Source organism: Rhineura floridana, chromosome 7, assembly GCF_030035675.1.
Source record: "Rhineura floridana isolate rRhiFlo1 chromosome 7, rRhiFlo1.hap2, whole genome shotgun sequence".
Classification (NCBI taxonomy): Eukaryota; Metazoa; Chordata; class Lepidosauria; order Squamata; family Rhineuridae; genus Rhineura; species Rhineura floridana.
In genome coordinates this window covers 8,928,950-8,983,183 of record NC_084486.1, presented here as the reverse complement: position 1 = coordinate 8,983,183, position 54,234 = coordinate 8,928,950, and the positions used below count along the sequence as shown (strand labels likewise).

The 54,234-nt window shown below is 42.1% G+C and overlaps 1 protein-coding gene across 4 annotated transcripts; it reads right to left on the bottom strand.

The window, feature by feature from the left end:
- Positions 1-30,639: 30,639 nt before the first annotated feature.
- On the bottom strand, positions 30,640-53,023 carry VDAC2 (voltage dependent anion channel 2). Of its 4 annotated transcripts, XM_061634871.1 has the most exons (10): positions 44,350-44,858; positions 43,065-43,126; positions 40,225-40,296; positions 38,690-38,739; positions 37,231-37,383; positions 37,091-37,143; positions 35,575-35,802; positions 34,966-35,116; positions 32,860-32,917; positions 30,640-31,200 (listed from the first exon to the last, which is right to left on the bottom strand). In XM_061634871.1, exons 2-10 carry the CDS (start codon positions 43,099-43,101, stop codon positions 31,109-31,111), a joined length of 894 nt encoding a protein of 297 aa, XP_061490855.1. In that variant the 5' UTR covers positions 43,102-43,126; positions 44,350-44,858; the 3' UTR covers positions 30,640-31,108. The 4 variants fall into 4 exon arrangements, with proteins under 4 accessions (XP_061490855.1, XP_061490853.1, XP_061490856.1 ...); XM_061634869.1 differs by lacking the exons at positions 43,065-43,126; positions 44,350-44,858 and adding an exon at positions 52,924-53,023; XM_061634872.1 differs by lacking the exon at positions 43,065-43,126 and having other exon boundaries at positions 44,350-44,854.
- Between the last annotated feature and the right edge of the window lie 1,211 nt (positions 53,024-54,234).

The following is a 54,234-nucleotide window of genomic DNA, read 5'->3' as shown; positions in this document are numbered from 1 at the left end:
TGTGGAACATGTTTTGATATATGTCGTACCTACTGTCTACAGGCAAAAGTGCCATGCATCTCCCTTTCAGGGGATGGTGGCCCAGGAGAGGGCATTCTCTCTGGCAGACCCAAATGTTGTGGAACTCTCTCTCCACAGAGAGGCATCCAGCAATTTTACAGTTTTCAGCAAATGGTGAAGATGCACCTCTTTACCCTGGCCTTTGACACTTAAAAGGTACATTTTAGGACACACCCTATTCTTATGGCTGTAATTGGTTTTAAACTGTTTGTAATGTTGTATTTTGAATTATTGTAAACTGCCGTGGGACCCTATGGTGAAGGAGATGTAATAAATAACAAGGTCAAGAAAAAGACTGGACGTCGGGAAGGTTGTAGGGAACTATGAAGAGCTCATGTGGGTCAGGAAGCTTTCATAGGCTCAATAGTAACACTGCTAGTTTCTTCTTAAGACTTGAGCTTTCTTTGACTAGCTCACCATCTCCTAGAGCAGGTGTTTGTGGAAACTTTGGCCCTCCAGAAGTTGTTGTAGTTTAGCAATATCTAGCAAGCCAAAGGCTTGCCATAGCTGCTCTAGAACCTTAATCCTTATACAGGTATTCATCCCTCACCATGTGCCATTCGAGGGGGAAATTAAGTCTGCACTTGTTAGCCCTACTCCTCCATTGTGTCCCTGCAGCCCAGCGCCACCACCTTCCTCAGATTGGGAGGATGAGGTCTGAAGTGGAGACTCTGCTCTCGGTACGTTTAAACTCTGCACACACAATTTAGAACCCTGGTTGGAGGTGGGGGTGGTGCTGGCAAAGACACAATGACAGGGCTATTGAGCGCAGCCTTGCTCTTCCTGTCACATGGCAGTAATCACATGGGATGGGGTTTGAAAAAGAGTCTTTAGAGTTAAGCAAAAGCCTTTTATTGTAGTTGAGGGGAGTCTCAAAGAACAGGAAAAATACATTTAAATGACAACACATATTCTATGTATGTGTAGAATATTGTTTTAATTAGATATTTCAGTCCCACCACACCCAAAATTTGGTGACATCACTGATTAAGAGGCTGGAGTACAAGCCCAGGTGGGGGTGCTAGTTGAACTGCCCCCTGTGATGCGTCCTTCCCTGGCTGTCCCTGTCAGGTTCCTACCTGCGCGTGGTTACTGCCTGTCTCTAGGCACCCCCAGGGACTCCACCAGTCCGGACCGCACTCTGTTATGGTTTACCTATCCGCTCTAGCACAGATCTCAACAGATCCCCCTGCTAGGCAACCACCAGTAACATCCCAATACTAGTATTCCCAGAGACTCTGAATACTGGTATTGTTATTCTCTTCACCGCTGCCACCATTTGTTACAGTTCCCCTTCAGCCTTGGTCATTACCTTACCCTCCCTTCTGGTCTGTGAAACCCCAGCCAAGGATCAGGCCTTTGGTAAACCAAATTAAGTATTTATTACAGATAACAAAGCTAACAAGATTAACAAGATTTCTTCTTAAGGCACATAAGCATATGGTTTTACTCAATACTAATCCGAACTCCACCTCCCTCCTGGCAAACAACTCTCTAAACCCCACCAATCAACCCACTCAGTTCTCTTCTCCCCCCTGATTCCACTCTCACTCTTCCTTTTATACATTCAGCCATTTTAAACACTCAGCCAATCATCTCGCATTCTACTGCCCATTCACTCCCCCTCCTCTTTCACTCCACTTACCATGTATCTTCTAAAACAACAACACTTACCATATATACATTAATATAGGAACATCACACCCCCCTCCGTTAAAAACTGGGTACAATCCACCCCATTCATGGAGGGTGTGTGTTTGTGTTTACACTACTATTATAAATGCAAACAGAAACAAACATTATATCCCCTAGCCCTATTCCACTCCAATCCTTGTGTCATGTTGCATTCTCTTGGCACTGCCCACCCTCCAGTCCAGACTACGGTGTCAGGGCTGCCCCAATATATTTTGCTGCCTCAGACGAAGGGCAAAGGGACGCCTTCTTGTTCCGCATAGAGAATCCAACTGGACTAGCAGCTGAACACAGACAACTGGACAGAGTCCTGGAGCCCAAATGAGGCCCCATCTGCACTCTTATGTTTAAAACGGTATCACAGCTCCCCCCAAAGCAACTTTGGACCTGTAGTTTGTTAACCGGTTCTGAGTAGGACATTCCTGCTCCCCTCACAGAGCTCCCCAGAGTTCCCTGTGAAGAGGGATTGACTGTTAAACCACTATGAGAATTTAGCTCTGTGAGGGGAATGAAAACGAAATGTACTGCCTTCAAGTCGATCCTGACTTATGATTACCCTATGAAAAGGGTTTTCATGGTAAGCGGTATTCAGAGGGGGTTTACCATTGCCTCCCCCTGAGGCTAGTCCTCCCCAGCTGGCTAGGGACTGCTCAGCTTGCCACAGCTGCACAAGCCAGCCCCTTCCTTGTCCGCAACTGCCAGCTGGGGGGCAACTGGGCTCCTTGGGACTATGCAGCTTGCCCACGGCTGCACAGGCGGCAGGGCGCGTCACCCCTGAGCCACTCCCTGTGGGGGTGATCTTTAGCTGGCCCTTGACACCCAGGAGACATGAGCAGGGATTTGAACTGACAGACTCTGAACTTCCAGTCAGGCTCTCCTCCCCACTGTGCTATACGAGGGGGAATGGGGGTCTCCTAACAACTCTTGGCACTAGGGTTACTAGATGTCTGGCTTTCAGCTGGGGACTCTGGTTTTGGGGGGTCCTCTCCAGGTCTCCGGGTGACTCGCCTTAATCTCTGGACTTTCAGCTTTCATTTAAAAACAAATTAAGTTTCTAGGTGGTCTGATTCCTGAGATATACACCAAAACATCAGCCGCCACCCCACCCAGTGCCTTCTGTTAGTTGCTCTAAGTTCTGCTCTAATCCCTGCCCTTTCAGGTTTTTAGCCAATAAGAAGTCAGGGTTGCGATTGACAAGAGCAAGAGCTAACCCTCATTTCAGGTTCTGAGAACAGTTTCCTCTTCCTGTCTCCCATCAGGAATTCAGTAAATATATACCTTTTAGCAGCCGAAGAGTACTTTCTCTGTACAGAACTGGGACTTGCTTCTGAGTAAACAGAGCTTGGAAGATTACTTTTAAAAAGTAATAAATTACAGTTACATGGCCCAAAAAAGTAGTAATTACCATTACAATTGCAATTGCTCTGAAAGTAACTGATTACTTTTACTCAAAAGTAATCACTACAATTACACTTTAGTTGCTTTTTTAAAAAAAATGCCTACAAGGTGCTGGTCTTGGCTGCTGCACATCTAAATAGCCTAAAACAACATTAAAGAAACACATATACAGAGGGTAATAGAATAACAAATTTTATCCATAAGATTAACAGAATGGCATAACAGAATCTTGCATCACCCCACCCACCCCCAGCAATGATGATACCCCAACACACATAAAATTCACTTGAAATCAAATTTTACACTTGAAATGCTACTTTTACATTTCTGTTATGTCTCAAAAGAACAAGATTCTCAAACAGCACAACAGACAAGCAATGTCTTTTTATAGTCATTACGTTGCCACCAGTACTGATCAGGCGTTCTACTGTGGTGCTTGAAGGAATGCCTGTGTTGTGCTGCAAAAAAAACAACGCAGCACCCCTCCCCTTTCAACTAAAACACATTTTGATCAATATGGCAATCCCCTATCGTCAAAGAAAAATGCAAGGACTTCAGGCAGGATTCTCTCCTAGCTCTACCTGGAGACTGAACCTGGGACCTTCTGCATGCTGTCAGAGCATAACCATCATTGCTAGTAGCCACTGATAGCCTTATCCTCCATGTATTGAACTAATCCTCTTTTAAAGCCACCCAAGTTGATGGCCATCACTGCCTCCTAAGTGAAGAAGTACTTTCTTTTGTCTGTTCTGAATCTTCCAACATGCAGCTTCATTGGCTTAAAGCTTTCATGGATTATTCTCTGTGATTAATTCATTAAAACCTTAGTCCTGCCTTGCAGATAAGTACCAAAGAAAAAATTAACAGCCTCCCTCACCCCCCCAAAAAAAGTTATGTTAGCCTATCGGCCCACGTACATGTTTCTGTGTGACACAGGGAGGCTTGCATCATGGTAGGTCTGCCAAGTTACTCCTCAGGAAGACATTTGTACTCACCTCAGGCAAGTGGTTAACTGGGAAGCTGTATTAATTTCAAGATTTCTAATAGGTTTTCAGTTAATTAGTGACTGTAAGGAGCCACAGTGTAAGTAGCTGGAGCTCCTGCAGCAACTACTCTGGTTGATGAACATTTGCACTGCAGCCTGTGGATCTCTAGAAGTTGTTGATTTGAATCTTTAGCCAGCTGGGTTTCTGAACAGGGTGAGTTTCTTGCCAAGCGCATTTCTCGGGTGCTTGCTGCTTCTGTAGCCAGAGCTTCCTCTAATGCAGTCTTGAACATTAGCTGTCCTTTTGCAGACACTTTTGCAGGCCCTCATCATGCAAACCACAGACCAGGCGATCATGCAGCATCTCAAGGTTTGGGAAATTGCAGTGTTTCGCCTGGCATCAAAGTTCAGCAACATACAGTGACGCACTCTCTGCTGGGCCCTGATTTCGTTTGTAGAAAGAATTACGTTGTGCTATTCCAGACAGTTTGGGAGAGAAATGTTCTTGTAAAGCATTCAGGATATCCTCATAAGATGTATTAGCAAGTTTTGCTGGTGCTACGAGGGCCTGGGCTAGGTCAAAGGAGTCCAGCCCACAGACACTGAGTAACACAGCACACTTCTTCTCTGACTCAATGCCATTTGCTGCCAAGTAAAACTCCAGCCTGGCTGCATAACTTTCCCACTTGCTGGGACATGCAGGGTTAAATTCTTCAAGATGCCCTTGGACGGCCATATTCCACAAGATACACACTAACCTGGAATGCTTTGCAGTGGTTTCCACAAGGCCCAAGCTGATGTCCTAATCCAGTCTAAGGAGAAATGTTCTCTCCTTTTCAGCCTCTAATGTATGAAGAAAACACTCTGTGTTAGGGTTGCCAAGTTCAATCCCTGAGACTGATCCTGTATCTTTAGAAGAGAAAGTCAGCCAAGTGCAGGTGTTCTTCCAACCCTGTAATGGGAAAAACCACAAGGTGGAATTCTCCCTCCCCCCTGCACAACTTTTAAAGATACAAAAGACCTCCTGGAGACTGGGAGAGCCAATGCTAGTCCATGTCATCAGTACTGAGCTACATGGTATCAAATGGCCTGACTCAGTATAAAGGAGGAGAGAGACCCATAGGCCAACATGACTCCAAAATTTATTTATTTTATTTACAACATTTATATACTGCTTTATTGTAAAAAACATAAAATAATAAAATTACTGGCAAAAACAGGCAGATATTTAAAAACATTCAAAATAATAAAATGATCAATGAGTTAAAAGATAAAAAATAATAGCTTCTACATGCCTGGTTAGGCTTGCCTAAACAAAAGTATTTTTAGAAGGTGCCAAACAGAATACAATGAAGGCACCTGCTATTGTCAATAGGCAGGGAGTTCCAAAGCATAGGTACTGCTACATTAAAGGATGGGTTTCTTACAAGGTAAATGCAAACAGAAAAAGAAAAGACAATGATGATTTCTTAAATGCAATACGATACCAACCACAACAAGATTCCTATGAGTAAGGCAGAAAACTAAGCATCCCACAACCAGTCAGGATTCCTAACCAAAAAACAAAACTAAAAATGTTCTGGCAGCCAGTCAGCCAATGTCACAGAAATCCCCATGCAGCACCTGACCCAGGGGTTGCATTTAGTGCAGAATGCTGTGGCACGATTGCTGACATGAGTGAGACCCTATCGGCATGTAATACCTCTGCTCCCAAATCTTACTGGTTGCAACAGCAGTGGCTCCATGAGCTCAGTTCAACCTTCTTAAACCCATTGATGATGCACCTTGTTATTTGTTTCTTGCCAAACAGTGGAAAAAGAGAATTCACATACTGGGCAGCATGGCTGCAATTGTTGTTCTCAAGCTGCTGCCTGTGAAGGTAGACCAAATCATGTGTGCTTTCTCTCTGTCAGTTATATTCACTGGAATTGGGTTGGCTGACGAAGTGAGTTTATAGCAGCCCACATGAGAGACAGAAAAGGGTAAAGAATCTTACTAATTTCTCAGACCTCTTTCTGAAGTGATGGGTCAAATCTGTAAAGAAATTTGGATGTTAAAAGCAGGGCCGGCTCTAGGAATGCCAGGGCCCTTGGGCATCAGCTTGCCCTGGCCCCCGGCCTGTGTGTGCGTGCGTGCGTGTGCGCATGCATGCAGCCCCCCATGCCCTCCACTTACCTGTCTGCTGTCTTTTACCATTGCCCTTAACGAAGATGGCATCCGCGGTTTCCCTAAGGGGATGATGCCTCCGCCACCATCTTTGTTGATGGCATGCATGTGTGCTATACGCCCGCATCTCTGACATCAACTAAGATGGCGGCGGGGCTTCAGTACCTTAGGGAAACCGCGGCCGCCATCTTCATTAAGGGCAACGGTAAAAGACAGCAGACAGGTAAGTGGGGAGACATGGGGAATGTGGGGGGGCCACAGATCATGGAAGGGGAATGGAGGGGCGGCTGAGGGTCCCCCTGTAGCTCCAGGGGCCATCAGGCCAGTGCCCAACCTGGCTGCCCAACCTGGCTGCCCTTTAGAACCGGCCCTGGTTAAAAGGTAGGGGCAGGGCATTCCAGGCATGGAGTTGCTGACCCTACTTGGATATGGATATCTTTGCAGAGGATCCCTAGTCAAGCTTTACCAACACAATCCAAACCATGTCTACTGAGAAGTAAGTCCTATTGAGTTCTATGGGGCTTAGTCCCTTAGTAAGTGTGTTTAGAATTGAAGCCTTCAGGGGCATCCATCTTTACTCCCGAATGCTCCCATCTAATATCTCCACAACACTAGGCTCCTTTCTTCCTACTATGGCCTTCTGGTGACTGGCCTGGCCTGAAGGCACTTAAACTCTTTTTGCCAGAAGCAAGTTGGCTAGATTAAATGTTCCCTACCCAGGCTCCATCTTTTAGCTAAGATTTATTTATTTATTTATTTATTTATTTTATTAGATTTATATACCGCCCTACTAGCATTAGCTCTCTGGGCGGTGAACAACAGAATATAAAAATACAAAACATCTCAGATCTCATAATAAATACAGCATAAACATATATAAAACAAGAAATCAAAAACAATTACAACAAAATTTAAAACTAAAATGAGTTACATATTAAAACGCCATAGCAAAGAGGCAAGTCTTAACCTGGTGCCGAAAGGAGAGCAATGTCGGCGCCATATGCACCTCTTCAGGGAGACTGTTCCACAGTTCAGGGGCCACCACTGAGAAGGCCCTAGATCTTTTCACCGTCCTCCAAGCCTCCCTATGAGACGGAACTCGGAGGAGGGCCTTCGATGTGGAGCGTAGTGTACAAGCAGGTTCATATCGGGAGAGGCGTTCCAATAGGTATTGTGGTCCCGTGCCATATAGGGCTTTATAGGTCAAAACCAACACTTTGAATCTAGCCCGGAATTATATTGGCAGCCAGTGCAAGCGAGCCAGAACAGGTGTTATGTGTTCCGACCGCCTGGTCCCCGTTATTAATCTGGCCACCGCATTTTGGACAAGCTGTAGTTTCCGAACTGTCTTCAAAGGCAGCCCTACGTAGAGCGCATTGCAGTAGTCCAGTCGTGAGGTTACCAGAGCATGTACGACTGATGTTAGGTCCTCCCTGCTCAGATAGGGACGTAGCTGGGCTACCAGCCGAAGCTGGTAGAAAGCATTCTGTGCCACCGATGCCACTTGGGCCTCAAATGACAGGGAAGGATCTAAAAGAACCCCCAGACTACGAACCCGGTCCTTTAGGGGGAGTGTAACCCCATCCAGGACAGGGTGTATATCCACCATCCGATCTGGGAAACCGTTCACCAGCAGCATCTCAGTCTTGTCTGGACTGAGCCTCAGTTTGTTAGCTCTCATCCAGTCCATTATCACAGTCAGGCAACGGTTCAGCACATTGACAGCCTCACCTGAAGAGGATGAAAAGGAGAAATAGAGCTGCGTGTCATCAGCGTACTGGTGGCAACGCACTCCATAGCTCCTGATGACCGCACTCAACGGCTTCATATAGATGTTGAAAAGCATGGGAGACAGAACCGAACCCTGTGGGACTCCACACTGCAGAGCCCACGGTGTCGAGCAATGTTCCCCAAGCACAACCCTCTGGAGACGACCCGCTAAGTAGGAGCGGAACCACTGCCAAACAGTACCCCCGACTCCCAACTCCGCAAGCCTCTCCAGAAGGATACCATGGTCGATGGTATCAAAAGCCACCGAGAAATGTTTTTGTATGAATTGCATGCACCAAGCAACTGTGGTTGATGCTTAATGTATCATGCTTAATGTATCATGCTTAATGATGTCTCTTGGACCTGCCCCAAGACATCACTTGGACCCACCCTGTGACATCACAGGCACGCCCCATAACATCATTCAGGCCCACCCCCAAAATCTCAGGGGTTGGGATGTTTCTGATCTGGCAACCCTATTTGGCACCCTTGAACAAACTACAGGATTGCTTCAGGGAAACCATGACTCTTGAAAGTGGTATGATACTGCTTTAACTGTAGAGTGCGGATAGCGCCTTGCTGTGTCCAGGGCAGGCTAGTTTAGGGAATGATGGGGGACTGCCTCCCAGCATCTGCTACTTGAGGCAGCTGTCTCACTCTGCCTTGTAGGGTAGCCAGGTGAAAAGGAGGCCATGGTTTCTGCACCTCTAATAGTTGCGTAGAAGCAGGAATTTCAGCAGGTATAGCTTGTCATTAAAGGTTCAGGAGTCCTGGCCTCTCTTTCACTGGGCCACCTTATCCCAGACACAGTTGCATTTTAGTTGATCAGAGTATGCGGTGTTCATGTCCTCCTGTTGGAAAGGCCTCATCTAAATAGGAGCATGTCTGGCACACATTGATCCTTTGCAGTTGCATCCGCTCACTGGATCTGTCATCTAATGCATTCATATAATAATACAATAATAATAATAATAACTTTAAAGCAGTGCTTTAGAAAGAAAAATGAGCAGTTGTAAAACATGCAAAAGAGGGGAATTAATGCACAGTTGTGAACAAAGTATTTATTTCTCTCTCTTTTCCGTAAGGACATAACTAGCTGCTCTAATATTTATTCCTATTATTGGAAAGTTAAATATTGCCAATAATTCACTGGTTTTCCTCTGCATTAGGTTTCATATTATAGAGACTGATTTAAGTTCATAGAAAAGCATTTATCTTTTCCTATTGTTCATATTACCCTCCTGAGTTCCAAGCAAATTGTGCCTACTTATATTTTATGATTTTTTAGATAATTAAAATATTTTATGAAGGCAACTAAAAATCCTCCCCAGAGTTAGCAGCAAGATTATTGATTGACTAGCACTCTACTTACAATGGGGGCGTGGGGGGGCAGTGGTGAATCATTCTCTAAAAGCTCATAATTTTCCTACCACTGACATGCTAAACACAGCAACCTCCGATGCAATTCAGGCTCTTGGGACAGGCTGAATATTCACAACATTTATTGATAATGCCACACCAGAGTAACTAAAAATAATTCATGTTCATGTCTTGCTGCCAATTTTGGAAATAAATTCAATGTAACATTACTGCAAACATTTACATTACTGCAAGATTTTATTAGCAATAAAACTGTACAGTAACGGTAACATGAATGAAAGGGCACGAGAGGGGAACATACGCCCTTCCCAAGGCTGTCTTGAATGTGTATGAATCCCCTGAATCTCTTTTAATGTTTTTATACTGTTGTTTTATTGGCTTTAGGTTGCATTCTTGTTTAAATATTTTTATATTAAACATAGTGTTCCCCACTTAGAGATTTCAGAAATATTAAACAAATTATCTCAGTGATCAAGCTTGGATATAAGGGTTCAGGCAGTCCCTAAGATACCCTGGACCTGAGTCGTTCATGGCTTTGTAACTTAATGCAAGGACCTTGAGCTCAGCTCCAATTTGAATTTCAGCCCAAGATGGTGTCCAAGCTCTCTGTTAATGCCACAGGGTGTCAGTGATAAGGAATTCTTATAATAAACAAATAAACTGTATATTCTTTAGGAATAATGTTATAATATTTTAATAGGTGAACCAAAGCTAGAATTCTCTTTTTCTCTGCTTCAGGGCTGGCCCCAGGCATGCCGGGGCCCTTGGGTACCAGCCTGCCCTGGGCCCCTCCTCTTCCCCTCCACAATCCGTGGAACTTAAGCATCTGTGGACCTCAAGACAGGAGCTTCCGCGACGCCCGCCGTCTCCCCACTATCGCCATGCTTCACCTACCTTTCCGTTGTTTTTTGCGGCACGCGCAAGTTTGCCATCTATCAAGATGGCAACCGAGGTTTTCCTAAGGGGCTAAAGCCTCTGCCGCCATCTTGGTTGATGGCAGCAACGCACGTGTGTAGCACGCATGCGTGCCATCAGCCAAGATGGCGGCAGAGGCTTCAGCCCCTTAAGGAAACCTTGGCCACCATCTTCATGGCAAATCTGAACGCTGCAAAAAACAGTGGAAAGGTAGGTAAAGCGGAGGAATAGCGGGGGATGGTGGTCCGCAGATGCTACCCCTGCTGATCGCGGACGGAGAGCAGAGGGCCCTCTGTAGTTCCAGGGGCCCTAGGGCCAGTGCCCCACCTGGCTGCCCTTTTGAACCTTGGGCACCAGTCTGCCCCAGGCCCTGGCACTCCCCTTCTGCAATTTGTGGCAGGCTTGGTACCGCGGATCTCAGGGTGGAACATCCCAAGCCACCTGCCATTCCCCCGCTCTACTTACCTTTCTCTGTGCTGTTTTTTCAGTGGCGTGCACTGCATGCACAGGTTTGCCATCAATCAAGATGGTGGCAGAGGTTTCCTTAAGGGGCTGAAGCCTCTGCCACCATCTTGGTTGATGGCACGCATGAATTTCTGACTATTATCTGGTTGGCTAGATTTTAATGTAGGCAGCATAATGTCTGTGCAATACTTATGTGTAACTTTTGGATCGGAAGATGCTAGGTTCTTTGTCCTGGAGGGTATAAAAATGTAGGCATCGAGCTCCATCGAACATCATGGAAACTGACTTCCTATATGTTTCCTACTAAATAAAGGCCTACCTTTTTGCTACAAGCCTGTGTCCTCAGTTTTTTCAGGACCCCCAGTCCAGTGGGCCCCTAAATTTTCCGTCATCAGAAGTGGGAATGGGCATGCTGCTTGTCCTTCTTTCAAAAATAGAAACCTTAAGCACAGTTGTGTATTAAAATGAAGAGGAGCTGTACAAGCTAGCTGCGTAGAGGTAGCTGTTTACGACCCCAGCTGTCTCTTCCAAACTGAACACAAGAAATGCTGGAAGAAATGCAACCACTGGGGGAAAAAGTAACTTTTTTAGTGCAGTGCTGAGAAACCGCATTTTTTACCAAACAGATACACATGCTGAGGGTAAGGTGTTTGGATCCAATTAATTCCAGTTCACCTTCCATCCAAGGGCAGAAGAAGCCTTTTGGCAAATGCTGCTCAGAACAGCAGGCCAAGTCCCTTTCAACGGTGATTTTAGACCCATCTCAATGGTGTGGGGGCTACTGAGCTGCTGCTGCTGTGCTCTCTCTCTTATCTGATGGTAATACGTGGGCAAAGATATCGCAAGGGCAGGGCCAGTGACAGGGCTCATTTCCACACAAATGCCACTCAGCCCCCAGGGAAGATGACATTAATGGGAGGAACAACCAAATGATTTGCCGCACCCATGTGGTCATCAACATTCAGATGTTATTGTGGTGGTGTGAGAAGAAGCCACAGGGGATCATTGAATTTTAGAATAGGAAGGAGCCATGAAAGTCATCTAGCCTAGTCCAATCCCCCACTTAGTGCAGGATCTACAATCTTAGTGCAGGAGCTGCAACGGGTGCAAAATGTAAATTGATGGGATTTTTGAGTGACCATAGCAAAGAATTGTGTTTGTGTTGTAAATCTGTCTCTCCCCCTCCAATCCTATTTTTTAAAGCACTTAGGCAGGGCTTACTTTGGTGTCACTGCTTTTATTATGTAGGAAACTAATACTGAATTTATTTTATTTTTTATGTTCTGCAATGACCAACTGGTTTTGACAATGAACTATTATATGGGATGAATGTATTTTTACTTGTCCAGTGTGTGTGCATATATGGAGTGGGGGATCAGGGGACTGGAAACCAAGACCTATGAGGAGAGACTGAAAGAACTGGACATGTTTAGCCTGGAGAAGAGAAGACTAAGGGGAGATATGATAGCACTCTTCAAGTACATGAAAGGTTGCCACACAGAGGAGGGCCAGGATCTCTTCTCAATCATCCCAGAGTGCAGGACATGGAATAATGGGCTCAAGTTGCAGGAAGCCAGATTTCGACTGAACATCAGGAAAAACTTCCAAACTGTTAGAGCCATATGACAATGGAACCAATTACCTAGAGAGGTAGTGGGCTCTCTGACACTGGAGACATTCAAGAGGCAGCTGGACAGCCATCTGTCAGGAATGCTTTGATTTGGATTCCTGCATTGAGCAGGGGGTTGGACTTGATGGCCTTATAGGCCCCTTCCAACTCTACTATTCTATGATTCTATGAGTCTTTCCAACATCCCTGTGAGGTAGGGTTGCCAACTGGAAACCAAGACAGCTCACAATAAGAAATAAATCCCTTTAAAATTCAATAACCATAAAGAAGTATAAACAGTTGCAAAACAGCTTAAAGTGGCATGATTCTGAATTTTGGGTTGGGTGAATGAAGTTCCTTATCACTTGAGGTTGCAGTTCAGTGCATGCTTCCCTGTTTGAGTAAGCCCCATTGAATACATTGAGACTTGCTTCTGAGTAAACAAACAGGATTGCACTATATACAAACAGGAATATCTTTACAGATTGTGTAAATAATAAACATCTCTGACAGTCATGCTTATATAAATATTTCTTCATACTATGTCCCGATAAGTATCTGATTTCACACTATGGTGGTACATTATTATTTCCTCTACATTTTAAGTGTGCCATTCTTCCTTGGGGTGTTCATGGTCCCCTCTGTTGTTTTCATCCTTAGGGGCAGTTTAGGCTGAGAGATGGTGAGTTGCCCATGGTCACCCAGTAAATTTTGTAGCTCATTTCCATTTTAAAAAATTAATTAAAATGATTTACATGCAGGCAAAATTTATTAAGTAGATCCATACAATACATTTAAAGCACATCCAACTCATATTTAATTGCATGACATCCTGTAAAGAATCCTGGAAAGTGTAGTTTTCCCCTCACAGTTTTAATTCCCAACACCCTTAACCAGAGCTTGGAAGATTACTTTTAAAAAGTAATAAATTACAGTTACAGTTACATGGCCAAAAAAAGTAGTAATTACCATTACAATTGCAATTGCTCTGAAAGTAACTGATTACTTTACTTTCCTCCAGAGTAATCACTACAATTACATTTCAGTTACTTTAAAAAAACGCCTACAAGGTGCTGGCCTTGGCTGCTGCACATCTAAGTAGCCTAAAACAACATTAAAAATAAACACACACATACAGAGGTAGTAGAATAATTACTTTTATTCATAAGATAGCAATGGTGGTCTCTCCGCTGGTAAGGGTGGTGGGGAGGGAGGCTGAGGCCACTACTCAGATCTTTGCACATCAAACCAAGTGCAACCACCCCACTCAGCCAGCCAGCATAATCTCTCTCACTTACCCACCTCCCAGACCCTGCCCTGCCACCAATTCAGGGACACTCACTCAAGCAAACATTTTCCACTGAGATGCAAAAAAGTTAAAATACTGCAAATGCAGCACAGCAGCCAGAGAGGGTGGTGGAGGCCACTTGGTGTGCCAAGTGCAAGCACAGTATTTCTCTCTCTCTCTCTCTCTCGCTCGCTCGCTCGCACGCACGCACACACGCACGCACGCACGCACGCACGCACGCACGCACACACACACTACCTTTCACTTCCACAGTTCTTTATCTCCATTCTGCTGCTGCCTACTTCTCCTCCGGATCCTTTTTCCCTCCACTCCATTCTTCACCACCACTATCCATTTTTTTAAATAATTGTTTTCTCCACTCCACCCTGTCTCACTCTCCACCTCCTCCCCATCCACAGAGCATGAGGAAAGAGCGACACTGCACAGAAGCCCAGTTTGAGGCACATGATTTTCATCCCAAATCAGAGGAGCAGAAGACTTCCCCGGCTCCCCCCCCCCAGTAATGCCCAAAAGTAATTCTGGAAACATTACAATTACTCCACAAAAGTAGTAAAATTACTCCTAGTTCTATTACAATCAAAATGTAAAGGAATTACCCACTCGTTCCTCATACTTGTTACTTGTAACTAGTTACTTCCAAGCTCTGCCCTTAACAAACTACAGTTCCCATGATGCTGTGGTGGGATTCATGTGCTTCAAATGTGTGTTGAATGTGCTTTAAATGAATGGTGTGGATCTGCCCTAGGTATGATGGTTCATTCATTAGTGAATTGAAAAGAACAATTTTAAAATATACTTTTTTAAACAGGGTAAGGGCTGTAGCTCAGTGATAGGGCACATGCTTTGTATGCAAATGTCCCAAATCCAATATCTGGAGAAGACTGTTGCCTGGAATCCTGGAGAGCCAATGCTAGTCCATGTCATCAGTACTGAGCTAGATGTTACCAAATGGCCTGAGTCAGAATAAGGCAGATTCCTTTGTTCCTAAAAGTGGAAAGAGACCCAAGGGCCACCATGACTCTAAAATTTATTTATGTATTTTATTTACAATATTTATATACCGTTTTATTGTAAAAAAAAATTCAAATCAGTTTACAGAAAGAATTAAAACAATGAAATTATTGGCAAAAACAATTAAAAACGGGTATTTAAAAACATTCAAAATAATAAAACCAACAATGAGTTAAAACCAGATTAAAAACACAATAGTTTCTACATGCCTGGGCAGGCTAATCAAAAATGTTTTTAGCAGGTGCTGAAAAGAGTACAATGAAGGCGTCTACCTAATGTCAATAGGCAGGGAGTTCCAAAATGTAGGTGCTGCCACACTAAAGGACTGATTTCTTATAAGAGCAGTACAAGTACTATGTGGAAAGCACACCATGAACTTGGCCTGGTAGCAAATCAGCAACCAGTGCAGATTTCAGACCAGGGGTATTATGTGCTGATAAGGTCTCACTCATGTCAGCAAACATGCCACAGGATTCTGCACTAACTGCAGCCCCCGGGTCAGGTTGTGTTGCATGGGGATTACTGTGATTTTGGCTGACTGGCTGCCAGGATTTTTGTTAATTTTGGTTTTTGGTTAAGAATCCTGACTGGTTGTGGGATGCTGAGTTTTCTGCCTTACTCATAGGAATTTTGTTGTAGTTGGTATGGTATTGCATTTAGGAAATCATCACTGTCTTTTCTTTTTCTATTTGCATTTCATTTACCTTTAACCTCACTCCCTTACATCCATAGAAGCAACAAAAGTGGTCCCATGTGCTCAGCTCAACCCCCTTAAACCTACTGATGATGCACCTTGTTGGCTGCATGACTGTTTGTTTCTTGCCCAATAGTGGTAAAAGAGAATTCACATACTAGAAAGTGTGGCTGCAGTTGTTGTTCCCAAGTTGCTGCCTGTGAAGGTAGATCAAATCATGTGTTTTCTCTCTGTCAATTATTACTCACTGGAATTGGGTTGGCTGTCAACGTGAGTTTATAGCAGCCCACAGGGTAGACAGTAAAGGATAGAGAATCTTCTTACTCTTACTAATTTCTCAGACCTCTTTCTGAAGTGACGGGTCAAATCTGTAAAGTCATTTGGAGCAGCCATGTTTAAAGGTAGGGGCAGGGCATTCCAGGCAGGGGGTTGCCAACCCTGCTTAGATATGGATATCTTTGCGGAGGATCCCTAATCAAGCTTTACCAACAGCACAATCCAAACTGTATCTACTCAGAAGTAAGTCCTATTGAGTTCTATGGGGCTTAGTCCCTTAATGTGTTTAGAACTGCAGCCTTTTCAGAGGCATCCACCTTTACTGAGTGCTCCCATGTAACATCTCTACAACAGTAGGCTCCTTTCTTCCCACAATAGCTTTCTAGTGACATGCCTGGCCTGTGGGCACTTAAACCTTTTGCCAGAAGTAAATAGGCTAGATTAAATGTTCCCTACCCAGGCTCCATCTTTTAGCTGAGATTTATAAATTTCCAATCAGATAAATGTTTTTGTTTGAGCGGTATGCTCCAAGCCACCGTGGTTGATGCTTAATCTATCATGCTTAATAACATCACTAGGCCCCGCCCAATGACATCACTTGGGCCCACCCATGTGACATCACTAGGACCCACCCGCAAAATCTCAGGGTTTGGGATCCTTCTGACCTGGTCACCCTAGTGTGAGCACCACCTTAGTTAGATCTTTGTATGTATATTGTTAGTGCACAGTCTATTTTCAGCCATTTAAAATCACTCACTCACCCATAGTAATGCAGGTCTCTCTAACTCAATGAGAGGATTTTTCTTCTGTGGGTCCCTCTCCTATTGGTCTCGTATGAGAACTGAATTGTGACAGGATACAGTTGGAAGGTTCACCACAATCCTGCGGTACCTCTTTAAGAACGACTAAGCAATATAGAAACCAGCTTAGATATATATTTCAGACGACAGTCAGAACAAACAAGCTGGCTGAGATAACAAGCAATTTCATCGTATTAGAGAGGCCTGCGTTACTATGGGTGAGTGACGCAGGATTATGCATCCAAAGAGACAATTTTAATTTGTTTGTGATACATTCTAACTGTACTCTTTTATAATTTACTTTAGATCCTTAATATTTATTCTTTAGTCTTAATTCACTACACACGATATACATCTGTATAGAAAAGGTGTAGATGAGTGAGTATAGGGGGGACTTACCTACTTTTTATATGCATAATGTTGAGCTATAGTTGGCTATATTTGTTCTCTACTTTGTTGGTTGCACTTACAGGATCTAGGAATGCTAAAGAACAACAGCATTTAACTGATAAAAATTTACAGTTCCCACTGAAGAAGACATGTATAGGTTGAAACACATTTGGGGATATGTTCAGCACAATGACATTTTATTGTTATATATGATTGTTTTATATATGGTTTTATGAATGCTAGTCATTTTATGTATATTAAACTTATGTTTGTTAGAAATGCTTAGCACAAGGAATTGTATTGATACATATGGAAGTTTTTAATTATGTCTTATGACCGATAGCCATTTCAAACAGAATAAAATAACATGTAATGTTTGAACAGCTGCACAGTCTACACATGAAATTTGCAAGGACAATAAAACAATAATTAGGACCAACCCTGGTTTAAAATATGGTGTGAGCCATAAAGTTATACACAAACCTCATAATCAAATTGGATGTTTTAAAAAATAGAGAGAAGACAATGTTTTTGGAAGAGAGGGTTATGTCCTCTCTGTAGGATGGCAAAATGCAAAGAGAACAGGGGCTCCTGCACCCTTAAACAGTTGTGTAGAAGAGGGAGCATGGGTCACTTTCATGATGAGCTGTATTTGTTGAAATTTCCTCTTGTTCACAAGTGCTAAAGACGCAGGAGCCCTGCCCTCCTGGGCATCTCACCACCCTACCTGTCCATGATTCCTCTTGGCATTTTGATAGGCTTACAGTGCAATCTCATACATGTCTATTCAGCCGCAAGTCCCACTGAGTTCAGTGGGGCTTACTATGTGGGAGTGTGTATATAGGATTGCAGCCTTAGTGAACTAGAACTAGCAGAGGCAGAACAGAGTGCCTACGAGACCCAGCTACAAATGTTGGATTTTATGGTGTGACCCTCGCCTCAACCATAAACTCACTAGATGACCTTAGACAAACCACTCTCTCAGCCTTAGCTTCCCATCTGCAATATGGGTATAATAATAACTGTGGCCTACCTTTACTTTTCCAGGGTTTCCAAGCTTGCCAGAGATACAAATCCCCTTGCTTAAAAACAGAGATATGGGTGTGTGGATGTGGGTGGGTGTGAGAGACAGAGAGAGACTGACATGTGTTGATAACATTGCTGGGCTCACTAAAAAGTTAGCAGAATTGCCCTTAACACACAGCTGGGTTTTGTTGTTGTTTTGCAATCTAATTCTGAACACAACAAAAAGGCAGGCCTTTAAACCTCATTCAGAATCTCACCTGACCCCCCATTCTACCCACTGCTGCTGAAATCTGAAATAGAAGTCTGTCCCCAAGCAACCTTGAGCCTCATAAAGGAATGAACACGAATCAACCTACAGTCATCATGTTTGGCATCAGTAGCAGGTTGCTTTCAAACAGGTCTTGTCTTCGAAGCAAGCAATCTGATAATTTACGTACCTCAGTGAAAAATAAAGTAAAAATAAAAAAGTCTTGAAATCAAGGGCACAATCCGCCAGACAGTGATTGCTACTGTGCTTGTTACAGCAGGGAATATGCAGGATAACTTCCCAATCCCCACAAAATGTCTACCTGTAATATTATCCTGTTTCCACAGATTATTAGTTTTCCCTTTGGATATTGAAGGTAACAAATGTATTCTTTTTTTTTTCAATTAATTTTTATTCAGATTTTCAAAACCAAAACAATACAAAAAGAAAAAAAAACACAAATCAATAACTAATACAATAAAAAAAATAAAAATAAAAATATTGACTTCCGATTTGTCGTAGTTCAGCTATAAATCTATAATATATAACAAGCCTGTCTCTTAATAGATTATAAAATCACCTTCCTCCAACGGTTATCTTAATTGGTTTCAAATCTCATTAACATCATATCATTTCATTCTTCCACAAAAAGTCAAAGAGAAGTTTCCAATCTTTGAGATATATGTCCATCAATTTTTTTTCTAAATAAACATGTCAGTTAATCTAACTCATCAAGTCTACTAAGTCCAGTAATTTCAAATCGCTCTTCTTCCATTATCCATATTGGTTCCATCTTCCATCTTTACGCACCCAATAATCTTGCTGTCATAGTCATATAATAAAAGTCTGATAGGAATTTCCTTTATCACAGATATTTTCTTGCCATCAATTCCGAACGTATCACTGAAGTATTGTTGCAAAGCCGCATCTCTGTTCCTCTTTTTTACATGATACACTAGTACATCTCTTGAAGATTTTTCCATTAACACAAAACAGGGATTAATTCTGTTAACTTTCTCCATTTCAAGTTCCATCAAATCCTTTCAGTCCAGGAATTTTTTTGAACCGATAATATCTTTATCTCCAATCTCTTCAATTCCTTCAGGGACAGCGCTGATTTCCAAACCATAATATTTGTCTCCAGGATCCATCACAACCAGGAAATCCAAATCTTTTTCCATGTCCATATTTAATCCAATCTCCATAGTTTGAACCTTGCCTTTAATTTCTCTTTCATCCTTTTTTGGTTTTCCAGATCTGTCTTTATTCTCCTTTCTCATAGAATCCTGAATTTCTTTCAGCTCCTGTCTCATTTCATCAAATTCAATTCTCCACGCTTGTCTATTATTTCTCAATTCTTGTTTTATTGACTTAATCCCATTCATTATTTTCTGAAACATGTCTAAAGATAAAGTCCCTTCTTGTACATCCATGATCTTCTTAATTGTCATTCTTAAAGCCAAAGGAACTAAACTCCTTCAATTTTCAATGTCCCAAGCAAAGAGCAGTTTATTTCTTTATTATTTATTTTTTATTTATTATTTCAATTTATATACCGCCCTTAGCGAAATAGCTCTCAGGGCGGTGAACAAACAAAGTAAAATACAATATATAATAATAAAAGACCACAAAAACATATACAAACAAACGACAAAAAATGAAAAAACCAAATGCAGCACAAATTAAAGAAAATACAGATTAAAAAATTAAAAGGTTAAGAAGATTAAAAGATTAAAATGCCTGGGAGCATAAAAAGGTCTTTACCTGGTGCCGAAAAGATAGGAGTGTAGGCGCCAGGCGTACCTCTTTGGGGAGGCTGTTCCACAACTCAGGGGCCACCACAGAAAAGGCCCCAGATCTGGTGACCAACCCTCCGGAGTTAATCTTTCAAACCAACTGGCGTCACACTCTAGACAGCCCTTATCTCTTATATGCCCAGAAGTGCAAAAACAGCTTTAGTTCACAGCGTCCTAACGACTAGTAGCAAGGAGAATGAGCAGATTCGTCAAAAAAAAAGAAAAGAAAAAGTAGATCAGAAAAAATAGTCCCAGACATATATTACACAAAAGTCTTATAAATCAAAAAGATTTTTCTTTTCTCTTCCAATCAGAAACCCCTCATCCGTTGTAATCTTTACAATGCCATTTTCCATGTCAGCTTTTTGCAATAGGAAAAAGATAGGCTATTTTTATTTTCCTCCCTCTTAGTTCCGTGAGTAAAAAAGAAGGAAAGTTTTGGCTCATCCAGGTTTTCTTAATTGCTGATCCTTTGACAAATCTCTTTAACTGTATAGATAAGAAAGTGATAAGCATAGACAGGAGGATGCTTGCCTGTTAGTCCGTTTTTTTAAAAAAGGGAAAAAAAACGGGTCACTTATTCAGCTGAGCTGGCTATAAATCCTCGCTCTGTCCGAGCTGCTGGAAGACCTTTCACAGACGATTCTGACGAATTCCAGTCTCCCACAACCACAACAAAGCTGTGTGGGAAATCTCACGTTTCTTCCTTATCCGGAAGAAATTATCCCCAGTCAAAAAAGACCCTTCTGACTGGATTTAAGGCTGAAAAAGTTTCATCCAAGACGGGAGCCCGTCTCAGAGCTGCACAGGCAGAGGGATCCTCCTGGGAAGTCGGTAACAAATGTATTCTCATATGCATCTCAAATGTATCTGTGGATCATTTCTTGGAACTGTCATCAATCTATTATGCTTTCTATCTTGGTGGAAATAAAACACCTACAAATATCATGAAAGATGCAATAGGTTTACAGATTTGAAACAAAACAGAATCAACAGCAGATGGCGCAATTGCTCCATGCCACATTGACCTTCCAGAATCTACAGTATTTTAGATATTTCTAGAGCTTATTAAACTTTGGCTCCCTTCTAAACTTACTCTGCCTTCTGGGCCTCACAAGCTACTAGCAGTTATTTTTTCATCAGGCAAAGCCACACACACTCCTCACACATAGCTGCATGGATGCAGCCCACGGCTGTGTGCATAAAGAGAAATGGATTGTGGGCAGTCATTCAGAAGTGGGCTAGAACAGGGCATCTCAAACTCCATCCCAAAACCAGCCAGCCAACCACAGGAGGAGGCAGGAGCAGGAAGGAACTGGCCAAAACCTCTCATATGTCCCCTGCTTCCATGAGTAGCACGCAGAGCATGAATCTTTCTCATATGGTGGCCACGTGCCCTACTTTATTTACAGAGGAGAGTCCTCTATGTGAAGGGCTGTCCTGTTCAAGCCCAGTTTAAAGATTAAAAAACCCTAGGAAGGGAGAGGAGGATCTGAGGTTGCCCATCAGTCTTTCCCCTTACCATGGGGTGTATTATATTTCCATTTAAATTACAGTAAAGTACTGTAATTTAACAGTACTATAGTTCTATAGCACTATAGTAAATAAACTATAGTAAATTATACTCTAAAGTGGCATTTATATATGCATATTAACATATTGTTATGGGTTTGGGGTTGAGATGGATAATTTCTATGAGTCCCAGCCTCTGATTTGGAGACTTGCGCTCTGGTGGTCAGATGAGTTTCTTTTGTTAATCTAATAGACTGGCCAGGTGGGTTAATGGGTCTATCAGGTGCCCATCAACTGGTGAATGGGCCAGGGAGATCCTTTTGTCACTGAAACTCATCAGAAGAGCACACACCCCGGGGCTGAGAAGAGACTTGTGTTTTTAGTTGTGTATGAGGAAAGGCTGGGAGCTGGAAGCAGGCAGAGAGGCTGGCTCTCTGCACCATGGCTTTGGGGTGCCTCCTGTAACCCTGATGGAAAAGCTGGATATTGGACTGCTGATGCCTTGAACTCCTCCATCCCAAGCCCAGGTTGGAATGTGTGCAAATAAATAAACCATATTTCATAACGATACCACAGTCTCCACTGACCTTCTTCCCAAGGAAACTAAACCCTGGGTGAGCGCAGGGACCCCTGGAAATCTCACTGCTCGGAGATTGGGGTGGCACACAATAATATGAAGATTATATGTAAGTCTGCATACTCCTCCTTGACAATGGATGAGTTGCCCCCAGGCACATACTTCTTCACTCTAGTGAGGCCAATCCCACTTTAAGAACCACTAAGGCTAAACTGTACAAAAATTCCTCTCCTGGTAACTTCACACAATCTGCCTCCATTCAAGGCTACTTGCTAGAAACTTGGAGACGGAAAGCTGTTTTAATTTTTCCCCCCAGCTAACCCAAAAGACATTTTAATTCAAGACAAATACAGGTACCCTTATTTTTCAGCCACCCCATTCTACTTCTGATACATTTTACATCCACTTCTCATGCATTTTAATTCGTGCATGAGTTGGACGATCCCTTGGTAGACCTTTGTGACTTCCTTGCAAAGCATTTTGCAGATAAACTCACTCATATTTCCACTTGAACTTGGGTGTCACATTCATTGCTGTGTTCTGGATGTCCCTGCAATCTTCACTTGTCACATTTACTTGGATACTTTTCTGTTTTTGCAGCCTCAGGATGAGGATAGAGCACTTGAAGGCTTGAGGCCTACATTTGCACACTCAAACCTTACTCTCTCCCCCCCCACACTAGATAGAGCTGTCAGAGGGAGCAGCCTGTTGGGTGAAATGGCAGCCCCTGTGGTCTTGAAGGAGGTTGTGTGAGTCCATTCTTGAAGAAAACCCTCTATAGATCCCAAATATTTGGTAACTATCAGCAAGTCTCCAGTGGGGTATTGAGCAAGGTTGAGTCTGTAGTGGTTTTCCTTGATCATACCAATGTTCTAAATTGGGCTGGGGAACCTGTAGCCTTCCAATTGTTGGATTCCATCTCCCATCAGACCTAGCCAGCATGGCCAATGGTTAGGGACAATGGGAGTTGTCCCCCAGCCCTGCACAATTTGGTCTCTGGTTTTGAGACTGGGACTGGCCTTGGTCTACCTGGTACATAACTTGTACCAGGCAATCCTGTTGATTCTCCTGCATTTCTTAGCATTAATAGGTATTATCAGTGAACATGGGCATCCACAGAATTTTTTCCGTGTGCGAATGTGTTTATATAACACTCCAAGGAAACACATACATATAGCATCAGGCTATTTTTGGTAGATCTGGTTACTGAGCTACTGGTTACTGAGGCCTGCGTAGAGCTGACCTCTGACATGTATTCCATGCCTACTCTTCCGTTGTTTCTTAGTGGATAGACTGGCATCCAGACAGTGTCTTTCTGCTCACCGCTGAAACCCTCACTCTTTTCCTTGGCTCCCTTTAGCCCTTAGGTAATTGCACTATTGCTGCTACTACCCGCTTCACAGAATCTGCCTGCACTGGATTTCCCTGAACACACACACACAAACACACACACAGAGCGCCAAGATAACAAAACTGAACTACAGTTCAGGGCTGCCATGCACTACTCCCCACTCCCCCCAGCAAAAATGGGTGTAACAAAAATGGATTACAGGGCTGATGTAAACTACGTTTTCTCAACCACAGCCCTGCTCCCAGCAATATGGGTATAATTATGGTAGAATTTATCTGCACTCATATTAGCCAAGCAATTTTTTAAATGTTTACAAATTGTGGGGGGGGAGGGGAGAGGGAGAAACAACTTTCTTTTTTTGTATGAAATACCACCCGAGTTACAAAGATCACAAGCTCCTGTCTTCTCTACTGCCTTTTGGTTTTAATGTGACACTACTTCTCAATCACAGCTACACTTGAAAGTCTGGATACTTGAATTGTTTTCTAGGAAAAGCAATTTCTTCTTCACCAGCGAAGACCAGCAGAACAAACCAAGAGGTTCCTTCTTCAGACTGTTGACAATAGGTGTTTCACTCAAGCCTCTTCTTTGCCTAAATTAGCTAAAAACACTTGAAAAATGGGAGCTGGCCAGAACATCTTGCATGTTTTGCCTCACAGCTAAACTTCCACAACTGAAGGTATGAGGGCTAGAGACTTGACTCATTAAAAAACAACAGCTGGGGATTATTGCTGATCAGGGGAGGGCAGGCACCCGTGTTTTATGGGTCTCCTGGCTGGGTTAGGTATTGGGAGCATTGTTTTGTGGTAGTTCCAATTGTTGCAGGTAGCAGGTTTCAAAAGGTGGTGCCAAAACTAATTCTTTAAACAGTCGTTATCTTGCAAAATGCCATAGTTCCACCTTGTCTCCCATACTGTGCAATTCAAGAATTTGAGGACAAGGTGTCCTGCTTCACACACAATGCTAATTCAACTTATGGTTCAACAGGAATAAACAGGTTCCAAGAGCAAAGATCATAGCTGCAACATTCCTCCCCTGGTCCTGCTGTGCTACATGGGGCTAAGGCATGGTTTGGTTTAGTGTTACATTCAAAAGCCAGTGTTGTGGTTTGTCTCTCCAGAAACCACAAGGAGCACACCAAGAACAAAACTTGGTTGCAGTTCATGCTGTCTGGAGCGAGACAAACCATGAGCCCAGATTCAGATATAATTGTAAGCCGAATCATGGCTTAGCCATGGGTCGCACAGAAACAGGACTGGGGAGGAGTGCTTCAACAGCAATCTTTGGTCCAGGAACCACCCATTTGCTCATTTCACCAAGTCACGATTTAGGTCAGTGTTGTGTGCAAATTGGGCCAGTGTCATCAGTGTGCTAAAATACCCACCTCTACTCTTAGTATAGTCAAAGTCAAATTCTTTATTTGCATTTAGCCATAAGCCATCGCACAGCTGGAGAATACACGTTTAAAAACATAAAACATGCAGTCACGTCGGACTTGTAGTCATTTGGGCTTTTATGTAATTTGCTCTGTTTTTTTGTGGCCAAGGCAAAGTTAGCCACTGCGATTTTAACCTGGATGTATTTGTCAGCCAAGAGCTCCACCACCAAATCGCCAGGGAAAATCTCCCCTCTAGAATTAATAAGAGGGGCCAGGAGTTTCATTCTAGGGTTCTTATACAAGGGGCAGAAAAGCAAGTAATGGACTATATCCTCGGGTTCCTTACAACCACAAACGCAATGATGCTCTTCAGGCGGGATTCCCGAATATCTGCCTTCAAGGTAGGCTGTGGGCATCATATGGAATCAGTAGTATAGTGGCAAATTTAGAAGTACCGGGTCCCTTCGTAATAGTCATACCACACCCCCTCACATCCATGTCCTCTTCTAAGATTATACAACTAAGATTTTATTTATTGAATTTATATCCTGCAGTTCTTCCCAAAGATGCCCAGGGTGGCACTACAATAAAATTTGTATTTTATTCAATAAAAATAAGATTTCCGTCTCTGCGATTGATAAATTAGTTGTTCGGACACCAGGAATCCCAGTGGTCCTGAAGAGCTGCTGTTTCTCCCTCCCCTGCACTTAGCTAGTGGCTTCTTTGTAATCTCCATGTGAGATCAGGTACACCTTGTAAGTTATTTTCTGCAGATTCTACTACACAGTAAGTGTGGGTAGATGTTAAAAATTCCCACGGTATACATGTCTACTCAGAGAAGCAAATCTCTTTGTACTTAATAGGCCTAGGCTTTCTTGTGAGGAAGGGGCAAAGAAGGGTTCATAGTGAAAGGGCCCTTGTACACACCAATTTGGGAGTAAACACACCTGAATTATAATTGGGACTTATGCATGTATCCAAACACACAATAATCATGCCAGATTGGTTGAAGCCTAGAGGTGTACTAAGGCGAGTAGGGGTAGAGACAAAAACGTGTCCCTTCCTTTATAAAGATGCATCATTTTGGCTAAGGGAAGCAAAGTTTGATGCCTATGACACAAGCTTTAAGGCTGCAATCCAATACATGTCTACTCAGAAGTAAGCTGTTGGATTCAGTAGGACATACTCCCAGGTAAGTATGTATTGGATTGTAGCCTGTCCCCCTTTGCAGCCATATGTACACCTCTTTATATATCTTCACAACAAGCCTGTGTGGTAGGTTGGGCCCAAGGGCATCAAATAAGCTTCGTGGGAATTTTAAATCCCTTTTGCTCAAAAATGAAAAAGAAAAAAAATCTGTAGTTATTGTGAAGTATTAATAAGTAACCACAACAAATGAATCAATGCTTGATTTTTATCTATTTAAATCTTGAATTTATTCCAGCATGAGCATCTGAACAGAATTGCTATAAATCTTAAATCATGTTCAATTCCCTCCATCTGAAATACAGTGCCCGACTGTGCACTGAATGTAGTATTACCAACCTGAGATCAGCAGGGGAAAGACTTACAGTAACATAACACCACCTCCCCTACAGAAACAGCCAGACTCACACTCAGTTATATGGATCTATTTTTTATTTTATTTATTACATTTATACCACACCTTTCTTTTCATGATAGAAACCCAAGGTGGCTTACATATGGTTCCCAGGCGGTCTCCCATCCAGGCGCTGACCAGACCTGACCCTGCTTAGCTTCAGCTGGCCTTATATGCCTTCAGACCACAACCTGGGACCTATACACATCCCCCTTCCCCAACTTATTTCTCTTTCTCTCCCTAACTCCTGGCTTTGGGCTGGAACAAAACCACGTATCTCCCCCTTTTTTGCTAAATGAGAGAGTTAGCAATACACTTTCTGTTTCTGCTCCAGAAGAGTAAGGCACTAATCCAAGGTTTCTAGTTACTGCTTTAGAGTGGAGCTCCCACACACATACACAAAATCAGTCACATGGGATTTCATTTGCATTGTCAAGTTTTCTGAGGATCTTCCTACAGTTGTTATTGAGATACACTTACCTGGTAGTAAGCCCCACTGAACGCAGTGGGACTTACTTCTGAGTAAGCATTCACAGGAGTGGGCTGCAAGGCTGCCATCCAAGGCACAATTGCTTAGAAGCAAGTCCCCACTGAACAAAAGCGCTCTTCTTTCTCTCTCACACACACTGCTTGAACAACCCCCTCCTTCAGAAAACTCCTCCCTGGGTCAAAGGAGAGGAAGCACTCTCTGGCAGACAACAGCATCTTCAGCATGCAAGGACCAATATACTGCTCCATACTTCCCTGCACAATCTTTTTTTAAAAGCAAGCCCCAACTACTCCCCCAAAGCTTGCTGCTGGCAGCCTGAGCCTGCAGTGATCATAAGAAAATAAGTACCTGGGCTTGGCCGTCTACCCTTCTACATAAACTGCTCTCTCTCAGGTCCTCCCAACTCTCCCTTGTTTCCTAAGGCGCAACTTGATTGGCTGTAGAGGCAGAGGGACTCTTAAGAGGGGACCAGGAGAGGGCCCTCTGCAAAAAAAAGTAATGGGACTGCATCTTGAGGTGTCCCATTGCAAAAATACACCTGTCTATTTCTCTTAGGCATTTAATTACAGGCGGGCCCCACTTCACGGCACTTCGCCTTTCGGTGTTCCGCTAATGCGGCTACTTTCCATTAGGGAAAATCCCCGCTTTAAGGCACTTGTTCTGCTTTTACGGCGGTTTTTGCTCATCGCACACCATTTTTGCATCATTCTCGCGTGACGCACACCATTATCGTCAATGGGTTGCGCTTTTCGGCAGCAGTCCAGAACGGAACCTGCCATATAAGCGGGGCCCGCCTGTACCAGGCTGGCAGATGAGATCCTTAATTGGTGTCTGGGATTAACGTTGGACTGGATGAAAGTGAGTAAACTTAAATAAATCCAGACAAGATGGTTGACTGTTTGGGGATCAGATGATCTGAGAACTGGTGTGCAACCTATCTTTCACAGGATTGTACTCCCCCTCAGGGGTTAGGAGGGTTTGCAAACTGAGGGTGCTTTTCAATCCAGGACAGCTCCTGGATGCTCACTGGCTTAAACTGGTAATGCAGCTGGACTCTCACCTAGATTAAAAGGATCTATCCATTGTCACTCAGGCCCTGATAAATATCTAAGACAAGAATGCTGCAATGATCACTATGCAGTGTTGCCTTTGACTAATGTTCAGATACTGCAACTGGTCCAGAATGCAGCATTTTAACCAAAACTTACAGCAGAGCATAGTACCCTGATTTTTTACCAACTTCTCTTAGTCCCGTTGGTTTTCAGACCCAATGCAAAGTGCTACTATTTTATCTTCAAAGCCAGGGGTGGAAAACCTCAGAGCTGGGGTCTAAATGAGCCCTCCAGGCCTATCTGCCTCTTAGGACTCTTCCCCAGGTCACTCACTCCCATCACAGCCACATGACTCACTGGCCCTGCTTTGCACCTTCCCCGAGTGTTTTTTACCTGGCTGGAATATCTCCTTGGACTCTAATTATGCCTGGTGCTTTGGGGGGGGGGGAGAGATGTGCAAGTGTGTGTAGAAACACATATTCACTGTTTTCACCCTCTTCTGTCTCTGGTACCAGCCATCACTGGCATGTGGTCCAGGATTTTTTAAGAATTGCTTTCTCCCACATGAGGCCCCTCTGTTCATCTTTGGAAGACCTGCATGCACCCTATAATCTCAGAGGTACAGTGGGTACTTATATAAAATAAGAGCCCATGGCACCTAGATTGTGGAATATCCTCCTGAGGAAGATCTCCCCAAATTCCTTGTTAATGTATTTAGGCATGCACATTCAAATTCACACTTAAAAATATTAATAACATTTAATACAAAACTTCCTTATTTACTGATGGCATTCTTTAAAGATGGCTTTGATTTAAACATTGAAGCTTAGGGCTAGTAATAGCTTAGTGGGCAAGAAACAGCTGTCTCAGGAGGTCCCCCCAGTTCAAATCGTGCCTCTGCCATGAACTGACTGTAGCCTTAGAGTAGGCAACTCACTATTCTCTCAGCCCCCTCCACCCTCTGCAATAAGCAGTCACACAGATACCACCTTCTAGTGTGGATGTAAGCATTAGTTACATGATATAAGAGTGTTCAGCTCTTGGAACACTTAAAAGTAATACAGTATATGCAATGAGCATGCTTAACCCAGAGCAAATCGGAACAAAAACAAGAACTTAGAAGATGCAGCACAATGGAAGGGGCAGCCATGAGATCTAAGTCTATTCATACCATCTGGCTGTTTCCAGAAGGCAGACACACACACACACACACTTTACCATCTCTCGTAGGTTAGGGGAGAATAAGAAGCAAGCCACTTTGTCAGCCTCTCTCCCCGTCGCCCATCTGCAATATAGAGGATAATACTGCCTTCCTTACAGATTACAATTAGACAATGCATGTGAAGCACTGTGAGTACTTGAAAGGATTTACAATAATAACAAAGATGGCATCCCCTTTTAGCAGGTATCCAGTAAAAACTAATTCCAGGTTTGAGTGTGTACTGTCTGCTGAAGGGTAACAAGTGCCAGCTGGAAATGGTGCCAGCCATCTCATGCCGTCTTACGCAGTTCACAGAGGTGGCGATGTGTCCAACTGCTTTAATTACATAATCTAAAGAGGTATCTGTTTCAAAGGTTTATTCTGGACATCAGGTTCCACTTCTTCACTCATTTCTCTAAAAAAAGGTAAGACCTATATTTTAAACTGTGCAGCTTATTCCCCTTTGCATCGCCCCATCAGGATTAAGGTTAGAATCCTATATATATTTAGCTGAGAGTAAGCACAATTAAACTTAATGGGGTTTACTGCTGAATAGACATGTGTAAGATAGTGCTGTTAAATACATTAATATTTTATCAATAGACTAAAAGCTGAAACCCTTTAAAGATTATTATTATTATTATTATTATTACAAGGTAATAGGCCAACCCAAGCCCAGTTCATGTTAGCAAGTTATTCTCAACTTCAGGGATAAAGCATTGATGAGGCTCTTAAAAAATCCAGACCATACAATACCGATTACTCACCAAACCAATAGGCACCAAGATCTGCTTCACATATGATTAATCACACATGAACAGAGCATGAGCACATTCTGCAATGGGGGCAATGAATCTATATAGCTATGAAACCTTAATTCAGACATTAGTTTCCCTCTTATAATCAAAATCAGATGAGGCAGTGTAGGGATGAGCATGCTAGCTCTGCCATCTCCACTGCATCAGGTTCTAACCTGAGCAAGAAGCCTCTGCAAGTACAGAGGACTTCCCACTATAGACATCTGCCCTCCAACACTTGGAGGGTGGCAGGGACAGAACTAGCACATCCATCCCCACTTTCCCCCTCTTCACATAAAGAATATGACACCCGAAGAGGGCTAGAGAGGGGGCAATATTTGCATCTCCCTCTCTCAAAGCAGATTCCATTAATTTGTCCTTTCCATGTTATATTTTTACTCAAGGAAGTCCTGTTTTGTCAGAGGTGAGCACAGAAGCAATCTTCATTCCTTAAAGCATCACTGTACCATTACTCCAAAAGGAACACACCATTCAAAAAGTTCTAAGCCATGCCCAAACTGCTCAAGAAATTCCCCAAATGTACATTAACGGCTTCAGTAAACTGGATTTAAAACAGACACTCCAGTACGCTGAGGAACAAGTGTACCTGGAATGACAAGCAGTTTTGCGAACAAAATAAAGGCTGACCTCAGCCCTACCTATCAAGAATTTAACATATCTGGAGGCACAAATATGTGTGTGTATTTGTTTTATTCATAATTTGAATTGCCTTGGGATACCAAAAGTATTTCTAATTAAGTTGATTTTAACAAAACTATTGACCTTATTTTTCAGAATATCCACTGATCCATTTTGTTATTTCAATGGCTATGTCACGTGTTAAAAAAACATAACATGCACACATTTGTACAGGTTTTCATAAAGTCTATTTCATTATTTGTGGGTAGCGCATTCAACAGTTAAATACATTTAAATAATGTATTATATAGTGACTGCACTAATGCAGAATTGAGAACTAGATAGGTAACCAATTTAACTAAAAACCAGCTAACAAGTAACTGCCTAAATACTCCGAATACAGTTCTTGTTCTAGGCTATCCCTCCAAGGAGGAAAAAAGCCTCCAGGTCACACTGGAATTACATTTTTAAGGCCATATTTTTCCAATATCCCATTTCCTGTGGCAGCTTTCTTCACACCTTTTAAGCTTCCAATTCTAGGCCAAGACCAAGTTTATGTCCACCAGCATTGATGTTCTTTCCATCGATTAAGGCAGACAGAGTGAGCTTCACACCTGCAGATCAATAGAACCAAAGGGTTTCAGAAAAGGCAAGGTCCACTGAATACATCATCTGTTCCTAACTTTTTTCAGTGCTAAAGTGCGTAAATTATGTGAAGTTTTTGAAGAACACTGGGCTAGCATAGGACGTGATCAAAACTCACCACTAGCATTTTTTTTAATGTTGATAGTACTGTCACGAAGTCATAAATTTTAAAGAGTCTGAGCAACCAGAACCTACACCCTGGAGACATAAGGCAACGTTTCTCTAGTAGCAACTTCATTATCAGAAAAATGTGATTAACGTTTCACATGATCAAGCTATCACTTGATAGCTGCAACCCACACATTAAGCCCCACTAAAGCTGCATGTATGTGGACAAACAACTGTTTTTCTACGTTGCCATGCACTTTTCTGTTGTCTCCTCAATCTGGAGAATTATGTGGAAGGGGATCTAGTTTGTTTGCAATTCAATACTTGTTCAGCCCTCTATACACACCTAAGCATCAAGTGACTTTCTAGTATAAGGCGGCACAGAGGTTTTAAGAACCTCCTTGCACTGAGAGGCTCAGTTGTATGAATGCAACCCAAAGGCTTATACAGACATTAAATGCTATCCTTATCTACTTTTGATGCAAGGTAATGCACACTTGTTTTGTGCATCATTCTGGCCACTGGCAAACTGGTTTTTCAGGGTTTTTCTAAATAATCCTCCCCACCTGACAGATGCATACATATCTGCATAGCTCTCAAGAAATTTTGGTGTTCGTGTGTGTGCGCGCACACACGCACACACACACCCCACCTCTACCTCATCTTTGGGGAGGGGGTTGTTTGGTGGACGTTTACATCCATCTTCAATGCTTATCTCCCTCTCTTTTAAAAACAACAAAAGCAACAGCTACTTTCCCCAGCTGTAAAACTACACTGCTGCAGCAATTCTCCCCCTGTCACTACTACTCTTCCACAATCACTGCATGGCTGCTTGCAGCTAGAGGTTAAGCCACTGCAAAGTTGAGGAGTCTCTTCTACTGCTCTGAAAAAGTGACAGTTTATCCAAGCACCATGAGTGAAAAAACAAGACACTTTGTAATTAAGAAGAGGACTCTGCCTTTTAAAAATGCCACATCTGCTACTCGGATAATCTCATCAATGGTTACCAGAACAAGCTGCAGAATGCTTGCATCATACCCTCAATGTTGTTTCAAAAATATAATGAGTTTAAACAAGGCAAGTATTCAACTCCATTTAAAAAACTAAACGGAGACTAGAGCACTCTCAGCTTCAATACCAAACTGAATTCACACTGAATCACACTTTACTAATGTCAATTTAGTACATTCTGGTATGTTACTATTGTACTTTAAACAAAAACATCCATTATGAAACAGAATGATGGGTGTCCATTTGTTCTATTTAAGTACAAACCTGTAGCAGCTACCCTAGAGACTAGTTAAGTTGCACAGCCACTTAAAATTTAATGTTTCAAGCTTTCATACTGAATGCAAACAAATCCATTTTGAAGAGGCAAGTTCTCTCTCTGTCTCTGTCTGAGAACTGCCGACTGTAGAGGTGTTTTCAAGTGCAAGTTAACAACAGACTACAACCAGCTTTAATCTGCAAATTAATGAAAACCTTCAGTATCTCCTTACATTCTTATGACAAATACTTACCTGGCCTCAGGGTCTGGGTGTAACCAACTCCAACTAGACTAGAGTTGTTCACTTTTGCCTGCAAAACAGTAAGACATTTTTGCAATCCTTTCAGTTAATCCTAGTGACAAAACTAAAGAAAAAATGCAGCCCCCACCCATCCTCAGCTGGAATGTAATCCAACATAAATTTCCTTCAGTTATTCTTTTTAGGCATATAACAAGGAGTCAACAATTTCTCCTACCCCTTGCTATGGCAATGCCAAGTCTGAGGCTTCCTCCCAAAAGAAGAGTGAAATGGGGTGGAGAGGATGATTCCCAGCCCCAAACACGGGCAGAAGCATGTGATTTGCTTTAGCAATACAGCTGCTGTGTACAAGTAGAAACAAAACCCTGTTTTCCCAGTATGGCACCCAAGTTGGAAAAGAGCGAAACGAACACAAAGGCTTGTCTCTGCACATGCTGGGAAGTTGGAGCTTCAACCTCCCAGTAGAGACAGAGACAAATCTCTGCTGCCCCTCACTGGGAGGAAACAGAGAAGTCATGATGACTTGTAACCACCTGGCAGAAACGGAGACTTCAGTCACCCAGCAGGCACGGAGGCACAAAAAAGCAGTATGCTGCCACCATTCTCTTTAGATCTAAACTAGATGGCTGTAATACACTTCTGTTTGTCCCTGACCTTCTGCTGCATTTCAAAGATGTCATCAGGAGATCAGGGAGAGGACACCACCCTCTGGTGCAGGATCATATCCTGGCAGCCACACATTTTTAGCTGGGCATCAAGGCCTCCCAAAATGTACAGATTCCTGCACAAGATCATCACCATTAATACTCCAAACAACAGATACATGTGAGCTGGATTTTCTTCTTAACTTTACAACCTATTTTTATTGTGACATACCTCTCTATCTTGTGTATAATGAAAATGAGAGATGTTGCTGTTTATAAAGTGTCATCTGTGTACATAACACTTTACAAAGAATAAGATCAGTTTCAATAACTTTGGAGAATTCTGTACCAGTCTATTGCAGCCATATCCATGTCATCTTGGCAGAAGGCACAGAAACAGTACACTAGTCACTACAACAGCCAACTGTTGTCATCTCCATCAAGTATTTTTTAAACCACTTGAGACATGCAGTAAAATGCTTTATAGAGATTTTTCTTAACTTTCCAACTGTTCTTTACAGGTAGCTTATTTATTCCCATTTTACTGATGAGGATGAAAGATGACAACATGCCTATGGTTCAATTAATGGCTCAAAGCACAACTGGGAGGAATCTTACTCCAATGCTATCAAGTCCTTGCTTTTTAATTAGATATTATTTCCTTTTGTCAATGAAACTTACCAACATTCTTAGAATGTGCACAGCATTTTCTAATACTCAAAGTATTTCATCTACATCACCTCCCTGTATTCTTAGTAAGGTAGGACAGTATTATTCCCATATTGTAGATCCAGGGCTGAGGCTTAGAGAAACACACCTTGTCAAACGCCTGCCAGAAAAGTTGATGGCAGAAGAGGGATTTCACAGCTCAGTCTTATAACTACCCAGATAAGTATCAGGATAAGGCCTGAATGACACACAGATCTCCCAGTGTTTCAAGATCCACTGAATGACCAAAACTCATCTTAGACAAAGAGTATTTAGGGAGGGGCCACAGCTTACTGACAGGGCACATGCTTTGCATGCAGCAGGTCCCAGGTTTAAGCTACATCTCCAGGTAGGGCTGGGAAAGACCTCCCTCCTACGCTCTGGAAGGCTGTTGCCAGCCAGTGTAGACAATACAGAGGTAGAAAGACCAAGTATCTGACTCTGTAAGGCACCTCCATATATATTTTTAACTTTTTTGCCACACCAATTCTCACTAACAGAGAATAGCGCTACTAAGAGCCTACCCCGTTTTATTCAAACTGCTAAGCCTTACAGCAAAGCTGCTTGTGCTAAGGTTGGAGGTGGGAAGCTCAGAAAAGTAAACAGTCATGAACAAAGGCCAAGTGAGAGAGGTTCGTTCAAGCTAAGATGAAGAGAGGGACTTTTCATAATAGAAAACTTCTGCTTGCCCTATCCGTAGTTTTAAGGACAAATTTAAGAAAGCCATTGCTCCTACAGTTCTACTTACGGAAATAGAAGCGGTGGGATCCAACAGGTACTTTGCTGCAATTCCAAAACGAGTGCTATTGGCGCCTGCTACCCAGTTAAGGTTCACAGCAGTCTCAAGACTGTCACTGACTTTTTGGTAAATTGAGCCACCAAACTCTGACCCATCGTTGCTGAAAAATATTTTTAAAATGGTTCTTCAAATGACAAAATAAAGAAAAACCTCAAGTGAAAAATGTTTTAATGTTTCCTCACTACCTAGTAAATGACTGCATTTCCAGTTGAAGATGTATGAAATGAAACTACTCATTGGAGCCTCAAATATAAGTTAGGAAGGTCCTGAAAAGATAGTCTCTGCCATACCCAATTTTTGAGAAAATATACATGCATAAAGTGATGAGTTGTTGTTTTTTTAAATGATACATTTTAGAGCAATGTTCAAAAAGCAATGTTTTGCTCTACTAGATCTTCAAAATATATTCTGAAAATTAAACACTCAGCAAATAAACTAATCATATTGTAGGCAAACTCAATAATACCATAGTTCCAACAATGAGACTAGTTTCTCAAGTTATTAAGGTTTCTGCACTTTGTTAACTGCAATGTGATCAAGCTTGGTTTTAATACTTACACATTGGTGTGCAATTGAAAGTCTCCAGTCTTGTAGCCCACAGAGAAGTTATTCCTTGTCAACTTGGATTTGGCACTATCAAAGGTCATTTGGTAACCAGCAAGCCAGCCCTCATAACCCAAGACAACTGTACCATGGATGGCAGGTCCAGCAAAATCAAAGTCAACATCACACCCAAGGTTTATGCATTCACGCTTATAAGCGGATTTGATTTTGCCACTTTTCTTTCTGAAAAGAGAAATGTAAGTAAAATTTGCCCTTCCCTTGGAATACACAAGTTATATTGATTCTCATCTTAATTAGGGAAACAAATTATGTCCACTTAGGGCAAAATGTTGGTATTCACTAGATCAGATGCCCAGTCCATTATAGCACAGGAAAGAATAGACAGAGCTCAAATGTGATGAAAGGAATGAGAAAGGTATGTTTAAGGGCCAGAGAGTTTGTGGATTGACTTCACTTGATATTAACAACCCAACTCTGGAGTGGACAACTTGTTCAGTGTCAAATTCCTGGCATCTCTGAGTAGGCTGGGAAAAAACTCCTGTATGAACTCAAGGAGAACTGTTGCTAGCTGGACCTACAGCCTGACTTGGTATAAATAGTTTCCTATGTTCCCAAATACTCTACTAGAAATATATCATGGTGTAAAAAGAAAGCACCATACATATTATTTTAATTTACCTTAAATCCCAGGGTGAGTTACAACAATTTAAATACAACATTAAAAATAATTTAAAACAATTTAGAATAAAAAAAATTGGCTGGGTTCTAAAAATATACATCTCAGGCATCAATGGCCAAGGTGAAGAGGTTTCGGCATTTGCTGAAAACTGCATAGTAAAGTTGCCAAACACACCTCTCTGGGGTATATAATAAATATTTGCCATGCCCTAAGCAAATGCCAAACCTAAGACAATCAAAAACTCATGCCCCAAAGGGTGGATGAACTAATTCAGCATTTTTAAGAAGTTTCATACAGAATTTACATATCAAGACAGTAAAAACACAAATTAATGGAGGCTTCTTTCATTACTACCTTCGATCCAACAAAAATTTCTGCTACTACATTTTACATCAACAACTATGAAAAGAAATCTGGATTGTGACACTAACGAGCAACAAAACAGCTTTATACTGTCCACTCAAGCTATAACTGGTATTTGGAGATAGAAAGGAATCTATTGCCAGTTCAGATTGATATAGCAACTACTATATGTTTGGCTGGCTTTCCTCTGTCACATATATTTAGGATCACTGGATTGAACCCACAAGGATTTTATAGAATTATTCCTTGAACTGGATTATATACCTCTGGCAGGAGGCACCAGTTTCTGCCTGGGACATATTAAATTAAGACAAATTTTAAGAAGGACTTGTGTGTGGCATGAATGTGTTTTTGTAAAAGCACAGTATGTGTCAAGCAACTGAAGTCTTCTTTAGAAGCATTCATTAATCTCATTTTGCATGTCATCTACGTAGAATATGCCAAGACTTAATACAGAAAAAAACATACCCAGTGTTTGGCGAGAAAGTGGTATCAAATGTCAACTTCAAACCTTTGGCAAGCTAGTTCGGGGAGGGAAAAAACAATTTATTAAAAAAAGGTAAAAGTGACTTCCATTTAAACTTTTTAGTAAAAATGAATTCAATTACTTGATCTTCAATTGCCATTTCTGTTCCCAGAGTGTTATCCGTATTCCATTTTTCTGTGAAAGTTACACCATATTCAGCCCACTTGTATTTGGTCTCCAAGCTTCCATTCACTTTCGCTGTGTCTGTGTTTGATGAACCAGATGTTGTGAACTCCTAACAAGACAATGCAGGTAAAAAAAAAATAGTTTAACAAAACCAGAGGGGGATGGATAGAGGAGCCAGAATCACTGTCAAGTACCTTTTATTTTACAACAAAATTGCAGAAGTTTCTGATGTAACTAATTATATTGCATCTCCTATGAGCTTCAATGCAATTTCTTATATAACTTACTGAATTTATTTTTTAAAAAAAAACAATCTGTATACCTCTGTTGCAATTTTGGTTATGCTCAAAACGCTGCCATAGAATGTATTATATAAACCTCAGGCAAGACATGCTCTCCTCTCAAGGACAGGGCAACAACTACACTAACTTGCACAGCAACTAGAAACTCGTGGTCCTTGTTATAGTTTGCCACAAGTTACCTTTTTAGGAAAAAAATCAAATAAGTACCAGGAGTTCCCAATTGCTATGCATAAGGGGAAGAGAAAGGGAAGGGATAGAGCACACAAATTCTGGTGTAACACGTCACACTGAATGACCCCATGACCAAGCTACATAATTCCAGGGTCTGAGGTACTGACTTCTACATTAAAAAGAATCATGCAATAACCAACAACAAATATCATTGGTCTATTCAAACAATCCTCCAAACCATGATTTGGAAAGTAAGGAATATGCTCACTCCTCTATTACTGGAATCTAAACACAGTGTTAACCTTCAAATCGCGGCTTGCAAACCCGCCTGAAACTATGGTTTTGATACTAGCATTAGTTTGCCCCAATTTAGAGATCAGAACAAACTATTGTTATTACCAACAAGGAAAGGGAGGGGAAAGGAACATGATGAGAGGAGAGGAGGAAGAAAAGGAATGAGCCCATGGTACGTTCCCATTCAGTTGTCGTGTCAGAACATTCAAAGTTAAACAAAGTTAATATATGAACATGCCTTGTCCTCTTATGCTCCAACTTAGATTGCAACAAAGACAGGAAGAAATCACTTTTTCCTTCTGTTCCGTCTGCCTGAGATGTCCATTTCTGACTGAAGGAGCCGGGGAGCAGCATGGAGCATGCAAAATAGTGCCTCAGAAAAGCAGGTTTAGCTCTCATATTTACCCTGGCCTTTGACACCTGAGATATATGTTCTTAGAACCCAACCTATTCTCTCGATTATAAATGGTTTTAATAGATTTTAATATTGTGTTTTTACATGGCTGTAACCAGTCATGGGACCTTATGGTGAGGTGTGAATGAAAAAATCCAATACTAATGCCTAGAGATTATCTGAAAACAGCTCCTCAAATCAAATGCTGGGGAGGTGGGTTCGACAATTTTAACTATTGCACTGAATGCACTTACCACTCCACTTGCAGATTTTGTTTTGACATCCAGTTTCACCAGACCAAAACCTTGAGAGACAGAACTAAAGTTACTACTGTACTTTTACATAACGTGTGTTTCAAACAGTTGAATGCTATAGCCAAGCATAAATACAATTCTAGGCCGTCATAAAAAAATATCACTCTATTCTCTTCCTGGTTGCATTGCTGCAATTATAACAAAGTTCTGATTTTAGAATGTTTAAATGTCTGATTAACAAGGGTTTAAATATCTGATACCACTGAAATCATTGATTTGATCAATTTTTCTAGCAACATCACGACAAAAAGCTATAGTACATCTCCCTCATACACATTCTCATTCCCAGAACAGATGGGAAACAAGACTTTCGGAACGGTACACCAAGTCCAAACTTCTAGTGGGGGTGAACGCCTTTCCAGAGTAGGCCCAGCACATGGTGCTTTCCAACAGTTCACAAACCCATTCTGCAAGCACAGACCCTCATATTCCCCTAGCAAGGCTGCCTTCACTTGCAAGAAAGAGAAAGCAAGTAGCTTTAGCCTTGGGAGGAGGCACCGAGACAGCTCAGCATAACCATATAGCAAGTATCACCATGCAAGATTCACTATTTTGAAATGGTCTCCACATGGCACTGGATGTAAAGTAGCTCTATACACACACACACACAAGCACCCAGTAGTGTGCTTCATTTGTTTTAACCCTCAGAGTTCTTTACACATAGTTTATGCAAGATCTTTGAATTAGGGCAGGAATTCCACACTGTTGTTAGAAGAAAAACACAGCATGATCTTTGACCTTCCCCCCCAAAGAACTAGACACAGACAAATCGAAGAAGAAAGCAGCAGCTCTTTCAGAATCCCCTCTTTCTCCGAACAATTTGAGATAACAGGGCTTCGTGGGTATATCATTTATTCCTACAAGTCATTTATTCCTACTAAGGGTGTTCTGTTCAGGGGCATTCAACCCATCCAGTTCTCCACTGGTGGAGATGAAAGTTCTACCTGCCTCTGGACACTATCCCTCCCAATAACCTCACAGACCACTACCACCCTGCTCCTGGTGCCCTGCAATGCCCAAGGAAGAACCATTCTCATATTTGAAAACCATAGTGCTAATAATAATCTTTTGCCTATAATAATCTTTTGATCTGATCTACCTTTAAATTATTCCATAATCACAATGTTTAATATTTCTACTATTCTCCTGATCCTGGATAGGGCTCCATTGTACTCAGCAGTACAAATCTTTTAGTTTGAAGAGAAAGATATGCACATCACCATCCAATGGAACTAAAGTAAAATGTGAAAAAACTCAACAGCAAGTTCCATTTATGTCTCACAATGAGCCAAACTGAAGCACAACGTTCTGGTAATACGCATTCCATTTCTGTCAACAATTTGCTCAATATCACAGGGAAAAAATGGGGGAAAGCAACAATGTAGCATGGATTGGGTTTATTGACAGTAGCAGTAAATGGACAATATTGCCTCAGACTCGGAACAATAGCATATTCTTTACGAGTATTTTCATACCAAATCCTTTGTTGAAGACATCTCTGGCAGACTTGCCAAGGTCCACGTATGATGGCGGGATAGCCATTGGAGCTAGGGAGACAATAATGGAAATGTTAGTACTGCAATAAGACAACATACATATTATATTAACTAGTCCCACCTGCTGCATTTTCACACAGCAATACACATACAGGATGGTCAGGCAGTACTGTTGTGTAATTTTAAAACTACATTTAACGAAAGAAAATGCAAATGCATCTAGCAGTCTAATACTAAAAGGAATTGCACATTTAAATTGACAGAAGACATCCAATTCAAACCAACATACCTTTAGATTTTTTTTGGAGAATTAGGGCACATTTTTCCTAACACAACAGAAAGCCTGTCCCCAAGTCTCCTTCTCTTACGAGATATACAAAACCTAAATATGGTTTTACAAGTATGAAGGAGGCATGGTTATCTAAACTAAATGTATGCACACACATATTGAACAGAGACAAATATTTAAAATATGTAATGCCATTCAAACAACTGTTGACAAATTTTATAGAACCCCTCCCCACACCTTACATGAAAGTCTTATAAAGCAGATGTTCATATCCAACAGTGTCATGAGCTGCTTTCACAACAGATCTCAGTAACAGCTGCAAATCTATTCACACAGTGGAAATAAAATCCAATACCCTCTTTACTTATTAAGCTGTTACCACACAAATCTGTTTTATTTTGATACTACTATGCTCATGGATCTTGAGAAAACAAATGCCACATTGAACTTAAAAATTATTGAACACAATGCTTGTTAAAACTGGTTAACAGCATTCATGTGTTAAAAAATGGGGAAAGTGGTTGAGTCCAAAATAGCACTAAGTCTCTTGTTCCATTAGCGAAAGGATTAATGCTTGTTCAGTGGTACTTCCCTCCTTTCCCCACACATCTGTTCTGGGTTTTTCCCCAACCCTTCAGAGCAGATTTGGGGAGGGTGCAGGGTGGCGGAGAGGGAGTATAACTCCTTACGCTAACAGAACAAGAGCAGTAGATACTACCCTTGATGTATAGATAGTAGAATACAATGTCTCTCTCTGTGCTGTGAAAAACTTCACCTCTTAGGTTTCTCTTAAGCTCAACAGCAGGCTAGAACAACTCTTTTTTGGTCGGTTGGCAACCCTGGCCACAACTTGATGAAATCCTACTCAGAAAATGGGTTTTTCATTTTGTGAGAGTTTTAGAATTCAATGAGTGGGTTGAACCATACATTAATACAATGTTATGAATATTGAAGATTTAAAGAACATCCGCCCAATTCCAAGTTTATACAACCAATTGCTTTGTGTTGAAATAGGTGTTGTATGAAATAAAATTCTTCAAATACAGCAGTTTTCAGAGCATGAATGGTCAGAGTTGTATTACTTTCACTTCTGATTTTATTACATTTGTATTTTTAAATGTCTTATTGTTAGCCATCCTGAAAGCACTGCTGAAGAACAGGTCACAAATGCACTAAATAAACACAATTTTCAACCACAATATGAGCCTGAAATATTAAACAGGACAAGAGGAATTTAACACAAATAGAATGTGTGTGTCCTAACTCATCTGTAATGTTTATACAGACCACTGAAGAGGTTTTTGAAGATTAAGCAGTACATAAATCATGTTAAATAAAAATAAATGTCTACCCAACCACAAAGGCCCATTTCCATCTCTCTGCTGTGCTGAATATCGAAAAGTTAGCCCTCATCCTCCACATGCACTTAACACACTGACTAGGAAATATGACAACAACTCAAAAGTACCCTTCTGCAGTATTTTATCTCCACGTTAGAGTAACACAGTTGTATGGGCTTGTCCTATCTAGTTTTATCAACTAGGATGACGTGGAATAGATGAAAGACAACATCTCCTTCCTATTCATCAGCAACAGCAACAGGAGGCCTCAGAGGCAAACTGAGCCCCTGAGTAGCACACATCTCTTCCCCTCCCTTCCAGTTGCCAATTTATAAGTTGGTAGCTGTAGCAGCTCCCTTCACTTGATAGAAAAGGTCTTGGCCTAGTACCTTGTATTCTCAGAGGGGTACTCCTATAAAGACAGATGCTGACAGGGCTTTACAGGCATAGTCAAAAAGGACTGCACTCTTTTCTTCCTCCCAGTATATTAACAAAGTTTTCAAACCCGTCCTAAGCATCGCTTTCCCAGTTTCAAAAAAATGTTGACAAATTTATTGGAACATACACTTGCAAAGCACAAGGTCTGCTACTAGAACAGTTAAGTGTTCGGTTTGGAACCAATGGAAGCTATTTCCAAGTCAATGCATTTAAGTTTAAGGTGCCGATCATGTAACAATTGCTTAACAATGAAATTTAGCAAGCGGTTGAACCTCCTAATTCCAGTTATATATTGGCTCCTAGGAACAGAAGATCAAGAGAAAAAATATTTGCAAAACCCTTGCTAAGAGCATGCCACTGTATGGTGATTAAACCACAAGTTATTAAGATTACATGATTATACTGCACATTTCCCTTAAGTTATTATTTCAAACATCTCCACACCCTTATCTTAAAGCACCCTAAGGAATTCTTAGAAGGCTTTACAAATATCTACAACTCCCAATCTATCAGCATATTAAGCAGTTCAGGCAGCCACACACATAAGAGACAGTAGAAAGGTTTCATTTAAACACACATTTAAACAGCTTGAAAGCTTAAATTTCCAAAAATTAACACTGAAGTTTTTCCGACTGTGGATGATCTGCTGGGTTAAATATTAGTCTTGTCTTCAATGCTCATGATTACTATAACTTATAAAACTGTTAGTTAAGTTATTTCAACATCCTTACTTCAACTCTCTCCCTACTTACGTCTTGGCGGATGCTGACATGCTGGATTAAAAGTCATAGCTATTTAGTCCAATTTAGAGAATCTATAAAATGGGGGGAAATTACATTAAAAATAAAACAATACACAATAAGAATTAATTATTCTTGTGGTGTTCAGATAACTTCAGTTGTAGCTTTGGGAAGGGGCATTACACAAAGATAACTGAAAATGATTACAGCTTCTCTCCCAAACAGAAGTGTCCCTTTGCTTGAGGAAGCTGCCTCTACCCCACACAAGAGGCAAGAATTTGGGCCTGACAGGTATTGGGGAGGAAGTAGATGGGAGGGCAGTGCAGACTGGAGAAAGAACAGGCACACTTTTCTGTTACTGCAAGGTAAACTCTCCTCCATGCAGCCATCTCAGGGAACCAGTCCTGACCCTTTCTCTCCCTGCTTCTACAGCCTGCTACACCCACACACCAGGAGCACATCCTCCTGCCTGTTTGCAAAAGTATGCCCAGCAGGGCTGATTTCTGTTGCTGCTGTAAGTAAAGGAAGAAACAAACGTTAAACAGATACTAATACTAATCAGGATCGAGCTTTGGGAGCTGGGTAACAGATATCATTGCAAGGGGCACTTTACAAACAAGAGCAGGATGAAACAATAAAAAAAACCCTAGAAGAATGAAGAAGCTGGAAACATGGAGAAAACGGAACAGAAAGGAATAGACGAGCAGACAGAGATTCACCACCCCGCCTTCCAAGGCTACAATCTTACACTCACTTACTTGGAAACCAGTCTCACTAAATTCAACGGGACTCACAAACAAACAGGGATAAGAGCCTCTTTCCCCTCCCCACGCCCTCCACCAGCCAGGGCCTAAATCAACCACCCCACAGGAGCGGCACAGAATAGTACTAGGAGGGAGGAGAACGACTCGTAATTCCACTTATCTTTCCCCCACTCATAAAATTCTCCCAAGAAAAAGCAACATCGTAGTGAAGTTGATAAACAGTGTCGACCTTGGTTCAAATCACTATTAAGCCATGAAACTCACAGGAATCCCTGGGCCAACCAACGTCACAGGGCTGTTGTGAAAATAAAGAGGGAGATGGGATCATGGTCACTGGCCTTGGAGCGGCAAGATGACTTATACAAAAAGCCCCACCAGCTCATTGGAGAACCCCTTCTCTATACTGGGAAATGAATCAGCCCATTCTTCTCTTCCCTCCCCCACCGGAATATGGGTCCCTTTCCCAAGTTTCCTCCTCCCAGCCTCCCCCCCCGCCGTTGTCATGGTAACTCCACCCCCCCGCCCCTACCTACCTGTCTAGTCGGGGAAGGGGCGAGGAGGGAGGTTCTTTTCACAGACCCACACGGGCACCCGCGCTCTTTTCCTCTCTCTACCCGCGTGAAGGCCGCGCTGGAGGGCGAAGTGAAGGAGACACCTCGCGCTCGCCGCCCGCTTGCGCGCAAGGACCCACACAACGATTCCGGGCTGCTTGGGTTGGCCGCCTGTGTGGAGTTCCCTCTTCTCGTGCTCCTTCTTCCTATCCAGAACGCTGCGAAAACAAGCTCGGAAGATCGAGAGCACGAGAAAGTTCCGCTGAGCGAATAGAAAGGGAGCGGACGGACGCGGGAAGTCACCCAGCCAGACAGGCACTGAAGTAGAGAACCCTCCCAAGTATACAGCAGGGGTCCTCTGCTAGCATCTGCTAGGGTGGAGAGACAAAAGGGGCGGGACCCTGGAGGAAAGGCAGGAATGGCAACCAAGCGGGAAGAGAGGAGGGTGCGGCCCGGGAAAAGAGGAGCGAGGAATAGCAATGGAACAGTCTAGCAGACATGCGTTGTTTGAAGGAACGTACCGCGCGTTTTATGTAGCCGTAAGGCTGCAGTTATATACACGCTTTTTGGGAGGAGGCAGCTGCGTTGAACTTAACATGCTTCCTCTGAGAAAGCATGCAAAGAATTGCAGCCATTAATCTCACTTTATAAAGAAGAATAGTAGTGGGGTGTTTTTGTTTTGTTTTAATTATAGTATGTATTGACATTCAATAAGAATGACTACTGAAATGTGGAACAAAAAAAACTGACTTAACCCTGTCCAATTGTATACAAATGATCTCAAAATGGTTGGTTTCATTTCTCTGTTCCCCAAAACTACAGTATTTCACTCCATACCTTAACGTGGTGAGGGGGTTTGAGCGTGTCAAAGAAGCTGAGAGCAATGCCATTGGGAGTCTAGAAGACCAAGAGGCTAGACTCCTAGCAGGGTCACCCAAGGCAGAGTCGTCAAAGCTGAGACACCAGACTAATGTGCATCCAGACTCAGAGAAGCCACCTCTGAATACCTCTTACCATGAAAACCCTATGAACAGAGTATCCAAAATGCAGCACGAGATAGTGCTGGAAGATGAGACACACACACCCCAGATCAGATGGCACTCAGCAAGCTACAAAGGACAAGTACGAGTAGTACTGTGACTAATGACTCCACTGAGTCAAAGCCAAATGGTTGTGTAAGTCTGATGTGCACATATGTGAAAGGAGAGCGGAGTTGTACAATGTACACAATAGGAACATGGAACCAGGGAAAGTTAGAAATTGTCAAACAAGAAATGGAACGCATCAACACTGCAATACTTGGTGTGAGTGAATTAAAATGGATGGGAATAGGACACTCAGGCAGCTACAAAATATTTCATGCAAGAAATGAGAAATTAAGAAGAAATGGGGTTGGTTTAATAGTGGCAAGTGATGTAGCAAAAACATTTAAGAGCTATAACGCAAGGTCTGAGCAAGTTATATCAATGACATTTAATGGGAAACCTATGAACATAACCATCATCCAAGTCTACGTTCCAATGGCCAACACAGAAGAGGAGAAATTGGAGAGATTTTATGCAGAAGTATAGGAAGAAATTGATTGCACACCAAAACAAGATGTGCTGATAATCATGGGGGACTGGAATGCAAAATTAGGGAACAGAAGAACTAGGAATTGTGGGGAAATGGGGCTTAGGAGATAGAAATGAAGCAAGAAAAGACTTGTTGAATTCTGTGAAGCCAATAATTTATTTCTTGCAAACACATTTTTGAGCAACCAGAAAGACAACTGTACATGTGAACATCACCAAATGGTCAACATAGGAATCAAATTGATTATATAATTGGTAGCAGAAGATGGAGATCCATATTTTCTGCAAATACAAGACGAGAAGCAGACTGGGATACAGATTATGAACTGGTGATATCAAAAATCAGAGTAAAGCTAAAGAAGAACAAAGCAATCCTAATGCCAAATACAATTTACATAACATCCCCAAAGAATATAAATAAGGAACAGATTTGAGGCTTTAAACTTACTTGATACAGAACCAGAAGAACTATGAACTGAAGTCAGAGCATTTCCATGGAGCATTTCAAAGCCTCCTGTGACACATTTGCTAAACACTTTGCTGATAAAACCGAGCGCCTGAAGAGCATGATTCCACACGCTGTGGATACAGAAGGTGGGCCAGAGCCGGCCAGTTGCATTCCAGTCTGTTGGGATCAGTTTCAGCCTCTCCTCGCTGAGGAAGTGGACAAGGTGCTCTGTACTGTGAAGCCAACCACCTGTCTGCTGGATCCTTGCCCTTTTTGGCTCATTATGAGCTGCAAAGAAAGACTGGGCAAAGGGATCAAGGCAGTGGTAAATGCATCCTTGAAAGAGGGTGCAATGCCATCAGCCCTCAAGGAGGCAGTGATTAAGCCCATCTTGAAAAAGGCCTCCTTGGATCCCCAAGAGCTGAATAACTTTCGCCCAGTCTCCAATTTACCATTCTTGGGCAAGGTGATAGAGCGAGTGGTGGCCAAGCAACTACAGACACACTTGGATGAAGCAGATTATTTAGATCCTTTCCAATCGGGCTTCAGGACTGGACATGGAACTGAAACAGCCTTGGTCGCCCTGGTAGATGATATGAGGAGGGTGTTGGATAGGGGTGAATATACCTTCCTCGTCCTCCTGGATCTCTCAGCGGCTTTTGATACCGTTGACCATGGTATCTTGTTAAATCGCCTTGAGGGATTGGGTATGGGGGGCACTGTTTTACAGTGGTTCCATTCCTATCTCTCAGGCAGGTACCAACGGGTGGCATTGGGGGATGAGGTTTCAGACCCTTGGCCTCTGAATTGTGGAGTTCCACAGGGTTCTATCCCCCATGCTATTTAACATCTATGTGAAGCCGCTGGGAGCCATCATCAGGAGTTTTGGGCTGCAGTGTCACCAATATGCGGATGACACTCAGCTCTATCTCTCATTTAAATCTTCACCAGAGTTGGCTGTGCAGACCATGTCCAAGTGCCTGGAGTCCGTAAGTGGATGGATGGGCGAAAATAGGCTGAGGCTGAATCCCGACAAGACCGAGGTGTTGCTTGTGGGTGACAAGAGAAGGTTGGGAGACATCGACTTGATACTTAATGGGGTAAGATTACCCCTAAAGGACCAGATCCGTAGCCTAGGGGTCATTCTTGACTCCCAGCTGTCCATGGAGGCTCAGGTTTTGGCAGTGAGCCGGGCAGCTTGGTATCAATTACATCTGATACAAAGGCTGCGACCCTACCTTCCTGTACATCTGCTCCCACGAGTGATACATGCCCTGGTCTCCTCTCGCTTAGACTATTGTAATGTGCTCTATGTGGGGTTACCCTTGAAAACGGTCCGGAAACTGCAGCTGGTACAGAATGCGGCAGCATGCTTGATTAAGCATAGCCGCCGCCAGGATCACATCACCCCGGTGTTGGTAGATCTACACTGGCTACCAGTGGTTTACCGGGCCCAATTCAAGGTGTTGGTGTTGACCTTTAAAACCCTATATGGTTTCGGCCCAGTGTATCTGAAGGACCGCCTCCAGTATCATCAATTAGCCGCCTTACAAGATCAGCCACACAGGACCTCCTCTCGGTCCCACCAATCAAAACAGCTAGGCTGGTGCGGACCAGAGAGAGAGCGTTCTCGGTTGTGGCCCCCACCCTCTGGAATTCCCTCCTTTACGATCTCCGACATGCCTCCTCCCTGATAAGTTTCCGTCGAGCTTTAAAGACCTGGCTATTCAGGCAGGCCTTTAAGAACGTTGGGGGGATTAGTTTTTCTTGATGTTTTAATTATTGTTTTTGATGTTAGATTAAATTGCTGAATGTGTTGATTGTATATTGTATATTGTATATTTTATTCTATGTAAGTCGCCTAGAGTGTCCGTTAAGTCGGACAGATAGGCGACTAACAAATAAAATTTTATTATTATTATTATTGTAGAGACATTATCAGGGGAGAATGCAGAAAGACAATACCTCTCATTACAAAGAGAGAAAAACCTCAATGGATGACTGAAGAAACTCTTAAAATGGTTAAAGAGATAAGGAAAGCAAAAGCAAAAAAGGAGACAAACACTGTCAGAACCCTAAATGCAATAATACAGCGACTTGTACGTAGGGACAAAGAGAACTATTACAATAGTTACTGTGCAGAAATAGAAGAGGATAACAAAAAAGTAGAACAAGAGCCCCTATTCCAAAAGATTAGAAAAATTAAAGGGAAATTTAAACCAAGAGTAGGGATGTTGAATAATCAGCAGGGGAACACACTGACTGAGAAAAAATCAAAGGAAGATGGAAGAAATACACTGAAGAACTATAAAAGAGATGCAAGGATGACAGATTCATTCATGGAGGAACTGTATGATGAAGAACCAGAAATTTTAGAATGAGGTGAAAGCTGCTCTTAAAATACTTGGAAGAAACAAATCACCAAGAACAGATGGTATACCAATAGAGTTGCTACAAGTTACTGCGACTGAATTTGTCCACATTTTGACAAAAAATTGTCAAGAAACATGGAAAACTAAACAATGGCCCACAGACTGGAAGCATTCCATATACATCCCAATTCCAAAGGAAGGGGATCCCAGGGAATGCAGTAATTATCAAACTATTACCTTAATATCCCATGTAAGTAAAGTAATGCTCAAGATTCTGCAAGAAAGGCTCTTATCATATATAGAGCGAGAAATGCCTGATGTCCAAGATGGACTTAGAAAGGGAAGAAGTACCAGACATATAGCAAACATACGTTGGATAATAGAACAGACCAAGGAATTTCAGAAGATCACCCTGTGCTTTATAGATTACAGCAAAGCCTTTGATTGTGTAGATCATGAAAAACTATGGAATGCTTTAAAAGAAATGGGGGTGCCACAGCATCTGATTGTCCTGATGTGCAACCTATACTGCACAAGAGGCTACTGTAAGGACAGAATATGGAGAAACCGATTGGTTCCCAACTGGAAAAGGTGTGAGATGAGTGTATTTTATCACCCTATTTATTTAATCTATACGTAGACCATATCATACGGAAAGCGGGATTGAACCAAGATGAAGGAAGTGTGAAAATTGGAGGGAGAAATATCAATAATTTAAAATATGCAGACAATAACATACTACTAACAGAAACCAGTAATGATTTGAAACGAATGCTGTTGAAAGTTAAAGAGGAAAGCACAAAAGCAGAACTATAGCTCAACGTCAAGAAGACTAAAGTAATGACAACAGAAGGTTTATGTAACTTTAAAGTTGACAAGGAGGACATCGAACTTGTCAAGGATTATCAATACCTTGGCACAGTCATTAACCAAAATGGAGACAATAGCCAAGAAATTAGAAGAAGGCTAGGACTGGGGAGGGCAGCTGTGAGAGAACTAGAAAAGGTCCTCACATGCAAAGATGTATCACTGAACACTAAAGTTAGGATCATTCAGACCATGGTATTCCCGATCTCTATGTATGGATGTGAAAGTTGGATAGTGAAAAAGGCAGATAAGAGAAAAATCAACTCATTTGAAATGTGGTGTTGGAGGAGAGCTTTCCAGATACATGGACCATGAAACAGACAAATAATTGGGTGTTAGAACAAATTAAACCAGAACTATCACTAGAAGCTAAAATGATGACACTGAGGTTATCATACTTGGACACATAATGGGAAGACATGATTCACTAGGAAAGACAATGAAAATGAAACGGACTGCCTTCAAGTCAATTCCAACTCATGGTGACCCTATGAATAGGGTTTTCATGGCAAGCGGTATTCAAAAGTGGTTTACCATTGCCTTCCTCTGAGACTGAGAGGCAGTGACTGGCCCAAGATCACCCAGTGAGCTTCATGGCTGTGTGGGGATTTAAACCCTAGTCTTCCAGGTTGTAGTCCAGCACTCTAACCACTACACCACACTGGCTCTCAGAAAAGACAATGCTGTGGAAAACAGAAGGGAATAGAGAAAGAGGAAGACCAAACCAGAGATGGATTGATTCCATAAAGGAAGCCAAAGACCTGAACAGGGTGGTTTATAACAGATGCTATTTCAGGTCACTGATTCATAGGGTCACCATAAGTCAAAATTGACTTGAAGGCACATACCACCACCACAGTGTTGCTGTACTCCTTACATCCCTATAAGGCAAATCATATCATCCTCATATTGCAGTCAATAGCTTCTTTAAGGCCACCTAGTAAGTTCACAGCAGAGAAGAGTTTCAAAACAGGGATTTTCTGACTCATAGCTCAAGTCTCCTACAGGGTGATCCTTGGAAGCAAGTCCCACTTTGCTCAAGAAGCTTACTTGCAAGTGGTTACAGGATTGCACACTTAGCCATGCCATCACTGTATCTTCCAATTGCATATTCTCCAGGGGCATTTCCTATTTTATGGTATCTCTCTAAAGGAAAATCATGAACCAATTTTACACTTCTGCCTCGAAGTGTGTCATTAATTAATTAAGTTACATAACATAAGGCAGCCCCCAAGGGTGGCCTCCAGACAAGTTTAAAAACATACATAAATGTTGAAAACAACACTCAATGAAATTTAATCAATCAGATCAATACATAGAACACCAGCTTCCATGGGGGTACATTTAACAACCCACAATGGTACTAACATAAAGTCTTGACTCACCTTAGTCAAATTCCATCAAATGCCCAGGTGAAAAGGAAAGTAATGTTGTATTCAGGCATAGTGTATTAACTGTGAGTTGTCCCTTATGTACAGCACATCTTCCATATTCCACCCACCCCCTTCTCTTAGCTTGATGTTTTTGCCCCACCATGCCCCTAGGAGAAAACACTTGTTTCAACCCTGAATGCAACTCCGTTAAAGCAGGCTGAATAAAACTATAGTATCTTCTACTTAATCATTTTTAACATTTATATGGCACATTTCAAGTGTTCAAAACACATTAGATGCATTAGATCAGTAATCCTTCACAATAAACTTACAAATTAGGTCTTTTCTCCATACTGCAAATGTGTAGCTGAAAGTCTCCTAGTCAGAACATGACAGAGAGAAGATGTGAACTAGGACATTTTTGAAAAACTGATAGTTCACCACACTTGGTATCTATTTACAGCAGCTCCTAAACCAGGGATGGGAAATCTCCAGCTGATGGGCCTTAACAGACCCAGCAAAGATCCCAATTAGGCCCTGAGGTCATTTCCCCCAAATCACACCTACCTGCCACACCCAACATCATATGTCGTGCTGCCAAGCCCACCTGGGAGCAGTGCACTCCTCATTGTGCATTGGCAAGGGTGGCTTGCCATCACTGCCAGTCAGCACATGGGCAGTGAGAGGAAGCTTGCTGGGACTGACTGCACTACTGAGTTCCCCATCAGACACACGATAGTGCAGCTGACTTCTGCTCACAGTGGGGCATAGAGAACTCAGTAGGCTTCTAGTCATTAACTGCTAGGTGGTAACTCCAAGCCGACTGGATCAGCTGCACAACCAAATTCCCTATAGGGAACTCATCATGCAGCTGATCTCTGCAGAAAACAGGGTTGAATAGGTGGTGACTCCCAGCCTGCTAGATCAGCTGTTTGACTGAGTTTCCTGTGGAACTTGGTAAATTCTGGATTTCTCCATTGTTTTACATAGGCGGTACTCACTTTTCCAGCAGGAAGACCAAAAATGAATTTAACATAACTAGCAAGTCCCTTCTTCAGTCAATGGGTGTGTCACTTCCTTTTTTTATCTCTTCTCCTACTAAATGTCATTCATAACCATTGGCTCAAAACAGTGAAAACTAGGAGCAGACATTTTTTAAAATAAAAACAATTAGAGTATCATCTGCACATTTTGTCTCATTCTTTGGTTCTACGCAGCCTAGAGACTTCCATAAAAGACAGATAAAGCTGGGGATCCAGACTAAAAACTGGTGCAAACAGGCACTGGGTGGCATGGAGAGAATCTAGGTAAAGTTCAGCCAACTAGGCACATATAGCAGCCATATTAGTACGAGGCACACATGCCAAATCCTTTTGCTTTAAATGAAGCACTGACAAAATTTGTGTAGTTATTATGAGATACAATGAGCCAAACAACAGATCACAAACATTATTGTGAAAATACGCTGGAAGTTATTTGTAACTTAATCTTGAATATATCCAAAAACAGACCTTAACATCTTATACCCCCTCCCAAAAAGTAGCAACCTGGATTATGCAGACTGACCACCCCACCACCTTCCCTGCAGCTGCTTTCAAATGGCTTAGGAGTATACAGGTAATGTTTATACAACCCTCATTAGACTTGTTCATGTTTGAACTATAAGAAGGTGCAAGGAGCTACCAGTTCCAGGACAGTGCACTGGGCAAGGCACCCTTACACTGAAAGAGCCAGGGAGTGTGCAAAGCAAGAATTCCCACTGACTTCCTGTAGTGCTCCACACACAGTGGAGGGGAGGTCAGCCCCTCACAGTCTTAGGGGCCAAATAAATGGCTGACCTTATCACCACCATGAGCTGGTCTGTACATTCAGGATGAGGATAGGAGTCTCCTTGTTATTAACATGATCATGACTATACTCACATACACATTTGCCTTTACTTGACCATTTATGTTCTTTCTTTTTCTTCTTTTTCTTTTCTATCTTTTCTTCTTTTTCCTTTCTCCTTTCAACCATTTCCCCCTGCAATACAAAGGAAGATAGTTTTTCTGACACAAGCAAAAAATATCTTACAGTGTTTCAGTTCCTTCAACAGAGTCTGACTTGACTGAATACTCTCAATTTGCCAAAGTTGTAGATTTTAGTACCTGAGTAAAAGATTGTTTTGACTGCCTGTTTCTGGTGAGAAAGATCTCTGTCTTTAAAAGGAATTTAGGGAACTGTTGTAAATGGAGGAACGTTAGATAACAAATAACCATCTCCTGTCACTTATAAATCAGTGGGAGGGACATGTTTTTAAACTCACAGAATTCAAGGCTAAAGCTGCAATCCTAACCAACTTACCTATTGAACCTAGTAAGATTTATGTCAGAGTAAACACACACAGAATGAGACTCTTCATGCACAATTTGGTTTTGCAGAATTCTAGCTTATACTTTAGTGTTGGTAGACCCTGAGAGGTCTCCTGTACTTCATAGACTACAGTCCTAATCCTATGTACCTACGCATATGCCCCTGGTAATACCCTATTCAACTCAGTGGAATTTACTGCTCAGAAACAGCTATAGTATCAGGCTACAGTCAGATGTATGCTCACTTGGAAGTACTTGCTGTTAAAATCAATGACACTCGTTTCCAAATAAATATATTCAAGATTGGGGAGGAATAATTTGCACCTAGGGAAAATTCCACTGGGTGAGCTTCTTCCATCCTTGTATACTCTGCTAATAAAAGACACACCTGAATTTCTGTGCGACCTTTAAAGCTGCAGAAAGCTTAGGTCTGCTATAACTTTTGCTAGCAGAGGCTTTGTGCCTTTAACAGCAGCACAACAGAAATCAGTAGATACAGCATTTGCCAAGGAAAAGATCAGGTCTAATATCAGCACCTGCCATTCTTGGGCAAATTCTGGAGCCCACAGATCCCAAAAGGCTACTGCTGCTGATAGTGGCCTCCCACTTTTTAAAATTTTAACTTTTTTTCATGGTCCAGCAGTACTAAGAGATGTGCTGGATCAGGCAGCTGCACTTGTCCCAAGTGCCTCTGGGTCTTGCCCCAAATGTAGATGTTGGGGATGGGGTCCAGAAACATTGAGGAGAAAGAAGATGATGGTGGTGCTCTGCAGCTAAGAGTAACGCAGGCAGTGTGGTGGTGTTTCTCCCTTGCCGGCTGGCCATCCACAAGAGAACAGGTGGTGGCTCCTCCTCTGTTGCCAGGTGTCACTTCCTCCCACT

Excerpts from the sequence above, each read along its gene's own strand:
- VDAC2 (XM_061634869.1), bottom strand. The coding sequence starts at position 53,017 with ATGGTTGAAAGGAGAAAGGAAAAAGAAGAAAAGATAGAAAAGAAAAAG. Across the intron at positions 37,384-38,689 it reads CAAAATCTGCAAGTGGAGTG|GAGTTCACAACATCTGGTTC; the intron begins GTAAGTGCATTC and ends TTGTCTTGTTAG. Across the intron at positions 35,117-35,574 it reads TTTCAATTGCACACCAATGT|CAACGATGGGTCAGAGTTTG; the intron begins GTAAGTATTAAA and ends AATATTTTTCAG.